This window comes from Sciurus carolinensis, chromosome 14, assembly GCF_902686445.1.
Source record: "Sciurus carolinensis chromosome 14, mSciCar1.2, whole genome shotgun sequence".
Lineage (NCBI taxonomy): Eukaryota > Metazoa > Chordata > Mammalia > Rodentia > Sciuridae > Sciurus > Sciurus carolinensis.
In genome coordinates this window covers 28,025,620-28,097,708 of record NC_062226.1, presented here as the reverse complement: position 1 = coordinate 28,097,708, position 72,089 = coordinate 28,025,620, and the positions used below count along the sequence as shown (strand labels likewise).

The 72,089-nt window shown below is 34.9% G+C and overlaps 3 protein-coding genes and 1 pseudogene across 3 annotated transcripts; 2 read left to right on the top strand and 2 right to left on the bottom strand.

Annotated features, from left to right (window-relative positions):
- Window positions 1–8,935: 8,935 nt before the first annotated feature.
- Window positions 8,936–9,886, bottom strand: LOC124964687 (olfactory receptor 13C3-like; annotated as a pseudogene).
- Window positions 9,887–20,029: 10,143 nt separating this feature from the next.
- On the bottom strand, window positions 20,030–29,142 carry LOC124964605 (olfactory receptor 13C3). The gene is made up of 2 exons (XM_047525113.1): window positions 29,112–29,142; window positions 20,030–20,952 (listed from the first exon to the last, which is right to left on the bottom strand). Exons 1-2 carry the CDS (start codon window positions 29,140–29,142, stop codon window positions 20,030–20,032), a joined length of 954 nt encoding a protein of 317 aa, XP_047381069.1.
- Window positions 29,143–40,699: 11,557 nt separating this feature from the next.
- LOC124964645 (olfactory receptor 13C8-like) lies at window positions 40,700–41,651 on the top strand. Its single transcript, XM_047525200.1, is given in 2 exon segments — window positions 40,700–40,966; window positions 40,968–41,651. Coding segments are annotated over 2 exon segments (951 nt in total).
- Window positions 41,652–68,712: 27,061 nt separating this feature from the next.
- On the top strand, window positions 68,713–69,648 carry LOC124964613 (olfactory receptor 13D1-like). Its single transcript, XM_047525127.1, has one exon. It carries the CDS (start codon window positions 68,713–68,715, stop codon window positions 69,646–69,648), a length of 936 nt encoding a protein of 311 aa, XP_047381083.1.
- Window positions 69,649–72,089: the final 2,441 nt, after the last annotated feature.

Sequence of the window (72,089 nt, the reverse complement as noted above, 5' to 3'; positions counted from 1 at the left end):
AATATTGAAAATATCTTCTGAACAATTTTGAATAAGGAGTGGAAATTAATTATTATTTATCAATCAGTTCGCAGTTTTGAAGGTGTTTAGCCCTCAATCTTGTTATAATCTGTTAGTAGGAATTTTATATCATTTAAACTCCAGAGATATTTGAGTAACAAAGAAGGAAGGATTGAGTATTTCTTTATTAGGTTTTCTAAACTGCATTTAAGGTACAGGGTCTTGAAAGAGCTTTGTTTGCCTTACTAGAACATTCTCTATTATATGATATGCTGCTAACAACCAAGTTTATAAGATATTATGACAAACATTTAATTGTGATGCAATTTGGTAACATGCTAAGATCTAGGATATGTCACTAAATATAGAGATGAAAACCAAATATTATGAAAAAGATCCTGCACTTGACAGAAATGTGAGTCTTCATTCCAATTTAACCTACTCAGTTCTTAGACTTCAGAAAATTCCTTCATTTTAGAATTTTCACTCACTCAGATAATTTTTAAAACTCTTACCAACTCTCATACTTGTTCATCAATATAGAAGACATTGTGAACTGTGTGAGATACTGGAAATGCAAAGAACAGATAGACTTGCATTTTAAGAGTAATATAATTAGTTTCAAAATCATCTATAAAAAAGCATATGAACAAATAGGCAAGAGGTTTATACTTAGAACAAGGCTGGAGGGGTGTCTGGAATACAGGCGTTCTTGGGGCAGGAAGAAATCTAAACGAAGAGACTTCTTGTGGACAACCGTGTTTCACTGATAAGGCAGAACAGGGGTGGGTACATTACTGTTCCTTGTAGCTGGTGGTGATGATGGTGGTGATTGTTTATGGTTTCAAACCATAGGAGACTCGAAGTTGTTTGTAGTCTAATAAAGCTGGTAAAAATATGATTAAAAAATGCAAGCTCGGAATTTTAACCTTTGATAATCTCTTCCCTTGAGACTTAGGAAGGAAGGAAACCTGCAATCATCAAGGAGATGTAAAGTAGATAAACTGGAAAAGTTTACACGCAGCAAAGATGATGACAATTACATACTTTGCACCTTGCATAGGTTCTCATATGTTTTGTTGTAATGAGTAGAAATTACTAAACATCTTTTGCAGTTATTAAAATTTTGCTCCAAATTTTAAAAAAAGAATTTCTTGCTAAAGATGAATAAATGTAGGTTAAAAAATAATGTTCCCAAGTAATTGTTAGTATTTGTCTTAGGAAGAACTAAAAATCATTTTCTCATGCCTCCAAAAAACTAGATAATGATAACAATAATACATATGAATTTTTATCAATTCTCAGAGGATAGCTAATAAATAAGTAATATAGTCTAAAAATAAAGCCCCTAGGAGTCTGACAGATCCCTATGTAGGGCATAAACTATAGACACCTTAATATATGGACCTGAAGAGAGATTATCAAAGTGAAGCATGTCTCTATCATAAAACTTATCTTCTGAATTCAGAGAAGCACCAGAGCCAACAAATGGGAAACTTTATTCTCTTTTGGGGGGACATAAGATTAAAGAGCATGGAGGCATTTAAACAGTGCAACTACATGTGAAAGAATAGGTATCCTGTCTCCTCAAGAACTGGAAATATACCTGCAAGTTGTTCTGCTTGTCTGTAGAAAAGTTAGAGACAAAAAGCAGTTAAGAAGTGTCTATAGAAAGTATTCATAAAAAGCCAGAGCTAGCTAGCGGATATCATTGGCCATTATCCTTGTTTGCAGGTGATTAAGAGTTACACTTGTTTTGGATTTGGATTTACATACCTGGCAAGTAAAGTGACTGCCACTATTAGGGCCTAGGGCAAGAGTATTATTTTGTTTTGGATGTTGGTTATCTAATTAAGGCACTCCATGTGAGGTTCAACAATGGTTTGCAGAGCATCACAAACAATAGAGTTATCATACTTGCCCATCCACAAAATAAGTGAGCTAAGGAAAATTAAAGCCCATCTTAAAAAACTGGAGAATGGTAAAAGACTAAAGGGATGACTTTCAAAACTGAATAAAGAGTGTTAAAACAATATAAATGGAATTAAAAGGAAATCAATATTGGATACATTCAACTTTATGGTTCAGTCTAACAGTTCTATTCTAGGGATGATAATCTGGAAAAACTAAATGAAAAATGGAAAGAAATTGCTGGTAAGTGGAATCTAGGGGAGGTCTTTGGAATGTTCCATATAAAGTAGTCTTAGAGGGCACAAGTACATATCTGATATTCTCCTGGGGAAATTAACATTTGGGGTACACGGTATATACTCAGATTTTACTCAAGGAATGAGAAGTTAATGGCAACAACATGATTGGCGTATAAGTCAATAGTGACTAAAACATTCTAACTAAAAGACAGTTGCTTAAAATTGGCCTGGGAGGTAAAAACTAAACTTCCAGAATTATCCTTTTGATTATGAAATTTCTTCCTCCATCAGGACCATGTCCTATATCTTTACTAATGTCTCACATGAGTACACACTCTGGAATCTTGAGTGCTCTGCAAAAGATCCAACTCTGGACAAGTATATGGTGATTAATTTAAAAATATGACCTCTCTTGAATTTAGAAAATCAAACAACATATATCCTGCATTGCCTTATAGTATCCAGTGGAATGAGAAATGTTGGATTTCACGTGGCACATGTGCGCATATGGAAGACTCCAGTCCTCACCACCAGTCCTGTTGCTTCAATGGCAAAGGTGTCATTCATATCAGAGCTTACGTGTTCCAGCAGATGGATTCTCATGAACTACAGTGTGAATGGTGGCAATTGGATCGCTGACGCTTAGTGTGTATCTGCACAATTAATATATTCAGGATATAACTACATTAAATAATATGTTTGTTTGTTTGTTTGTTTGTTTGTTGGATTTGGGTTCTGGGAGTTCAACCCAGGGGTGCTTTCACCACTAAACTACATTCCAAGACCTTTTAGATTTTGAGAGAGAGTCTCCCCAAGTTCCTAAAGATCTCACTGAGAGACTAGTGTAAGACTTTGTATCCCACTGCCTCACCTTCCCAAGTGTCTGGAATTTCAGGCATCACCACCAATCCTGGCAAATAATATTGTATAATTTGATGTCACTATGCCAATGATTTACCTCAAAATAACCTGCAGAATGGAGATAAATGGGTACGATTAATCACAAGATGATCATGTGTTGGTAGTTATTTAATTTGTACATATGTATACAGTTTTATTAAATTATTCTTGCTCTTTTGTGAAATATTTGAAAATGAACATTTACAAAAGAGAGGCTCAAGAAAAATGTACATGTGTATGTAAATATGTCTGTGCTATATACACAGAGAGAAAGAGATAGAATGACATAAATGTTTGAGTAAATTCTTATAACAATGTTTAGGGTAGGTAATATGACCTTATGAATGTAATTTTGCTCGAAATAGAAATGTTCAAGTCATCTGGCCCATTCATTTTACTTCATTGAATTGATAAAATTAGTACATTTAAAAAATAGACCCAAGTGCTTATAGTACAGCTACTGATAAATCAAAATAAAAACATAAAGAATATATGACTCCTAGTTAACCACAAAATGTTAAAAATGAGTGCTTTGGGAGATGGTTAAGATTGCAGTACTTTTTATTTCTTATGCATTGATATATTTTGGAAATTTAGAAAATATGCATTTATTGGAGATAAATTTATTGGAGAGTATAATTTTTTTCCAGTCTGTTAGCTCTCTGATCATAGATAAACATGTACACACTTGTCTATATCAAAGTCAGATTGCATCCACTCATACATATCTATGGTGTATCCCAGAAGGTGATGAGTTCAATCTGATATGTTTGCGCACGAGATGTAGATCCTTGGTATTGTAGAGAAAATTAGATCCTTGGTATTGTAGAGAAAATTAAAGTTAAGTGCTAAGGAGTTGGCTGAAACAATAGAAATAATATAATTTTACAGATCAAAATCTTATCTAAGTAGATCAAACATGAAAGACAACTAAACAAGATCAGATTTAAATATAAGGCCTGCGAAGGAGCTGGAGGAGCGGTACCGGATGTTTAAGTGCCATCATGCGCATGGTCTTCTTCACACCTTGTAGGTCAACACCAACACCATCCAACAGAGGAGAGAGACCAGTAGCCAAAGGTGCTCTGCAGTAACAGTCACGGCACAGCAGGGGTTAGGGACCAGGTGGGTAGAAACCAGGACTGATCTACAGGAAGTGGGTTGGCAAAGAGTGAAGAATCTAAGGAGGAGATATGGGGAGAAGTTGTGACTCTAACACAAATAACAAAAAGGAAACTTGAATAAGGAAATGAAGTCAAAACCCAACTATCACAATGAGCTAAGAGGCCATGGGAAATCTGGATGGCATAGCCCAGTTTTAGCCTGTGCTCAATTCTAGTAAGTAATGTACCCAAAAGTCATTCTATATTTAACAAGGAGTTTCCCTTCATTGGAAAATAACAAGAACTGATTTCTCTTTCTCCAGTCGCTGACACTTTCTGTCACTCTCTCTGAGCTTGAGAGAATACCTCTGGCAGATTTGAAACGCTTCGGTTTATTTTTGGTCTGTAATAACCACCCACCTCTCTCTACTAAACTAACTCCTCTGCTAGCTGAATCCTTCAGACCTCCTTAGGCTCCACTCATTCAGCTGGAAGCCAGACTCTCCTTCCTTTGCAAGCTCTCAGATTCTCAGGAGGCTCTTCTCAGCCTCTTCACCAGGCTTCAGTGGGAACAGAGTTTCTCTTCTCTCACTGGAAGAAACGCCTCCCAACATTCATTTTGCACTTCATATTTTCCTCCTGGACTGTTCTTCTCTTTATATGGATATCGGAGGCTTGCCAAGGAGGATGTGATTTATATTAATGGGACAAATTTTACAGGGGTCTACCTGATTTTAGTAATTATTAGTTTAGAATAAGAAGTACTATTAATTTTTTTTCAATTTTATGATATATGAATTTTATTATCTTTGTTTTTTTTTTTTAATAAAAGTGGGTCCTCCAGACACAGACACAAACCCAAATAAATACAATTTTCTAATACTAGACAAAGGGGCCAAAAATATGCAATGGAGAAAAGATAGGCTCTTCAACAAATGGTGCTGGGAAAACTGGAAATCCATATGCAACAGAATGAAACTAAACCCCTATCTCTCACCCTGCACAAAAATCAACTCACAATGGATCAAGGACCTTGAAGTCAGACCAGAGACCCTGCATCTTATAGAAGAAAAAGTAGGTCCAAATCTTCAACTTGTTGGCTTAGGATCAGACTTCCTTAACAGGACTCCCATAGCACAAGAAATAAAAGAAAGAATCAATAACTGGGACAGATTCAAACTAAATAGCTTTCTCTCAGCAAAGGAAACTATCAGCAATGCGAAGACAGAGCCTACAGAGTGGGAGAATATCTTTGTCACTCATACTTCAGATAGAGCACTAATTTCCAGAATATATAAAGAACTCAAAAAACTCCACACCAAGAATACAAATAACCCAATCAACAAATGGGCTAAGGATATGAACAGATGCTTCACAGAAGAAGATCTACAAGCAATCAACAAACATATGAAAAAATGTTCAACATCTCTAGTAATAAGAGAATTGCAAATCAAAACTACACTAAGATTCCATCTCACCTCAATTAGAATGGCGATTATCAGGAATACAAGCAACAATAGGTGTTGGAGAGGATGTGGGGGAAAAGGTACACTCATACATTGCTGGTGGGGCTGCAAATTAGTGCAGCTACTCTGGAAAGCAGTGTGGAGATTCCTTAGAAAACTTGGAATGGACCCACCATTTGACCCAGCTATCCCACTCCTTGGCCTATACCCAAAGGATTTAAAATCAGCATACTTCAGAAATACAGCCACATCAGTGTTCATAGCTGCTCAATTCACAATAGCCAGACTGTGGAACCAACCTAGATGTCCTTCAATTGATGAATGGATAAATAAACTGTGGTATATATATATACAATGGAATATTACTCAGCTATAAAGAATAATAAAATTATGGCATTTGCAGGTAAATGGATGAAATTGGAGAACATCATGCTAAGTGAGATAAGCCAATCTCAAAAATCCAAAGGATGAATGATCTCACTGATAAGTGGATGATGACACATAATGGGGGGTGGAAGGGGTACAAGAATGGAGGAAGGAGGGACTGTATAGAGGGAAAAGAGGGGTGGGAGGGGTGGGGGGGAAGGAAAAAATAACAGAATGAATCAAACATCATTACCCTATGTAAATGTATGATTATGCAAATGGTATGCTGTTACTCCATGTACAAACAGAAACAACATGTATCCCATTTTTACAATAAAAATAAATAAAAAAAAAAAGTAGGTCCTCCAACCCCAGATGACTGTCACAGCTGATGCCATCTTGCAAACTGCAGAATTCTTTTTAATTTTTTTAAATTTTATTTGTTTAATTAGTTGTATATAACAGTAGGATGCATTTATACATTTGATAGATCATACATAAATGGAGTGTAATCTCTCATTTTTTGATTATACATATTGCAGGATCACATTGGTCATGCAGTCATACATGTACATGAGTTAATAGTATCTGTCTCACTCACCTATCATTCCCTCCCCATATTCCTTCCCCTCCCTTCACTCCCCTCTACCTAATACAAAGTGACTCTATTCTTCCCTATCCTCCCCCCCCCCCCCTTATTGTGAATTAGCTTCCAAATATCAGAGAAAACATTCGGACTTTGGCTTTTTGGGTTTGGCTTATTTCATTTAGCATGGTATTCTCTAACTCCATTCATTTACCAGCAAATGCCAGAATTTCATTCTCCTTTAAAACTAAGTAATATTCCATTGTGTGTGTGTGTGTATATACATATATACCACATTTTCTTTATCCATTCATCTGTTGAATGGCATCAAGTTTGGTTCCATAGTTGAGTTATTGTGAATTGAGCTGATATAAACATTGTTATGGCTGTGTCACTGTAGTATGTTGATTTTAAGTCCTTTACAGTCTGTTTCAATTCTGAAATTTGAGAACAGTATGATGTTAGTACTATGCCAGTTGTTGTTTTGGTTTTTTTCCAAGTGATTTGAAATTATCTAACACTAAGAATTGGATTTTATTTATTTATTTACTCTAAGTAAGAAGTATGTTTTAGAGAGAATGAATAATCTCTCCAACATCATTTAGGCAGAACTGGAGAATTTGTGCTCTTGTCTCCCTATTTCCAAAGCTTATGTGTGACTATTCTCTACTGGCCCCCACAGTTCACTAGGAATACTCTCTTCGGGCATCACCAAGAACAGGACTCAAACGGAATTCACTGTGTTTGTGAGATCTGGATCATGACATGTTGGAAACTGAACTGTACCAAATTGTACTTCTCCACCATTCTTTTTGCTGTTGTTCTATTTAGTTATACATGACAGATGTATGCATTTCAACTCATTGTACACAAATGGAGTAAAACTTTTCATTTCTCTGGTTGTACATGATGTAATCATACCGTTCATGCAATCATACATGTTCACAGAGTAATGATGTATGTCTCATTCCACCATTATTACTACCCCTTGTTTCCTCCCCTCCTCTCATTACCCTCTGCCCAGTCCAAAGTTCCTCCATTCTTCCTTTACTACACCCTTGTTATTTATCAGCATTCACTTATCAGAGAAAACATTTAACCTTTGTTTTTTGGGGATTGGCTTATCTTGTTTAGCATGATATTCCCCAACTCCATCCATTTACCTGCAAATGCCATAATTTTATTCTTCTATAAGACAGAGTAATATTCCACTGTTTATATATACCACAGTTTCTTTATCCATTCATCTGTTGAAGGTCATCTATGTTGGTTCCACAATTTAGCTATTGTGAATGGAGTTGTTATAAACATTGATGTGACTGCATCACTCTAGTATGCTTGTTTTAAATCCTTTGAGTATAGACCAAAGAGTGGGATAACTGGGTCAAATGGTGGTTCCATTCCAAGTTTTTGAAGGAATCTCATACTGCTTTCCAGAGTGGGTGCACCAATTTGCAATCCCACCAGCAATGTATAAGTGTACTTTTTTCCCCACATCCTCGCCATCATTTACTATTGCTTGTATTCTTGATAATTACCACTCTAATTGGAGTGAGATGAAATCTTACAGTAGTTTTGATTTGCATTTCTCTAATTACTAAAGATGTTGAACATTTTTGCATATATTTGTTGATCAATTGTATATCTTCTTTTGTGAAGTGTCTGCTCCATTCCTTAGTTATTGTATTTTTGTTGTTACGTGTTTCGAGTTCTTTATAAATCCTGGAGATTAGTACTCTATCTGAAGTTTGTGTAATAAAGATTTTCTCACACCATGTAGGCTCTCTCTTCACATTATTTCCTTTGCTGAGAAAAAGCTTTTTAGTTTGAATCCATCCCATTTACTGATTCTTGATTTTATTTCTTGTGTTTTAGGAGTCTTTTAAGGAAATCTTGTCCTAAGCATAGATGATGAAAATTTGGGCCTACTTTTCTTCTATTTGATGCATGGTCTCTGGTCTTTGATCCATTTTGAGTTCAGTTTTGTATAGTGTGAGAGACAGGGGTTTACTTTCATTTTACTGCATATGGGTTTCCAGTTTTTCCAGCACCATTTGTTGAAGAGGTTATCCATTATATGTTTTTGGCACCTTTGTCTAGTTTGATATAACTGTATTTGTGTGAGTTTGTGTCTATGTCTTCTATTTCATACCATTGGTCTACCTATCTATTTTGGTGCCAATATCATGCCATTTTTGTTACTGTAGCTCTGTAATATAGTTTAAGGTCTGGTGGCTGAGCAAGGCTAATGAAGACAGAGAATAAAATATTTCTTCCTAGGTTTCTACCAACGCCTTGATTTATCCATGAGTCCATCTTGGGTCTCTTACCAAAAAAAAAAAAAACTTTGTATTTAGGATGGTTTTATTGAATAGGTTTTTCATTCAGCATATATTTTATAGCAGCTTTAACATCCTTATTCCTCAAGCTATAGATGATAGGATTCATCATGGGGATCACTACCCCATAAAATAAAGAAATGAGCTTGTCTAAAGTTTGCAATTGTCTTCGATCAGGTCTTGGGACTTGGGTTTTGCATACATAAAGAAGATGGTACCATAGAAAATGATCACCACAGTCAGATGAGCTGAGCAGGTAGAAAAGGCCTTGCGTCTCCCTGTGGCTGACTTCATTCTCAAGATGGTGTAGAGGATGAACATGTAGGAGAAGAAAATGACCAGCAGTGGGAGAACCAGGAAGGCCATATTTGATATCGACATGGTAATAATATTGAGGGATATATCAGCACAAGCCAGCTTGAGGACAGCTAAGATCTCACATGTAAAATGGTTGATAATGTTCTTCCCACAGAAAGGCAGTTGCATGGCAAGAGATGTTTGCACAACTGAATTGATTCCACCAGACAGCCATGATACAGAGGCCATCAGTGCACACACCCCCTTGCTCATGATGATGGGGTACCTCAGAGGGTTACAGATGGCCACATAGCGATCAAAAGCCATCATGCCAAGAAGAAAACATTCTGTTGACCCCATGGCAAATACAAAGAACATCTGTACTGCACATCCAGAGAAGGAAATATTTCTTTTCTTTGAGATTAAGCTCACCAATCCCGATGGAACAATGGATGATGTTCAGCAGATATCCAGGAAGGAGAGGTTGCTCAGGAAGAAGTACATGGGAGTGTGAAAATGGGAATCAAAGATGCTTAACTATGATCAGAACACCATTTCCACTTGGAATCCCTAGGTACATAATTAGAATCAGAACAAAGAAAATGAGCTCTCGTTTGGGATGACCAGAGAGACCCAGAAGAATGAATTCTGTCACAAATGTCTGGTTTACCTTATCCATGTTCCAGTTTTCATGATGTCAATGGAGCATCCAACACAAAATATTTTCAGGGTCAAGCAACATATATAAAATACATCTTTAGAATCATTTCTCTAGGGTAAGAGAGTGCTTCAATAGTGTCATTCCATTATTTTCAACAGTGTATCTAAAATATCATAGTAAGATATTAAGAGTTTCTCTGCCCTGTTTCTAATATCTGAAGATTTATCTAGGATAAGAAACAAATTCAAAAGAAACTTTTCTTACCATGGACAACGCTCTCAAGTACTTTTCAAAAAGCCCTAGAATATTGCAGACAATGAACCTGACTACCTCATTTCATTAAGCCCAATGAGAGAACAGTGGGAAAGGCAAATGATAATAAAGACTATAATTTCAAGAAAATGTATAAAGGCAACATTCAAAATTTTAAAGCACATTTGCTATATTTATGCATATTTTTTTGTCTACCTAAAATTCTGACTCTCTTTTCCATCAGGTAAGTGTGTATTTTCCTAGGACAACCATTTGCCCACAGCAAAATGAACCTCATATGCTACAATTTAACATCTGTTCAAAGATGAAGTTAACTGTTGATCTCATAGAATTATCCCACTCTTACTATTTCATTTTTCTTGGACACAATCATTGCATAGACCAGCTCTGCACATATGTGATGGAGAATCTTTGGAGAATAACATAGTCTCTCTTCATTTGTTTTATTATGTGTCTTCAGTATTATTCTTGATGATTTATTTGTTTATGTGAACCTAAGAAAATGATTATCATGCTTAAATCTATCTATCTATATCTGTATGCATAGAACATAATACTTTATCAAAAGCAAACAAGTTTATCCTATAACCAGCTATCCCACTCTTGGTACTTACCCAAAAGAACTAAAATCAGCACACTATAGTGATACATACATACCAATATTTATAGCAGTGCAATGCACAATAGCCAAGTTATGGAACCAGCCTCAGTGCCTGTCAACAAACAAATGGGTAAGCAAAATGTAGTGTATATAAACAATGGAGTTTTACTAAGCTATGAAGAAGAATGAAATTATATCACTTAAAGGTTAATGAATGTAACTGGGGAAAAGCATGCTAAGTGGAATAATCCAGATGCAGAAAGTCAAGGGTTGAATTTTTTTCTCACATGAATTAGAGAGAAAAAAGGAATTATTTAAAAGAGAGGAAATCTCATGAATATAGAAGGGAGAACAGTAGAGTGGAGGAAGAAGATTGTGGGGGAAAGAGAAGAGAATGGAAAAATGGAGGAACTGTGAAATGAGGTGGACCAAATTATACTATGTGTAGGTATAAATACATTACAATGAATTCTACTTTTATATATAAAATAATCCACCAATAAAAAAAAAAAAACAGAAAATAAATAGAGGGAAGACCAGTAGAGTAGAGAAAGTGTATTGGGAAGAGAAGAGCAGAAAAAAAGGGGAAGTACTAGGAATTGAAATGGAGAAATTATGTTATATACATTTATAAATATGCCAAAATAAATCTCACTATTATGTATAACTATAATGTACTAATAAAACATTTTAAAAATTTGAAAGACAGAATAGGTCCAAAGTTATTGAATAGGTCCAAAGTTATTGGACCTATAGATAATAAATGGAGTTCATAGTTCATTTATTTGTTTTTGTTTTGTTTCTCTATTTTCATAATTTTTTATTTATTGCTGTAGGTAATGATGGGATTTGTTGTTACCTATTTGTACACTTTACAAATTTGTAAATTTGGCCAACATCATTCCCCAAGCCAAAGCTCAGTTCTTTAGCAATAAAGTCTAGAGTTCTTTGAACTATACCAGAATTATTACAACTTGTTTTCCCACCAAAACTTCCCACAAGCTGAACTTTTTTGCTTTGAATAATGAAGAATCAACTAATCCATTCTTTCAAATATTTATATGCATATAAATCTCCTGAGGATCTTTTTAATACAAATTCTCTTTTAATAGGTCCTGAGCATGGTCTGTGAATCTGCATTTCTGATAAATTTCCAGGCTGTGGTGAAGTAGCTGGTATGGGGTCACATTTTGGATTGCAAAATGTTAGTTTAACTACTGTAATTTCTTTTGGCAGATTATCCAAGTGTGTCTGATTTCCATAACTTTTCTTGTTTTATTATAAGGACTGGATTAAAAACTTGGCAAATGACTAATTTGCCATTCTTTTGCATTTTCCAGCAAACAGTAGGGCTACATCTTGCTGTTCATTATAGTTCACAAAATAAATACTGTTGAAACACAAATATCTCAGAACCAGGATAAACTTTTTGTGGTGCTACTATAATCTGTCCAGCATTCCTGATAGCCTATCTCATGAACAATCCTCTTCAGAGTCAAGAAAAAATAGGAAAAGTGGAAGCCATTATGTCTTCCATCAAATAGATCAAAATTCAGCAAGGGAAATCGAAAAGACTCATGGAACAATTTGATATAGGATGATTCAATCATGTGGCCCAGGTGACTATTACAAGTTTTACCAACAAGTTAATGAGAACCAAGTCAAGAGAGAATTCCAAAAGACTTTCAGACTCAGGTCAGATCTACAAATACAGAAAAAATAAAATAAAATAAAATGAGGTAGACTGGGGACAAAAGGAGGAAATGGAATGTCCCCGAAAGGAAAAGAGGTTGAGCAATGTCTAAGAGTGGAAGTGTCACAGTGCCCCTTTTCACACAGAAACTTGCTGTATGAAAAGCAGGCACTGAAAAGGAACATGAGGAAGGTATACATAAGGGTCCGAAGGTCAGGCAGAAAAACTGGCACTTCTCTTTAGAGGAAAGGGCCCATTATTAGAAGAAAAAAAGAAAGTACAAAGTGAGTGTTTAGACACGGTGACTTTCACTGTCCTGACACCACACAATGGAATTTATAAGGTTTTTGACCAGATAAGTGAAACGAAGATGTTCAGATTAAATACCAGTAATTCCCTCCTGCCACATACACACAAAAATCATCTTTCATAATCACCACCAGTTTTCAAGTTAACCAGGTCAACTTTCACTCGAACACTCAGTTCATCATGTGATAAAAGGTGGGAAAACTTCTCAGAAGTGCATATTGTGGTGAAAGCACAGGTCAAACTAGACAGAGAAGTTCTCTAGAAATTATGTAAAGAACACCAAGTAGAAATTTTCATTTTTGGAAAGAAGCACACATGAAAAAATATGGAATTTATAACCGAGAGATGAAAAAATTGAGCCTCAAATCAACTTTTATTTATATTCTTTCAACTGAAGATCAAAATGATCCTCAAAATTTTAAATGAAAAAAAAATTCACTGAAATAATTTAGGTCCCAGACTCCTATGTCTCACACACCTTAGTTCACTTGCCCAACATGACGTGACAAAAGAATAAACAGAAGCAAAATCAAAAGGCCATTTTCATTCAACTACTTCCGTGACTAACAGGCAGCATTCAACTCTACACAGAAAACCTGTATCAATAACAGAATGGTTGGTGGGTACCACAAATGAATTGAGATCATAAAGGTAGAACTTAACTGTACTCAGTTAACAATATTAAGAGAGAATAGTTAGGTATCAAGGACTTAATTTTTAATCATAGGAAGGTTCCAGGCTGTGGGAATGATCACATTCCTCGGAACATGACATTGGCCGTGAAATCACTCACCCTACACTACTTGTTAGAATGAATTAATATCCTACTGAAGGGGGGATCATACATTTGTCAGGAGATGCTGTAGAGGAGGGACATGAGCACTCTCACCAGCCCACCATGAATGCAAAAGGAAGAGGACAGCAAGACACTGACCTACCAGGAATGGTGGCAATGCTCCAGATCCAGCCCTTCTGGAGTCCAGGACTAGGGAACCTGTTGACTACCCCTTCCAGACAAATGTAACTACAATGCTAAGCCACTTCTGCACCTGCTTTCTGCCATCCCCTCCCGGGCAGAAACTCCCTCTTGGTTGAGTCCACCTTGAGCCAGGCCTAACTTGCTGCCTTTGGTGGTCCTCTCCTCCCAGCAGTTTAACTTGGTTACCATGTATTTTGGGAGACAAGAGATGTGGGAAGCAGCTCATCTTTCTTGCTTATCCCTGTACAGCTATGACCAAACACAGTCATTGTACATTCAGATGAGTTTTGACTGAATTGTGGGAGGTTTTCATTCTAGATTATCTAATTAGTTACCAGTCCAGTGTTTGTGGATTCAAGTTCAAGACAACTTAATATGCCCAAATGTTCATTTGCAGTAAGCTTTCCATTTAACAAGTGATGCTCAATGCCTTACATGTGGAAGAGTAAACATTGGTAATGCAATCATTATTATAATTGTTCCCCAATACCCAAAGCAATTTAAAGTTGGAGCAAGAGATGTGTGGAATGGATAAACTTCCAATGAATAGTCACACTGTCTCACATTCCCAATTAAGAGTGGTGCTGAGAATATAGGCTGAACTGAAGCTCAACATGGGCATAACATACACCAGTTCTTGTTACTTTTGATAACAGGGAATGTTCAACAAACCAAAGTTTATGAAATGTGAGAGATCATTAGTTTAAAAGATTGACTACTAAGGCAAGGTTGATTCAAAGAGCTTAATAATTCAAATAATAATTATATAACTGAAAAAATTATCTAGATATTATGAGTGAAAATAATCAGGTACACTATGAATTCAATGTAACATTGTTTACCTTTTAGCTTACTTTCTCTTCATTCTTCATGATAAATTAATTTCATGCAGAATGCAATTTTCTTTAAAAGTGTGGGATGAATAGTTTGGGGCATAAATTCAGATAAATAGAGAGCATATTATTGACTTCAAATGTTTTAGTCAAGTCTACTAAGGCATAGTGTGAATATTAATACTCAGATAATGGTTTAGTAACTTACCATTAGATGCCATGTTTTACTGTAAAATAACAGAATTCTAAAAAAAGACAATGTACTTGAGAAAACTAGAATAGTATTATATTTACAAGATAATGATTTAGTAACTTAACATTAGATGCCATATTTTACTGTAAAATTACAGAACTCTAAAAATATGACAATGTACTTAAGAAAACAAGAATAGTATTATATTTGCACAGATACAAACATGCACAAATACAAACACATACCAACAAGCACACCACAATCCATAGTGTGTGTATGATATATACAGTGGATATGTGTCCAGGTTATTTTTCACTATAATAGTTTACTTGAACCATATTCTAAAAAGAACAAATATGATAAAATTATGTCCCCAAGTAATCATTAGCATTTGATTTCATAAGAATTAAGAACAGTCTTCCTCATGCATCAGAGGAACTAGATAATGATATAATGATGCATGAACTTTTATCAATTCTCAGATGATAGCTAATGGAACAGTAGTATAGTCTGAAAATATAGGCCTCATGTAACAGAATAGGACTCCTGTTTAGAGTGTAACTTCTGAGACGCCTTAATTTATGAACCTGGAGAGAGATTATCAAAGTGGGGCATGTTCACGTCTTATCATAAAACTTCCCTTCTGAATTCAGGAAAGGACTAGGACCAACAATCGGAGACTTTGTCCTCTCTTTGAAAGTGGCCTATTGGGGACATAAGATGAGAGGGCATGGAGGTCTTCAACCAATGCAACAAACTATGAAAAAAAACATGTGTCCCTTTCTTCTTTCTAGAGATGAAAATATATCTCCAAATTGTTCCATTTGTTATTAGAAAAATCAGAGATTAAAAGCAGTTATGATCTGTTTTCAGAAAGTCTGCAGAAAAGCTATAGGTGGCTACAGGATTACATTGGTCCATTATCCTTGCTTCCAGGTGGATAACCATGAATCTTTTTTTTTTTTTTTTTTTTTTACATAATGGAGTACAAGGTTTATTGATAAGACTTCAGAGTCTACATTGCAACTAGGCTTTAAAAATGCACCATTTGTCCATTTGAGGCATAGTATCAACGCATAGTATTTACAATTATCTGAAAATGCTATTTAAATATTTCTCCTTTTTCTACTTACATATGTATATGATGAAGAACATGATTCATATACTCCAACTGAAACAACATATCCTACATATCAGGACAAACAAGGGGCACTACATTATAGATAATTATGAATCTTGATTGAGAGAGATACTTGTTTTGGATTTGGACTTGCATACCCAGCAAGTCAAGTAATTAGTACTGCAAATATCAGGACCTGGTGCAAGAGTATTATTTTAATTTGGATATTGGTTATATAATTAAGGCCTTGCACCCCTGCATGTCATATTTAATAATGAGTTTCAAAGTAGCACAAGCAATAGATTTATATCAATTTCTATTCCACAAAATTGCAGACTAATGAAAATTTAAATGGATATTTGAAAGTCCTTCTAACAAAACTAGAAGGTGTTAAGAGACTCAAGGGATAGCTTTCACAATTGAATGAAGAGTGTTAAAACCTGACATAGAAGGAATTAAAGGGATATAAGCCTTGGATATATTGTTGACATGTAGGACAGGATAGGGAGAAAATGACAGAAATGAAATAGGTAGGCATGCATAGAAAATTCTCTATTCCTATTTTTTTTTCTTTCCATGATCTTATATTTGTGGGACATTTGTTGCATTTATAAGGTCCAAAAGATTGATCAGTTGATGAACATGATAACACAAGAGTATGAATATTACTACTGCTTAAATTTCTAAAAGAATGATTATATGGATCATTCTTTGTTCTCTGCTTTTTAAAGCAGGATTAAAGGTTTCCAGTTTTTTCCAACTTGCTGGATGATGCTGGTCACTGTGTTTGTACCTACCCAACTCTACTTCAAGTAACTGAGAATAATAAAGGGCTCAATATTGGCCACAGGTGCTACCAACTTTGGGGGTCGGTTTTCTGGTTGAACATAACGGTCCTACTCCGGGAGGATAATCCAGAAAAATGAAAAATGAAAAGAAAGGGAAACAAGTGCTGAGAGGAATGCAGCCTATGAGAACTTCTTGGCATGCTCAAACCAATATATTTGGAGGTTACTAGTATGTATATGGTAGTCTCTTGAGGAAATCAACATTTGGGGTCTATGCCATATATTCAAATTCTACTCAAGGAACAAGCAGTAATGGCAACAACATGATTGGTGTATGAGCTAACAGTGACAGAAATATTCTAAAAGACAATTTCTCTATATTTGCCTGGGAGGTAAAAATAAAACTTCAGAATTCCTTTAGTCCTGAAATTTCTTCCTGTGCTGGGACCATGTCCTTTATCTTTATTAAATTTTCACATGAGTACACACACTGAAGTTGCAAGTAATCTGTAAAGATTCAACTCTGGGCAAGTGTTTTATTTAAAAATATGACCTCTCTTGGAATTTAGAACAATCAATCAACTTATGGCCTGCATTATCTTACAGGAACTTTTTAGTAGAATGAGAAATGATGGATTTCACATGTCACTTGTGCCAGTCTGGTAGACCCCAGTCCTCAGCACCGCTGTCCTATCACTTCAATGGTGAAATGTCATTTGTACCCAAGTTCAAGTGTTTTGGAGGGTGTATTCTCATGATTATAATATGAATGGTGGCCATTGGGTTGTTGCCACTGAGGGTATTTCCACACAATTTAATATCTTGAGCATAGTAATTATGCCTGGATTTGCCTCAAAATAATCTTGAGATAAAAATAAATGGGCACAGGTAATAATAAAAGAAGATTGACCATGTATTGATAATTATTTAAGCTGTATAACAGGTATATGGTGTTTTAATTATTTAAATTAATTATTTTAATTATTTAAATTATTCTTGCTCTTCTATAAAATATTTTTAAAGGAACATTTCTAAAAGAATTTTAGAGAAAAATATTAAATCAATACCTTTATACTTATAAAGATAATATACATATGATAACATATATGAAATAATATAGACACATAAATATGTATGAATATAAGAAGAATTACAATTAACATGTTAAATAAATGCTTGTAATGGTATTTAGAATAGGTAATATGACCTTTATAGGGGTAAGGTTGCCAGAAATATAAATGTTCATATCCTCTGGCCTATTCTTTTAACTTCTTAGAGTTTATACCATAAAAACTTGTACATTAAAAAAAAAAACCCAAGCCAGTTGTGGTGGCACCTGCCTGCAATCCCCAGTACCCAAAAACACATTTACAAATTTTAAAAAAGTAAGTGCTTATACTCCATCACTGATAAGTCAAAATAAAAAATGATGAATATATGACTAGCAGTAAATAGCAGAAGCATTAAAAGTGATATCTTTGGGAGATGGCTAAAATTGGAGCACTTTGCTTTCTTCTTATTGATTTTTTTTTTTAGAAATTAGAAATTTAATACACTTAAAGTCTGTTAGAGTTTTTCTGATTTTCCAAAGAGTGCAATTTGTTATCCAATTTGTTGGTTTTCTGATCATTGATCAACATGAGCTCATTTGTCTATATCAAAGCTAGATACATCCACTAATACTTATCTGTGGTATTATGCCAGAAGGTGATGAGTTCAATCTCATAGAAGCATGCACGTAAGATGCTGATTATCTTGGTATTGTGGGGGAAATTAAGGTTAGGTGCTAAGGGGTTGGCTAAAACGGTAGAAATAATATTTTATAGGCCAAAACCTATAAAGAGATCAAACAGTAGAAGGAGTTAGCCAAGGATCAGACGTAAATGTAGGCTATATGCAAGGGATGGAGGAGAGGCAACCGATGTTCAAATGCTGTCAGCCACACGGTCTCCTTCAGGTCTTGTTGGATCAACACCAGTGTGATCCAAGAGGAGACAGACAAGCTGTAGGTGCTCTACAGTGACAATATCCACTTATGTGGGATCAGTCACAGCACAGCAGTATTTGAGCACGTAGGTAGAAGTTGACCCACCTGCAAGAAGAGGATTGGCCGAAAAAGTGAAGATCTGAGTTGAAGAGCGGGGATGGAGTTGTAACTCTAATAAAAATGACAAAAAGGAAACTTGAGTAGGAAAATGAAGTCAAAACCCAGCTATCTTTATGAACTAAGAGGCCATGGAAAATCTGGATGGTACAGTCCAACTTTAGCCTATGCTCCAAATTGGAATTCTAACAAATAATATGCCCAAAACAAAAATATCATTGTAGATTTACCAAGGAGTTTCCCCTCATTGGAAAATAAAAAGAATTTATTTCTTTCTCCAATCACTAACTAACTGTTCATCACTCTGTGAGCTTGTGAGAACACCTCAGGCAGATTTGAAATGCTTCTGTTTATTTTCTGTGTAGAATACCCACCCTCCTCTCTCTTCTAGACTAGCTTACTCTGCAAGTCTGCATCCTCAAGAACTCTTCAGTCCTCCATTCCTCAAGTCAGACACCAGACTCTCCTTCCTTCGAAAGTTCTCAAAATCTTAAGAGGATTTTTTCAGCCTACTCACTGAAATGGAAATGGGAAAAGTTTCTCTCCACTCATTGGGACTATAGTGAAATGCTTCCCAACATTCATTTTACACTTCCTTATTTCTTCTCCTGGATGGATGGATCTACACTTTATAGATATGGAAGGAGTGGCAAGGATGGTGTGATTTCTACTAATAGTGTAAATTTTGCAGGGAGATGTCTGATTAACAATTATTAGCTAGAGTAAAGAGATGCTCAGTACTAATCTTTAGTTCTTAATATGGTTTTATTTTCAATTTTGAAATTTCAGGGAAGTAGGTTACTGGTACTATGCTAGTTGTTTTCTTTAACTTATTGAAACATTAAGTGACACTAACGATTATATTTTCTTTCTTTATTACAGGTAAGAAAACCAGGACATAGAGAAAAATGAATAGTTTATCCAAATCCTTTAGGTAGTTTGGGGAATTAGAGAATTTGTGCTCTTGTCTCCTGTTTCCAAAACTTCTGTGTGCCTGTTCTCCAATGACCTGTGCAGTCCAAGAACACTCACTTCAGACTTTGCTAAGGATCAGATTCAATGGAATTCACTGTGTTTGTGAGATCTGGATCACGGCATGTTAGAAAGTGAGTTTGTAGCATATTGTATTTCTCAACCATTCTTGCTGAGCAAAGCTAGTGAAAACAGAGAATAAAGTATTTCTTCCTAGGTTTCTACCAAAATATTCTCCTGTATTTACCCAAGAGTCCATCTTTATGCCTCTTACAAAAGACTTGTATTTCTGATGTTTATTGAATAGGTTTTTGGTTCAGCATATATTTTATAGCAGCTTTAACATCCTTGTTCCTCAAGCTATAGATGATAGGATTCATCATGGGGGTCACTACCCCATAAAATAAAGAAATGAGCTTGTCTGAAGTTTGCAATTTGTCTTCCCCGATCAGGTCTTGGGACTTGGGTTTTGCATACATAAAGAAGATGGTACCATAGAAAATGATCACCACAGTCAGATGAGCTGAGCAGGTAGAAAAGGCCTTGCGTCTCCCTGTGGCTGACTTCATTCTCAAGATGGTGTAGAGGATGAACATGTAGGAGAAGAAAATGACCAGCAGTGGGAGAACCAGGAAGGCCATATTTGATATCGACATGGTAATAATATTGAGGGATATATCAGCACAAGCCAGCTTGAGGACAGCTAAGATCTCACATGTAAAATGGTTGATAATGTTCTTCCCACAGAAAGGCAGTTGCATGGCAAGAGATGTTTGCACAGCTGAATTGATTCCACCAGACAGCCATGATACAGAGGCCATCAGTGTACACACCCCCTTGCTCATGATGATGGGGTACCTCAGAGGGTTACAGATGGCCACATAGCGATCAAAAGCCATCATGCCAAGAAGTAAACATTCTGTGGATCCCATTGCAAATCCAAAGAACATCTGTACTGCACATCCAGAGAAGGAAATATTCCTTTTCTTTGAGATTAAGCTGACCAAAGTTGAAGGAACAGAAGAAGATGTATAGCAGATATCCAGGAAGGAGAGGTTGCTCAGGAAGAAGTACATGGGAGTGTGAAGACGGGAATCAAAGATGCTTGCTATTATCAGAACACCATTGCCAGTTAGAATCACTAGGTACATAATGAGAATCAGAGCAAAGTAAATGAGTTCTATGTTTGGATATCCAGAAAGACCCAGAAGAAGAAATTCTGACATAAATGTCAGGTTAATTTTATCTTTTTCACTCATTTTCAGGACATCAAGGATGACCTAACATAATATACATACACTGCCAAGAAACAAATTGCAATGTACATAAACAATCATTTTTTCAGAATGTTAGGCATTCTTTCCTAAAGCTCTGACGTTATTTTCAATACACATTACTAGAAAACAAAGAAATTGCAAATAGTGTAAATAACCTCATCCCATTGCCAATATTTGAATATTTACCCATGAACAGATACACATACAGAAGTAATCCTTCCAATTGTTGAAATATCTTCCTAAGTTGATATTTCTATGATCCCTGGCTAAGTAACACCTATAAGCCTGATTTCCTCATGTCATTTGACCCAGTGACAAAGCAGTAGAGTGAACAGGACTGGAATTTTTATTCAGTGATAAACAAAGTGGTCAAAATTTTGCAATGGTTTTGATTTTTTAAATATATTTTTTGTGCCCAATACTTCGTATCTTATATTAATCAATTTTATTCCATATTTTATCAATATTCTATCAAAATAAACTAAATAGCATAAACTGAAATTTAACATCTGATTAAAAGTGGCTAGAGTTGGACCCACATCTCTGTCAACTCTTGGTATCTTGTTCAACTCTTCCTATGACATGAGCATTGTATAGACCAGTTCCACATGAATGTGATGGAGAATCTTTGGAAAACATACATAGTCTTTTCACATATTTTATTCTGCAGATTCAGAGTTTGAAAATTTGCTTAAGGCAACCTAAAAAATAGTAAGAATGTTTAAATATTTTATATTAATATGTGTGCATCTGTATTATCATCAAAATGCTTTACAAAGTACAATATTCTTTATATTATCCCCATTTTTTGCAAACGTAAAAGATTGGACTTAACCAAGATTAACAAGATAGGAAATAACTGAGTTTGAAGCTGCACTTTAACTCTAAGTACTGTTTTGTGAATTCACTAATTTTAATACTGGGAATATTGAAAGTCTTCAGATTACATTTTAGTGCTCAGGCCAAGTCCTCAGATCTGAATTTCTCATAAGTGCCCCAGGTGATGCTTATACAATTGGAACCCAAAGCACTTAAGTAGCAAGGTTTAAACCTACACTGAGTTTGCAGTTCATCTTGATGTTCCTAATTCAAACCAATTTTGTGGAGGGTTTGTTAAAGGGATCAGCATAGCAACCTGGAAAAATTCAGGAACATAATTGTTTTGTGTTTAAAGAAAACTCCAGATTGACACATTTTAAATACTCAAAAATACTGAAAGACAGTTTTAGGGTGAATAAACTTATTCCAAACTATTATAAAATTTTAGTATATCATTAACAGCTTACCTTGAAAGCTGTTCCAAGTACAATAAAGACAAATAAATTAAGTATTGCCATTAAAAATTTCACCAATTAGAAATATAGAAAAAGTACATAGGAAATATGTTATAGATATATTTACATGCTATACCTTGGGTTAAATCATACATTTTCCCAGAAGAAGAAATTATGGAAAACTAATCCTTATATTTCAACAACAGAGAATGGTCAGAGAACCATAGAAAAACTGGGGCCACAAAAACTAACTGTAATCATTCAACAGTACCCAGAGAAAGACCCAATGACACTACTCTAGTTCTGTAGGAATTCTTATGATAAATCAGAATTCTCAAGTGGGGTTCAGAAATTAGCCAGGGGATACATTGGATGAGGGGCATGAGAACTTTGATCAGTCCAGTCACAAATGCCAAAAGAAGACAGCAAGACAATGACAAGCACACAGAGATGTTCCAGGTCAGGTGGGGTTCAGACTTGGGAAGCCTGTTGTCTTCCCCTTCCAGACAAACTTAATAGCAATGCATCTTAAGCTAATGGAACAGCTCCACTTGCCACCAGCTCTGAGCATTCCCTCCCAGAGTTGGAAAGCCTTGCCAATTCAAACCTATCTCTAGCAAGGCCTGTCTTGCTGCCCATGACTTTAAATTGGCCTCCTTATTTATTAGGAGATAACAAGAGGAAAAGGGAAGCACTGCCTATCTTGCTTATCTATCTACCCAACTCTAACAAGTGGCTACACACATTAGATGGGTTTTGACTGAATGAAGGTTTATTAACACTTGAGCAATTTCCCTGTGTGGTACTTGTGGATTCCAATTTGGGGCAACTTAATAATGTCCAAATTGTTCACTTGCAAAAGGTTTAATCATCTTTCCCTCAGTACTAACAAGTTGCCATATTATGTGTATAATCACCAGTTTATATACGGCAAATACATGGGGGTCACTGGACTATGTATGACGTGGGTCTAGCCTAATGGAACAGTGCCTCAGACTGGACTCAGTCTTTGGTTTGAAGTTCCTTGTCATCTATAACCTCAATTTTCTCATTTGTATATTATTGATAAAAATTCCTACCTTAATTTTCTTATAGGAATACAGTGATGAAACAATAAGATAGTATATGAAGATTGATTTAAGGGTTAAAAAATATTATACAAATAAAAATATAATAATAATTTGCAGTTACATGTGGCAAAAATAAATTGGTGCCTGCCTGTATTGCTTTGGGTTATTTATACTACAGATGCATATTGACTAATAACTTTTATTATAGATTGAGTTTGGTTGAGTTTAGTTATGGTAAAGCTTCTGGTATTCAGGACTCACCTTTATCATGATAAATTATTTCCACCTCCTATAGGAACCAGGGACTTTTTTCATAGTTTTTATGTCAGCAGTCTGAATTAAAGTCAGATTCAATAAACCATGCTTGATACCATAGAGGCAGTGGAGTAAATATTTATTATGCAACAGTTATTATAATTGTTCCCCAATTCCCAAAACAATTTAAAGTTGGAGTGAAGGATCTGTGGAATGAAGAAACTTCTGATGCGTTAGGGACACTATCCAAAACACCCAATTAAGTCTCGAATTGTGAATATATTGTGACTGAACTAAAACTCAAAAATAACATTCCTCTGCCCTTTAACTTTTGGAAACAGGGCAGATGTTTATCAAAGACACTTTGTGAAATATGTGAGCTTTCTTGTTTAAAATATATCTACCAAAGCAAAGTTCATTCAAAAAGTTTAATAATCTAAACTACAATTACCAAAATGTAATGCAATTATTTGGGAAAAAATCTAGATATTAAGAATGAAATAAAGCAAGTTTATCACTGTGAATTAAATGTATTATCATTTAATTTTTACCTTATTTCATCTGTATTCTTTTTTTCCGTATTTTAATTAGTGTATTAAATAATACACAATAGTGGGATTCATTGCTACATACTCAGAGACCCTGCACCAAATAGAAGAAAAAGTAGGCCCAAATCTCCATCATGTTGACTTTGGATCAGACTTTCTTAACAAGATTCCTAGAACACAAGAAATGAAAGCAAGAATCAATAAATGGGATGGATTCAAATTAAAAAGTGTTTTCTCAGCAAGGGAAACAATCAATAATGTGAAAAGAGAGCCTACAGAGTGGAAGAAAATCTTTTCCACATGCACTTCAGATAGAGCACTAATCTCCAAAATTTATAAAGAACTTAAAAAAACTTTACATCAAAAATACAGAGAACCTAATCAATAAATGGGCCAAGGAACTGGGCAGACACTTCACAGAAGAAGATATATAAGTGATCAACACTTGTTCAACATCTCTAGTAATTAGAGAAACGCAAACTAAAACAACTCTAAGATTTCATCTCACTCCATTAGAATGGCTATTATCAAGAACACAAGCAATAAGTGTTGGTGTGGATGTGGGGAAAAAGGCACACTCATACATTGCTGGTAGAGTTGCAAATTGGTGCTGCTATTCTGGAAAGCAGTATGGGTTTCCTTAGAAAACATGGGATGGAACCACCATTTGACCCAGCTATCCCACTCTTCAGTTTATACCCAAAGGACTTAAAATCAGCATACTATAATAACACAGCCACATCAATGTTTATAGCAGCTCAATTCACAATAGCTGTATTGTGGAACCAACCTAGATGCCCTTCAACAGATGAATGGATAAAGAAACTGTGGTATATATACACAATGGAATATTATTCAGTCATTTTTATTCTTTTTGAATGCCATCACCAGCCTTTTTGGGAATGAAAAGAAACACAAACTATACAACAAATAAACCCGTGTGACAAAAGTGAACCTATATGTTAAGACCATAAAAGTTTTTTTTTTTTTTTAATCCAGAATGAATAGTCTGGCTATAAGTTCAGATAAGTAGATAGCACATTATTGAATTAAAGTGTTTTAGGAAAGTCTATTAAGCTATAGTGTACATATACTGAAATTCATCATAAAATGTTGGGGTTCTGAGAAATAACAATTTGCTAAACAAATCAGGATCAGTACTTAGGCATGCACATAGATACAAATACAAACTAGAAAACATAATATATGGGCATTAAAATACAAAAGAGGACATGTCAGCATTGTATTTTATATTTAAAGTCAGAGAATCTTAAAGTCGGGAAATTCTGTAGAAATGATGCAGCAGTGTTTTTCTTTTTATAGATGTGTAAGCAAAGGCATGAAGTAATAAAATGATGTTCCAAAGATACACACTAGTACTTGAATAACTAACAATTATGAAATCCCAGTGGTCAAGATTACAAGTATAGAAACTCTTTCAACTATCTTTGCAACCTGTATATAAATCTAAAATATCCCAAAAATCAAGATAATTCAAGTCAATACTAATTAAAATAATGCCTAGAATTTTTTGTTTCAATTTAATATCATAGAAGTTTTAAGCTGAAAAACAGAACAGAAACCAATTAAGATTTCACTTTCTCTATGTGAGAAAACTGAGATATAAGTTGATGAAAGCATGTCCAAATTCATGATGTCTTTGTTAATATTTTAATTAGTAACAACTATGAAATCTAATATTTTAGGTGACCAATCCCTTTAAAATGTATTTTTAAACAACTTTTGTTTTTGGAAATCGGGATTTATTTATTCTAAGAACTGAGAATTTCTTCTAGTGTCCTATTTACTAAATTAATTTGGTCAAAAATATATGCCCTGGGCTGGAGTTGTGACTCAGTAGTAGAGTACTAGCCTAGCATAGGTAAGGCACTGGGTTCAATTCTCAGCACCACATATAAATAAAAGTCTATCAACAACTAAAAAAAATAGTTTAAAAAAATTTTTTAAATATGTATGTATGTATGTGTATGTGTGTGTGTGTGTGTGTGTATATATATATATATATATATATATATGTGCCAAATACCACTATGTACAAACCCTTCAATGTGCACTGTAGATACAATGTCCAATTGAGCATTTTACAAGGAACTTAGGACAGGGAAAAGTCATGTTAAATCTACATAATATATAATGGTCACATTATTTACATAAAAATAGTACTTCTTACAAAACTCTTAAGGTGGAAAGGTAAATTAAAGGGAATAAGAAACCATTAATAACACACTTCTCAGTGAATGTGGTTTAAGTAAAATTTCAGAAAATTTCATTGTTTTAAATTTTTAAATGGTTTGTTTATTCACGCATTATAATTATACCTAATAGTGGGATTCATTGTGCCATATTTGTACATGCACATAATTTGATCAAGGTCATTTCTCTGTGCCTTCCCTTTCCCTCCCCACCTCCTCTTCCAATCTACTTGCTCTGCTCTATTTATCTTCCTTCTATTATTGTTATTGTGATGTAACTAATCCAGTGTGTGTGTGTGTGTGTGTGTGTGTGTGTGTGTGTGTGAGAGAGAGAGAGATTTATTGTGGCATATTTGTTCATGGCCATAGCATTGCTTGTAGACTTCATTCCCCAGTAGTTTCTCATGCCTTCCCTTTCTCCTCTTCCCTCCCTCTAAATTCCTTTCCTCTATTCTATTGGTCTCCCTTCTATTTTTCTGAGATCCACTTTTATTAATTCTTTTTCTCCTCTCTCTCTCTCTAACTTCTACATATGAGAAGAAAATATTTGATCCTTGACTTTCTGAGTTTGGCTTAATTCACTTAGCTTAAGGTTCTTTGTTCCATCCATATATTCACAAGTAACATAATCTCATTCTTCTTTATGGCTGAGTAAAACTCCTTTGTATGTACCCCTATGTATATATTCCTATGTATGTACCCCCTATTTTCTTTATCCATTCATCTGTTGACAGACACCTAGGTGGGTTCCATAACTTGGCCATTGTGAATTGTGTTGCTATACATATTGGTATTCATGCATCTCTGTGGTATGCTGATTTTAGGTCTTCTGAATAGATACTAGAAAATGGGATGGCTGAGTCATGCAGTGGTTCCATTCCTGATCTTTTGAGGGATCTCTCTATACTCTTTTCTAAACCAGTTGTACTAATTTTCAGTCCCACCAACAATGCATATCTTTTCCCACACATCCTCAATAGCAATTGTTGTTATTTGTATTCTTGATGATTATCATTATAACTGGAGTGAGATGGAATTGACGTAGTTTGCTTTGTATCTCGCTGCTAAGGACGTTGAACATTTTTTCACATATTTGCAACATCTCCTTAACTTTAATGGCATAGGTTTACATTAAGATTTTTAGAATCAAAATTGATACATAAAATACAGCCTTAATAAACATCTTCATTAATAAAAGAATAAAAGTAAATAAAACTTAGTGGTATATTTTTCTTCTCCATACTGAGAATAACATGTTTTTTAAAAACTAAGTATCTATATAAATATGTAATTTAAAAAATATATATACGTATATATAATTCTAGCAGCTCTGGAGACTGAGGCAGGAGGATAGCAAGTTCAAAGCCTCAGCAAAAGCAAACACTAAGCAACTCAGTGAGACCCTGTTTCTAAATAAAATACAAAATAGGGCTAGGGATGTGGCTCAGTGGTCGATTGCCCCTGAGTTCAATCCCAGGTATCCAAAAATAAATAAAGAAATAAAGAAATAAGATATTATATTTATCTACTTTTCACCATTTTTAAATACTATTTTTATCTTCATTCCTTATGCATTATTTCTTTCATAGTAATACCTAACAGAATCTTGAAGTTCATAAAACATATTTATGTCTGCTATTGAATATTAGCAACATTTCTGAACATGATCTGCAAAAGAAGGAAATTGCTACACTCTCTTTCCTCAAGATTTGAACATATGGGATAAACAAACCTATAAAGTAATGACTGTATTATGATTTGACGAGTAATTGAAAATGATGTATGATATAATAGAATTGTGTTTCTATAGTAATTTCTTCTTCTCCACTTTAATGTGCCTAGTAATTCTAAAAGGTCACAAAAAAGTTCATTAGCGAGTAATGTTTAATAAGGCACTTCAACATACAACTGCAAAACTGCATATTCTCATATTGGGGTATGATAGATAAGACTTACAATATTGCTATCATCACCTTTCCAATCTATCTTCTCATTAGTTCCCTGAAACACTACTAGCTTCATTTTCTCCAAAATGCAACAGTATCTCAATTCAGACATTAAAATAATTTCTGTCCTCATTTTAATTTGAGTCTGTTTTTTTTTTCTTTCTTAGTAAAATTGAGTGGAGTTTTAAAAGCCATCTCACCATTGCTTTAATTTGAAGTAAATCATCTAAGCAATGTTTTTCCAATAGTGTATTTTAAATTGAATATTAATAAAGAGCTAGATTAATTTTTTGTAACTTAATCTTCAAATCAAACACCAGCTGTAGTGGTAAGTTATAAAGAACAGAGATTCAAAACAAAATTCAGGGGGAAAGAGAATATAAAGAGAGATGATACAAGTAGTACTTAAGAGTGGTTGAATCTACATCATGTATAACCATAGAAATGAAATAATGTACCCCATTTGTGTACGATGAATCAAAATGAAGTTGGTAAACAATAAAAAAATTAATAAACTTTTAAAAATTATTAATAAAATACTAGAAAACCAAAACAAACACACACAAAAAAAGGAATGGTTTAACTGGTATCAAAGCCAAGGAAGCTGGGAGTTCACCAATCTGATTTGGTGCTATATTAATCAAGCAAGCAAAGAAATTGGAAACTCTATCCCAATCCAACTCATTCTATAAAACTAATCAAAATATGCAGTTGGTCTTTTTATTATGTTACATTAGCTATAAAATATTGGAGACTGGTAAAGAAACTCAACTTTGCCGTGAAATGAAGAGCTACCTGAGAGTGTTAATTGTGTATTTACCTCCATGAACACTGGGAAACTGGGGAATGATGCCTAGTCAAGAAAAGAATGAAATGTCCTTGCTTGTAATTAATAATGTGCTATTTAAAGACAAACTCTGCTGGAGGCACACTGTTCTAGCTTGTTTATGATAATGATTTGCATATAGCTTTTTTACATGCCATATTTTAAATACAGGGACAGGGTAGTAAAAAAGATCTCTTGTCAAACTTGAGCCTTGTCTCTCCAGAAACCAAACCATTTTGATACTTATCTTGGTATTTGACAATCCAAAGATGAAGTGTATCCTGTGAGAATGAGAAAGAGCCCTGGGAACCACTACAGGAAGTTTTTGGCCTTCTCTAGTATGGCTTCTATCTCATATGATGAGATGTTGCATCTTTTACCTTTATTAAAACCTAGGTGACTATACCCAGTGGAGTCTCAATTACTCAAACTGGTATCAAAACCTGTATAACTGTTGCAGGTGGCAATAGGAGGATAACTAAAACAATCCTCATCTCCACAATGTAAATGAGGGATAAGGCTTTATTCAGAAGAATGAAAGGTAAATTGTAGTGGGGTGGAGGAGAAACCATTAATAACATGGTTTTATTAATATATTAAAAAACATTAATAATATATAGCTCCCAGGCCACCAGTTATTTGATATCACTGTAGCTCTTCACCATTGAGAAAAGGAAAGACATATATCAGTGGAATTTGTATCTAATAGATCTAAAACCAGAGAAAAGAACTAAATAGATTAACAGAAGTTCAGATGGATAGAAGTTAAGCCAATTTGTTACCTTGACTATTTTGGGATGCTTTACCAAAAATGAAAGTAACAGAACAACCCCAAGTCCACAATGTCATGACTGAATAGCCTATCTGCAATGAGGAAGGACAAGGCATTAAAGGGGAGTTAGGAAAATATTTCTTTGATTACAGTGTGACCTCCATTTAACCCATAGTCACCACCAAGACCATGTAGGTTGTAAGAGGTGAAAATTGAGAGACATTAGAGAGGCAGGGATATTATTCAAAGAGTTATGTCATATTGTAGATGAGCATCATCAATTTCCAGCTAACCTAATATTAACTTGGAGTTTATGCACTAGTATACAGGGAACTTTTTCCATTACCTTCAAAACTACTCAGTAGAAAGACTTGTTACAGACTTACTCAGGTTCCTCAATTAACTACAACCTTAAAAAATGGAGGTAGATAGACAAATTTCAAATATGATGAGGTGGATAAAGATGGAATTACACAAAGTATACCTCAAAGGTGGAACAGTCAAATTTCACCTTTAGAGACTAAATATAATGGTCTTCTGAAGCTCCAAAGATATTGATAATGCAAACAAATTTGGATCAATTATATAATGACACTGAAGTGTCCCCTAATATTATGCTTCTGACACAGGTAATAAAACTGCTCAGGCCATTTAATGAACTGATTTGAGAGGAAGGTAGAGTGGAAGAACAAGACTACATAGATCTACTAGCTTTCAACTTTTCAAAATGTGATTTAATGATGGGGAGGGGAGTGTATTAGGATTATTTAGTCCATTAGGATTATTAAGTGAAAGTGGTTTAATTTAAACTCCAATGCTGGCTTCCTCAAATGATTTCAAAAGGATTCCTCCTCTTCAACTTTTTGAGAAAATTTATAATAGATTGGCATTAATTCTTCCTTAAATGGTTGGTAGAATCCCACTGAAGCCATTAGGACCTAGGCTTTTCTTTTGAGGGATGTAAAAGTAAGTCTCAAAGTAAGAATTTAAAAATGAAAGCTCTGTATGTATGTTGTATCACCTCTACCAGAAATTGTTTCTGGATATGTATCATATATCTGAATGGAGGACACTTTATTTAGCCAAATCATTGGGTCATTCAAATCTTCTGGTTATTCTTTTCTAATAAGGATAAGCAACATGGGAACCTTAAGCACTACCTGAACACACTCGAGTTCAGAATGTGCAAAACCCAGAGTACATCAAGGAACTCTTACTTAAGTTAAGATGTGTGTATTAGTACCCATGATTTTCTTGTGTAATAATCCAGTACAACCTGTAACCCATGGATTTTGGAGGTTCATCATTGACTACAGAGTACTAAATAATGTGGTCACTGAGCCATGACCGTTAAGGCATTAACAATTTAAGATGTGTTAACAAGCTAGGAATACTGTTATTTTATGATCTATTTAAATAGTATATTCTTTATTTCTATTCCAGAAGAAATTCAAATCCAGTATGATTGGATTCTAATGCATAATTACTATGCTCCCAGAAGACATTTAAATTATCCTGTTTATTGCCACATTCTGTTGAGGTGGCACACTTATGCAATTGTAAATTACTGTTCATTATTCTGATGATATAATGCTGATATCTTAATCTAAATATTTAAAACTGAATTACAAGTGATGATAAATAATATAACCACCAGAGGAACCACTGATTAAACTTGCTAAAATACAGTGACAAGCAAACAACAATATTTTTTAGGAATTTTTTGGTCTATTATTATTTCTTCCTTTATCAATCAAAAATAAGGTATTGTTCTATGGCCTCCGAATCAAAACAAGAGGACACTTAATTGATCAGGCTGATTGATTTGTGGAGAAACCACATGTCATATCAAGAAATGTTTTTACTCTCTATTTATGAAGCTGCCAGGAGATGGGGAAAAGCCAAATTTGAGTGGAGCTCTGAATAGCGGCAGGTACTCTTGGAGATTCAAAGAATATTCAAATGTATTGCCCAGGAGATGAAATTCTAATTCTCAAATATAATTAGAAGTGTCCACAACACGTAATCACACTGATGGGAGCTTTTGACCAAATCCCATTACTGTTATCCTGGGAATACCACTGGTATTTTTCATAGACAATTATTGGAAGAAACCTCCAGTTTTATGCCTTCTGGAAGACAATAGTTGGTCAATTGAGCATTAAGTTAGGTTTCTTCTATGATGGAAGTATGGAAAATTACTTTGGAACTGAAATATGCAGTGGATGAGGCAGGTTTATATGTTGGCTTTTCTGACTCTATTCCATATGACTAGGAATAGATAAAGGGGTATTGCATTGATTTATGTTGCTGCCAGTTTCATGGGTCATTCCCCTTGCTAAGCTTAATAGTCCAACCTCAAGGAAAATGATCTGGATGAAAATTAATGAAAAATGAAAAGAAGGGAGAGTGAAGAGGTAGCTCAGTGGTAAAGCACTTGCCTAGCATTTGTAAGTCCTGGATTTGATCACAGTACCACAAAATTAATTAATTGATTAATTTTAAAAAATTAAAAGCTTGCCAGGCATGGTAGCATGTATCTGTAGTCCAAACACTCACTCGGAAGACTGAAGTTGGAGGATCCCTTCAGCCCGGGAGGGATCTTAATGATGCATGCCTGGGAAACATAGCAAGACCCCATCACAAAAGGAGGAAGAAAAGGAGGAGGAGAAGGAATAGGAAGAGGAGGAGGAGGAAGAGGAGGAGGAAAGAAGGAAGGCAGGCAAGCAAAGAGAAGAGAGAGAAGGGAAAGGGGAAGGAGAAGGAAGGGAGGGAGGGAAGGAGGAAATGAAAAGAGGAGTAATTATCTGGTGATTTAGAAAGGGGCAAAAGTCAATCTTACAAAGTGAAGCTTATATTAACTTGGTACCCAGGAAAAGTTGATAACAAAAACATATTCCTCTTAGATGCCTTTAAAGATGCTAGCCACAAAGGTATAGTTGTTTTCCTGCAGAAAACCCCTTTTTTTGTTTAAAACTGAAGGTCAAAATGTCATGTAATATAACACACCTAAAATCTTGTTATTGCACTAACAAAGAGGGCAATAACCAAGGTAACTAATACTTGGTGAACTAAAACCATGGTTAGGTTAGGGTAACTTACTGGGATTACGTAACTACCACTGATAGGACAACTGTTCGATGAGGGATTCTGTGGGAAGCTCTTTGGCATGTCAAACTAAAGTGTGTTTGGAGGTATGATAGTATCTTGGAAAAATCAAAATTGGAGTCCAAAATGTGTACTCATGTAGTTTCTCTTGTGCTGGGCTGGCTCATATGCGGGGTAAGGGCGCAGAGTGTCAAGACCCAGACTCTGGGAGTTGGTTGGAAGCAGGCTTGTGGGAAGCAGCCTGCAAACTCGTTCATTGAAGAAACAGGTATACATTTTATAGGTTTCTTGCACAATCACAATGTGCCACGGGGGATCAGACCTCCAGGCTCCTATCCAGTTTCCCTTGGTAACACTGAGCAAACTTGGGACAGTTGTTTACTTTCCTAGTTAGCTGAAGCGGAACACTCCTCCCTGAAAGTTTTCCTTACACACTTGAGACATTCGCTGCTGCCAGCCGAGAACTAGGATTTCTCCCAACATACTCAAACTCTACTTTAGCAATATGGCATTAATGACAACAAGAAGTTTGTGTATAAGACAACTTAAACCAAAACATTCTAAAAGGGACTTGAACATACATCTGTAAGCCTTGGGATGAGTCAACTTATTGGCCAATTTGCCCATATTAGCTGCTTAAAACAGTTGTTGGCAAAATAAAAGAAAGATCAGGGAAGTAGAAGGGGATTGAGGGGGAGGGAGGATAGACAGGATAAGGAAAAACAGTGGAATGAATCTGACCTAACTTTCCAGTGTACATGTATGAATATGCTACAGTGAATATCGTTATGTTTATCCACAAGACACTATTTTTTTAAAAAATGTAAATAAATAGAAGGAGGATAAAAAAGAGGAAAGGAAACAGGAGGATGGAGGAGGGGGATTCGAGGATAAGTACTGAGGACTTAGTTGGAACAAACTACAAGCATTTATAATTATGTCAAAATAAATCCTAATGTTATGTATAATGAATATGAACTAATAAAAAATAAATGATATAGGAATGTTGATTCATTAGGATGGGAAATAATGACAATTGACCTGGACATATAGCAGAGGTTTAGAAAAAAATGAAACAAATTAATTTAACAGATAGGAATATAACATGCTATGGCAGAAGGATGGGAAAGATGCACACTGACTCCAGAGGGTATTTACCACCTCTGCTTTTCCAGGTGAAAAAGGACTTAATTCATAAAGAATGGCATGCTTACTATAGATCAGCCTTAAAGTCTTCAAATATCGTGGTAATGTGTATAGCAATATATTCCTTATTAGAATTTTATCAGCACAAAATTGTACCAATTATAGGATATAATGAGTTCTGACAACATTCTCCCTAGAGTTTTGAAAAGTTTTTAGTTTTCCATGTTTATGTTCCTAACTTTAATTTGTTGCAAACATTAGACCCCTCCCTATCTTTTCCAAGAAAGAATTTAAATTGCCTTCCTATGCTAATAGCTAGTCCTTTGGAGGATATTTCTGGAGCTCAGAATGTACAGAAATATTTACATCGCCACAAAGGTCTCAAGAAACTATGGACCATCTTACACCATTTCCTTTTTTTTCTGAGATTGAACTAGAATTCTGGGCGTGTAAATTAGAATATTTTAGACAGCCTCATCTGTTGGTATTACCTGAAGGATAAACTACAGGTAAGTGGAAACTTGAAGAAAATAATAGGATCACACTGTTCACTAATTCTCATTGAACCCCCTCACTGGATTATCCTGCCAATTGTCATATAAAATGGAGAGCATTTCTTAAGGCTACAAAGCAAAATAGCTGTTAAGGAAGACAACCAATCTCAAACCAAAGTAAAGAAACCATTCCTCAGACTCAGAGGGACAGAAGCCATCTTCTTGTTTTGCAAATACTCTTCCTCAAGTTATGGACATCAATTGTATATGGCTTAAATTTTTCATCTATTGAGTTTTCATTAGTGTCAAAGAGATTTACATTATATTTTAGACCATCCTCCAAGTACCATTCACAACAAAATTCTTAGGTATGAATTGCCCTTACATAAGGAAGAGAAAAAAGAAGGTTCCAAGTCTTTGAGTTTCAATCTAGGTACTCTTAAATTAAGTTCAGTGTTATTTTCTAATATCACATCTGCCTCTTTAAAAGCTTTTATTCCCTTATCTCCCCCACCCTCCACCAATCCTTAAGAAACCAATCCCAAAAAGCCAAAAGCCAAATGTTTTCCCTGATAAGTGGATGATGATACATAATGCGGGTGGGAGTGTGGGGGGGTGAGAAAATAATGGAGGAACTTTAGATTAAGTAGAGGGAAATGAGAGGGAGAGGGGGGTATGAAAAAAGGTGGAATGAGACAGACATCATTACCCTATGTGCGTGTATGATTACACAAATGGTATGAATCTACAATGTGGATAACCATAGAAATGAAAAGATGTACCCCAGTTGTGTACAATGAATCAAAATGTAGTCTGTAAAAATAAATAAATAAATAAATAAAAGAAGGTACTTTGGATTTCCCTCTGTGGTGCTCTAACCTAGAAACATCATTGCAAATGGGTGCATTATCCCTCATCTTCTTCAGTAGACAAGCAATATGAATACTCTTACTGGATTTATAATCTGTTTTGAAAAATTCTGTCCCAAATGTGTAGAACTGCAATCTTATAATCTGACCATCTTGTGGTCGAGTAATTTGGCCATAACTATGGCAACTATGCTTGAGAAGATTTTACATATGTTTGAGAAGAATTTAAAAATGTTTTCTGAGATATCATATTTTACCAGAGATAACATATCACCTGTATGGTTATATTACATTTAAAAAATTGTGGGATTCAAATAATGTAAGAGAAAATTATGATTCCTATATCTAATATAAATGCAATTCTTATTAGAAAAAATTATCAGTAAATACTAATGAATGTAAACTTACTCTTCTATTAACGCTTTCTGGAAGTTCCTTGAACCAAGTTTCTGAAATCAGTGCCTCCGTGTCTTTATTTATTTTTTGATGAAGAAAGTAACTTTGGGTCTCATACCTTTTTAATTGTAACTAATTATGATACAAGGAAAAGTAAAATGAGTTTTAAGTTCCTACTCTTTACCATAATTTTAGCATACGTGATAACAGTGAAACTAAGACCTGGCTAATGAGCCTCTGTTAGTTCCAATACAGAAGTGAGCACACAAAGCCAGAAGATAGAAAATGAGCACAATGACACAGAGCTCCCAAGAGGTGGCAGCAAAGATTCTTTTCAGCTCATTTATGTTTGATGATGATTTCTTATAATGTTTGATACACCCTGGAGCCCATATAGAAAAACCATAGATGAAATGAATGTGCACTGTTTCACACAGTGGACAAAGTCTCAATGAACTTACTACTTCTAGAAGAGACATTTTCAGAAGAAAAGGAGGGAGGAAGTCTATCTTTACCAAAAACAAAAACAGAAAAGGATGTGTGTGAAAAGTGTGAACAGCAGGCCAGGATCCTGTGTTCCTAGTACCCCCCACCAACACCATGCCCTACCCCCAACCCTCAGCACTAATCCTGTAACTTATTAACTGGTATGGTTTTTGTTTTTCTTTTATTCTGAGTTTCTTGTGAAGTGACTTTCACACTCAGAATCGAAAGATATAGAAAACCCAGGCAGAGTGAAACAGGTAAATTAATAATTTTAGTTTAGTAACTGAAGCATGGAAGACTCTATCTATGAAGTTCCCAAAAAGCTTTAACCGCTTCTTCAAACTGAAACTAGATACAGGTTAGTTTCCAGAGACAGAAGTAAACTGAAAACTCAAGGAAAACAGGAAGTTTTTTGTTTTGTTTTGTTTTGTTTTGTTTTGCTAAGGAAAATAAAACCTTTTGATATCAATTAATCATTCACCTATTTTATTTCCTACTTCTCTATGTTGTTTTCTTCAGTCTTATAAAACCTCCAGTATCTGCCCATAATCACTGATTTCACCTACATTTTCTTTCCCAACTCACAGTGATATGTTTGATTTGTCTCTAAACATGCATGTATCCTGGTAGGATATGTATTTTTAATTTAAATAATGTTACAATGCTATAGATCACGCTGCTGCTTATTTTCTCGACATTTTTTTTTCAGGAATTTATTTATGCTGCTGTATTAACAGTCCATTTGCTTCCAATTTCTGCAGAGTGTTCCATTGTGCATATTCACATGTGGTAGAATCATTACTCTGAAAATGAAAATACAGTTTGCCTCTAACATCCTTTTGCCACAAAAAGTGCAATAATTAGCATCCTCATGCTTGACTTCTTTACTCCAGGGAGAGACTGAACTAGGAAACATTCCCAGGACTGGAATCCATAGGTTCCACCCAAGTTTAATACAGCCAGAGAGCTTTCCAGGATATCAGTATATAGTCCTACCAGAATTCTGCCTGCCCCCATGTTTGCCATTTCGGGGTGACATCTACTTTTCCAATGAAAATAAGTTAATATATCATGCCTCTTTAAATGATCACTGTTGAACATTTAATGCACGTTTTCAGATTTTCTACTGTAACACTACTATAAAATGTTGATTCAGAGAATTTAATAGGCATTTTGCAGATTTTTTAAGTTTGAGCATCTCTCCATATACTTGCCAGCCATTTGGGAAACCACTCTGTAAACTGCTAATGTACACCCTTTGACCAATTTTCTGTTGATTTAAAGCTTTATCTTTTCAAATAGCAAGATTTTTTTCTGCATGATAGATATTGACCCATTGTCAGTTACCCTCTGTATGATTACCCCTTATAATCAGCTTCTGCAATTACAAGGAGTAATAGCAATATTATAAGGGGTTTACTTCTATTTTTATATCTAATGTACTTCATTGAAAAGAAATTTTTTATTTTGATATAATTAAAACCACCTCTTATAGTTTATGCCATTTGAGATTTGAAAGGTTTTTCCTCCAAAAAGATATATTAACTCATTAATTTAAAATTTTCATTTTTTCACATTTATATCTGTAATTCATCTGATTCCCAACTTTATGTATAATGGCCCAAATATCTAATTTTATCACTTTAGTAACCCAAATTCTAATGTTATCTCCTTTTTCATATAAAAGACATTTTTTTCCTAACACAATCTACTAAATTTTCACTTCACCATTGCTTTGCCTTGACGATTTTATATCTGGCTCTCATATGTAAATGTATCTCTATCCACAATCCCTTTTCTTTAACTTTGGATTATTTCAATGTTCTTGTGCTATTCCCATACTATTTTTATTACTGGGGCTTTGTAGTGTATCCCAAATATAGATACTTCCCTTATTTTTCTTTTATAAAATTGATGGTGTATGTTAAATTGTATACTTTTATTCTTCCACATGAATTTTAGAATGAGTATGTACGTTCCTCCAAAACACCTGTCTACATTTTGAATGGATTCAGTTGGATGTACAGACTAATGTGATTAGTAGGTGGCAGACCATTGTATTTTTTTATCCCATCTATTAACAAGTTATACCTTTTCAATTATTCATATTTTGTTATTCTCTACATCATAATTATAAAGAATTTATTGAAATTTCTCATTCATACTTTAAAAATCCCAGGTGCTTTATCCTTTTGTTATTATTATTACATTTCTAATATTTCCTAATCATTTATTGATAATATAAAGAGAACTATTGATTTTTCCATTGATCTTATAGCCATAAGTTTTACTAATTTTTCCCACTAGGTCATATAAAATTTTAGTCTTTATTTAGCATTATTTCTACCATTTTCTTGTCTAATGATTTTGACCAGAATCTGCTAAGTCTACAGAAGCTGTAAGAATGAACATTCTAACCTTAATAAGACTTAATAAGATCTTAATAAGACTGAATTAGCTCTCTCAATTAATTATTAGCAAATAGTAATTTAATATAGGCTTTTGTTATGTAGTTTTCTTTCAAATTTAGAAAGTTACCTTCTGCTTTGTAAACTTCAGGTAAGTTATATAAAAAATTTTAATTGAACTTCTCTAAACGTGTTTTCACATTTCTTAAAATAATGACTTTTTTCTTCAGCCTATTCACACCATGACTTTCAGTGATATTTACCAAATGTTTAAGGAAAGACAATCTATATCTCACACAATAGCAATCCTTATCTCTTTAGAAATATATCTGGCAGAAGGTTCCCAATACACAAATACTATCATTATCATTCAAATTATTTAAAATACAGATTTTAATATTAATCTTATTAATTATTATTAATTCTTATTTCAACTATGCCCTTGGAATCCTCTTTTCAAAAATTAAAAAAAGTGTGACTAAGAATCTGAAAGAATAGTGCTTTCTTCTCATCTGAAAACCAGTGTAACTGCCAACACTGGTTTTCTAAACTGTACTTTTTGTTTCTTATATATATTATATTCCTGTATGGATTTTATTTGCCAAAAATAATGACTGAATGTCAGTGACATAATTAAATGTATATATTCTTAATAAAAGCACTATTATTATAGTTGACCCTTACATGATAGTTCTTGTATAATGTAAAAATAAACAAATTAAATAAAGCCTACAATATACAACATTACCTCTCTCTACCCATAATAAAATTATCTTTTTAAATACTTGCAATTTTTTCCCATTTTAAAAAATATTTTTCCAATTTTAAAAAGAAAGCCTTTGTTACACTGAGAAAGAGAGTAGACAAATATAAATATGTGTTCTTTTTCTCAAGGAAGGTACTTTTCTCAATGAGATTTCTCATGAACACTCAAAGTTACATGTAGATATGCAACCCCTATTCTACCACCAGCAAAGATTAGAAAGGGACTTAGTCACACAAGTCATACTATGATTTGATGGAACCCAAGCTATTTTTTTTTTTTTTTGTCTTTGTGGGCTCTTTTTTCAATTAAAAAATTAAAAGTTATATTTTATTTCTGCATTGGTATTAAGATATATATTATGTGCTAAAACTTAAAAGTTCACTTTTCTTCAGATTTTAAGAGATCATTTTCTTAGGCTCCTCATCATATGACTAGTGTGCTGCACTGACAGCTTCGTGTCAATATTTCAAATACATATAAGATTCAGTTGGGTAATATAAATGATTGAGACCAACTAAGTACAACATGTTCATTAGCAAACTATATTCACCTTCAGTGACAAGAGACAAGAGAGTGAGGAGAGTACTCTGGCAGAATGGGGAGACATGCTGCAGAGCCTATGGGTCTGCTGTATCAGCTTCATGATGGAAATAACTTGAATGTTTTTAAATATTCTCATTTATTTGAAGCCAAGCAGGAAGTACAGATGTTTATACCATATCCCATGATTATAAAATGTTGACTTGTGAATCACATTTTAAACACAGTGCAAACACCCAGTGCCAAACAAAGCACAGCTGTCTGCTGAATCCAGGCTGTCAGCCACCGCTTTGTAGCCAATGGGTCAAGAGGCAGAACTTGTACAAATGATAAGAAAATGGTCTGGGATTCAAAGATCCTGTCTCTTAACTCTGAGAAAATCAGGTTGGGATCCCTGCTGTAGTGAGTCAGGTTTATAGTAAGAAATTTTTCCCAGAGTTATGCTATTGCATCCAAATATAGAATTGTAGTAACACAGACTACGATTCTTTAAAACAGCAGCTCTTGCAGATATGGTATTAACAGTTTTCTGTTCTATCCTCCACAGAATTCTGTTGGAGAAAGTGTATAATATGGAAAGAACCAATGATTCTATGTTGACAGAATTTGTCCTGGTGGGGCTTTCTGCCCACCCAAAGCTCCAGACAGTTTTCTTTGTGCTAGTTTTGTGGATGTACCTGATAATCCTGCTTGGAAATGGAATCCTCATCTCAGTGATCATCTGTGATTTTCACCTACATACCCCCATGTATTTCTTCCTCTGTAATCTTTCCTTCCTGGACATTTGCTACACAAGTTCCTCTGTCCCACTAATTCTTGACAGCTTTCTGACACTAAGGAAAAAAAGTTTCCTTTCCCGGATGTATGGTGCAAATGTTCCTCTCCTTTGCCATGGGGGCCACAGAATGTGTGCTTCTAGGCATGATGGCTCTTGACCGTTATGTGGCCATTTGCTCTCCACTGAGGTACTCTGCCATCATGACCAAATGTGTCTATGTGCCCATGGCAGCTGGATCATGGGTCACTGGACTTGTTGACTCCATGATACAAACATCTCTCGCAGTACAATTGCCATTCTGTACTAATAATGTCATTCACCATTTTGTCTGTGAAATTCTGGCTGTACTGAAACTGGCCTGTGCTGATATTTCAATCAATGTGATCAGCATGGCAGGGTCAAATCTGATTGTCCTAGTTATTCCACTGCTAGTCATTTCGATTTCATATATTTTTATTGTTGTTACCATTCTGAGGATCCCTTCCACGGAAGGAAAACGTAAGGCCTTCTCCACCTGCTCAGCCCACCTGACAGTGGTGATTATATTCTATGGAACCATCTTCTTCATGTATGCAAAACCCAAGGCTAAAGTTTCTGCTGGTGCAGATAATCAAGACATTATTGAGGCTCTCATCTCCCTCTTCTATGGAGTGATGACCCCCATGCTCAATCCTCTCATCTATAGTCTGAGGAACAAGGATGTAAAGGCTGCTGTTAAGAATATGCTGAGCAGAAAAAACTTCTGATGAAATATGAATGCTAATTTTCACTATATGACTTAGTATTCAAAATGGCTACCGACACAAAGTTCAGAAGCAGAAAATTACCATGTGAAAACAAATTCATCATGTGTCATTCAAAACCATGTGATAGCAATATTTTGATAGCTGTTGTACAATTTTTTGTACTAGTTACAAAAATGAGACATGCTCCTTGTTTTAAAATATAATTACTACATAAATGCTAATTATTGAAAATCTCTTAGGAAGACCCAGCAAAAAAAAATTACTCTTCAACATTTAGAAAATAATAAAAGCCAAAGATATCCTAAAAAGCACTCTGTAACCTATAATAGGCACATAATTAGTATGTAAAGTGAATATTAAATGGCACATGATATATTATGCATTCATTTTAATTTGTTCACTTATTATTGTTTGTGTTAACCACATAATATAAGCTCCCTAAGGTTAGTATTCATTACCCTCCAGCATCCCAAGGACATATAACAGAGCCTAGAACATAATAAATGCTCAATAAATATATTTGAATAAATAAGTTAGCTACCTGATGTATAAAATCAGAAATGTATGTCTGTCACAACTGAGGTTGCAAATGTTATTCAAAAAGAAAATGCGAAATATTCTAAATAAACTATATTGGCATTTTGTCACATAACATTCCTTAATAGCTAACATATTATCTTTATTTCCTTTGTGATATGGGATATAATATACAGGAGTTATATATTATATGCTTACAACCTACCATAATTTTTCTGGGGTTTGGTATATAATGAGAACACCATAGATGAAAAAACATCCCTAATAATGCATCCTAAGATTTAACTTAATAAAATATAGATGACATAGTGGAAGTATTCCTGTTGGATTTTTGAGAAGAGTTCAGGTTGGAAGGAGGACTTCTTTCCTACTCTGTACCGGATCACACAGCTTCTAAGCAGTAGAACTGGACAGAACTCCCAATTGACAAATATCATAATATAAAAAAAAAGTGGCAGGAAAGATTAGGCCAAGTTGTTTGAAGGATTGAGAAATTAAAGGGATTTGAGCATTGGGGGATAGACAGAGATGGCTCAAAATTAAGATTATTTACTGAAGAGGGCAACCAAGTGGGGCAGCCCGCATGTTTGCAAAGGAAGCTCCACTTACAGGGACAGAATGGAGTCTACTGTGGTCTACAGAGGAAAACACTCACTTTGTTCAGCTCTTTTAAAAGTCTGAGGTAATTGAATATAGAACACTAATATAAATTGAAAGATTATGGATACTTCTAAGTTGTGACAGTAAGCCCATAACACCTTCTTCTCTTGCTAACAGGTAATTATTGCTGAATCATACTATTAAATAAGTTAATGTTTGCACAGCACTTACTGGTGCCTGGAAAAACTTAAATGCAACCCCCAATTCATTATTTTATTCTTTTTAGTGTTGGTTCTACTTCAATAGGTCCTAGGTCTTTGAACTGGCACAAGATTTTCATCCTCACTTTTTAGGGAACAATTTCGATTCCATTAAACTATTGTCTCTGAGCTTCAAATAGACTTTTCTATGTTCTGCTTTGTAAGTTAGGATCGGGACACTGAAAACCACATTTCTCCTTTGATAGCCAGCTTCCGTTAGACTTCACTGGAAGAATGCTAGAAGGAGAATGGAATATTGAATGAAGAGAAAGAAGTAGCACCCCCTCAGACACTTGCTTCCCAGCTTTGGTTCTTCTCCATGACAATTAGGTGCCTCCAATATTGCTATTAGTTCTGTTTATTTTTCTCAATATTCCAAATCCAGCAGGCTACCAGTGCTGTCTCCACAGAACCTGCTATCACTTGCTTTTATGTGTATTAAGTTGAGAGTCCTGCCAGACTTTTATGCTGGGAAAGACATTTGCATTTCTTCTACTTGTTTTCTTGTTTCTAAAATGGAACTTACGAAAGTCGCTTTTGTATACAATAAACAGGTATAATCATAATAACCTTATAATTATATGATAATCAGAACTTTGGAGAATAGTAAGACACTGTTAAGTGTATCAACAAATATATAATAGGAGTAAGCATAAGGGGGTGAACAGAAAAAAATGAAGAAACATCAGCCTTCACATCCAAGACACTCAGCAAACTTCAAAATTCAAAAGGATCCACACTCAGACACATCATAATTAAAATACTGAAAGACAAAAACAAAGAAAATATCCCATAAGCATTAAGAGAAAACAGGAGGAGATCCAAGATATGGGAATAGAAGGAGGCTGCATTCCTTGTCACTCCCGTAACTTGGGATTCGAGCAGAGGAAATCCTGTTTCTCTGTGAGGCAGACATCGCCACCCACCGATCCCATGTTGTTTACCCCATTTCATCTGCTTCCATCACTTGCCATCTGCCAGAGTATTACCTGCCTTTTGAGTGCAGATTTCTCACTAACCACCGACTATCATCTGCCTTTTGCCCATTTGCCCACCTCTTGCCTGCCCATCAACCGCCTTTCACCTAATCATCACCCACCACCCAACGTCCACCCAAGAGTCCTCTGTTAGCCTGCAGACCACCCACAGATCACCAGTGGAACACCTGCTGCCCACTATTGCATGTAAGTCCATTGTCACAGTACCAGCAGGTTTGGTCACACACAGCTGCTGCCACTTTGAGAAAACAGCCAAGGGCCCACAAGTTTGTGGCTGCAGCAGCTGCCATCTCCAGGTGTGGTCACCTCAGTCTGAAGACTCAGGCCAGGGCCTGAAGATATATTGGGGTACCTGCAAGTCTGGTTGCATCTGAGGTTTTTCTACTGGCTATGGTAGTGGCCCCACATGGCTGCCTCTTTGCAGGGTTGCTCTTCCGTGTGAGCACATTCCTGGTGGTGTCTGTGCAAGATGAAAGGGCAATGAGACCTTGGGACTGAGGCAAGACAGGACCTGGGGAAGCTGAAGCCCAGGTCCATCAGATTGTAGCTGGGTTTGTGTGGGCCAGTATGAGTCTGGCAAGTCTGTGGAAAGCCAGAGACTAGAGGCAGTTCCCTTGGGGAGTACAGGTTAAAGAAACTGGAGAAAACTGGATTCTCTCCAGCTCAGTGAGTCCTGAAGTGCACAGGGACAAAAGGGGTCAGATGTAATAGGTGCAAAGACTGGAAGAGGGTGTGAGGGCATCTTGCTATCAGTTCACTCACCCAACCAGCCTAGCACCCACTGGACTTGAGCTAACATCAAACTTCAGATAACCCCACAACCCCAGAAAAGGGAAGTTGAAAAAAATTTTAAAAGTCAACAGAAGCAATGATTCAACTTTCCATTGAGACTGTCCACATTTTTTTCACCCTCTCTCTCACACCTCTACCATCTTTGAATCCAAATATTTTTTATGCATTGATTTGTTGAGGAATGGAATATCTGAATAGTATATGACAGTTTTGTTGTGTGTTCTTATATTTTTACTTTAAAAAAAATCTGTACATATTTTTTTCTCTCACGTACCTGACTCCCTGGATTCTGTTTCTCACTTCTCTCATACTAACAGCCAGCCTCTATTAATTCCTCCCTTGCTCTTCCTATAAATTTTTACCTCTATCTTCTCTTCCTCTCCCTCATAAACATCACAGCTTACACTACTTCTGTTCCCTCATTATCCATCATTTGAAATGGTAAACCCTTTTAGAAAGCTTACTGTTTATATTGTGGACAATAATTGAACACTTCATTTCTGCCTATTGTGACAAAACTGTAAATACCTTAATAGTAGCCATTTGGTTTAAGGTGGTATATCTTTTGCATTGGGTGCTGTTAATATGGATGTCCCCCTTAAAGGTAAGGTACTGGAAGCCTTCAGGGACACAAAAAGACTACAGGGTAGAATCTGTACTGCCTCATGATACCACTAGATGAAAAGACACACAAACATGAAAAAACAAGGGAACAAAGTGCCTCAACCAAACCAAGATGTTCCAACAACAGAATCCATAGACAACACAGTAGAAGAAACAACAGAGGAGATAAGAAATACATAGTTAGATTGATCCTCGAAATAAAGGATGGTATTGGAGAGAAAATACAGGAAGTGAAAGATCACTTCAATAAAGAGGCAGAAATTATAAAAGGAATCAAGTAGAGATCCTCAAAATGAAGGAAACAATAAACCAAATTAAAAATTCAATGGAAAGTATCACCAACAGACTAGACCAGTTGGAAGACAGAAACACAGACAATGAAGATAAAATATATACTCTTGAAAATAAAGTTGACTGCACCAAGAAGATGGTAGGAAACCACAAACAGAACTTCCAAAAAATATGGAATAATATAAAAAGACCAAATGTAAGAATTACTGGAATAGATGAAGGCATGGAGATACAAACCAAAGGAATTTTTTCAATGACATAATATCAGAAAACTTCCCAAATCTAACAAATGAAATGGAAAATCATCTACAAGAGACTTACAGGATGCCAGTATACAAAATTACATCAGACCCACACCAAGGAACATTATAATGAGAATGACTAACATACAGAATATAGAATTTTGAAGACTGCAAGAGAAAAAATCAAATACATATAAGGGGAAACCAAATTCAGATCTCAGTTGATTTCTCAACGAAGACCCTCAATGCCAGGAGGTCCTAGAATAACATATATCAAACTCTAAAAGAAAATGGATGCCAACCAACAATTTTATGTTCAGCAAAATTAAGCTTCAGATTTGAAGATGAAATAAAAATCTTCCACGATAAACAAAAGTTAAAAGAATTCACAGTTAGAAAGCCTGCACTATAGAACATACTCAACAAAATATTCCATGAAGAGTAAATGAAAAAAAATAAATAAATAAAAACCAGCAAAGGGAGGAACTACACTAGAGGAAAGGTCAATCAAAGGATAAACTAAGTCAAGTTAAAAACCAAAAAATAAACCAAAATGACCAAGAATACAAATCATATCCAAATAATAATCCTGAATGTTAATGGCCTAAACTCATCAATCAAAAGACATAGACTGGCATATTGGATTTTTTAAAAAGACCCAACAATATGCTGTCTCCAAGAGACTCACCTCCTAAGGAAAAACATTCAGAGACTGAAGGTGAAAAGATAGGAAAAAACATATCACTCATATGCATAAACAAGCAGAGGTTTCCATCCTCATATCAGCAAAGTGAACTTCAAACCAAAGTTAGTCAGAAGGTACTAAGTGCTTAAGGGAATCATACACCAACAAGACATATCATAAATATATATGCCCCAAACAATGGAGCATCAACATGCATCAAACAATCCCTTCTCAATTTCAAAAATCAAATAGACCAGAACACAATAATACTGGGTGACTTTAACACACCTCTTTCACCACTGGATAGATCTTCCAAATAAAAACTACACAAAGACACTATAGAATTAAATAATACAATGATTTAGACTTAATGGACATATATAGAGTAGTACTTCATTCATCATTGAGTGAATACACTTTCTTCTCAGCAGCACATGGATCCTTCTCTAAAATAGACCATAAGTTATGCCACAAAGCAACTCTCAACAAATACAAAAAACCAGAAATACTACCCTGTACTCTATCAGATCATAATGGAATAAAACTAGAAATCAATGATAAAAAATAGAAGCTACTCCAACACCTGAAGACTAAATGTCATGCTACTGAATGATGAATGGATAAAAGAAGAAATCAAGGAGGAAATAAAAAAATACTTAGAGGTAAATGAGAACACCAACACAACATATCAAATCTCTGGGATACTATGAAGGCACTACTAAGAGGAAAGTTCATTGAATTGAGCTCATACATTAAAGAATAAAAGTCAACAAATGACTAATATTACAAAGTCCTAGAAAAAGAAGAAATCAACACCAAAAGCAGCAGAAGACAGGAAATAATTAAAATCAGAGTTGAAATCAATGAAATTAAAACAAAGAAATAATTGAAAAAATTGACAAAACAAAAAGTTGATTCTTTGAAAAAGTAAATAAAATTAATAAATCCTTAGCCACTCTAACAGAGAGAGAAAACTCAAATTACTGAAATCTGTGATGAAAAAGAAAATATGATAAACACTAGTGAAATAAAGAAGATAACTAGAAACTATTCTGAAAATTTATACTCAAATAAAATAGAAAACTTGAAGACATCAACATATTTCTAGAGATATATAATCTACCCAAACTGATGCAGGAGTACATACAATTTAAACAGATCAATTTCAAGCAATGAAATAGAAGACACCAACAAACACCTAACAACCAAGGAAAGTTCAGGACCAGACAGATTCTCAACTGAATTCTACAATACCTTCAAAGAACTCAATACTCCTCAAAGTATTCCATGATATAGAAAAGGAGGGAACCCTTCCAAACTCATTCTATGAGGTTAGTATAACCCTTATACCAAAACCAGACAAAGACACATCAAGGAAAGAAAACTTCAGACCAATGGCCCTGATGAACATAGATACAAAAATTCTCCATAAAATTCTGGCAGATTGCATAAAAATAACATATTAAAAAGATAATGCACCACGATCAAGTGGGGTTCATCCCTGGAATGCAAGGTTGGTTCAACATATGGAAATCAATAATGTAATACATCACATCAATAGACTTAAAGACAAGAATCATATGATTATCTCAGTAGATGCAGAAAAAGCACTTGAAAAAATATAGTACTTCATGTTCTAAACACTAGATAAACTAGAGAGAGTAGGACCATACCTCAACATTGTAAAACTTATCTATGCTAAGCCCACAGACAATATCATTCTAAGTGGAGAAAATTGAAAGCATTCCCTCTAAAAACTGGAACAAGACAGGGATGCACTCTTTCACCACTTCTATTCAACATTGTCCTTGAAACTCTAGCCAGAGCAATCAGACAGGTGAAAGAAATTAAAGGGATATGAATAGGAAAATAAGAACTCAAACTATTACTATTTGCTAATGACATGATTCTATATGTAGAAGATCTAAAAACTCTACCAGAAAACATCTAGAACTAATAAATTAATTCATCAAAGTAGTAGGATATGAAATCAATACCCATAAATCAAACATGCCTATATATCAGTGATAAATACATGGAAAGAGAAATTAGGGAAACTACCTCATTCACAATAGCCTCAAAAAAAATAAAATACTTGGGCATCAATCTAACAAAAGAGATGAAAGACCTCTGTAATGAAACCTACAGAACATTAAAGAAAATTGAAGAAGACCTTAGAAGATGGAAAGATATCCTATGGTCTTATAAAGGGAGAATTAATATTGTCAAAATGGCCATACTACCAAGTGTTATACAGATTAATGCAATCACTATTAAAATATCAATGACATTCTTCATAGAAATAGAAAAAGCAATCATAAAATTCATTTGGAAAAATAAGAGACTCAGAATAGCCAAGGCAATCCAATCCTTAGCAAGAAAAGTGAAGCAGGAGGCATCATAATACCAGAACTTAAACTATACTACAGAGCCATAGTAACAAAAACAGCGTGGTATTGGCACCAAAATAGGCAGGAAGATCAATGGTACAGAATAGAGGACATGGACACTAACCCAAATAAATACAATTTTCTAATACCAGACAAAGGTGCCAAAAATATGCAATGGAGAAAAGATAGCCTATTCAACAAATGGTGCTAGGAGAACTGGAAATTCATATGAAACAAAATGAAATTAAACCCCTATCTCTCATCCTGCACAAAAATCAACTCAAATTTGATCAAAGACTTAGGCACTAGAATAGAGACCCAGCACCTAATAGAAGAAAAAGTAAGCCCAAATCTTCATCACGTTGGCCTAGGACCTAACTTCCTTAACAAGATGTCTATAAAGCTCAAGAAGTAAAATTAAGAGTCAATAAATGGGATGGATTCAAACTAAAAAGCTTCTTCTCAGCAAAGGAAACAATCAATAATTTGAAGAAACAGCCTAGAGAATGGGAAAAAAATCTTTACTACACACACTTCAGATACAGCACTAATCTCCAGGATATATAAAGAACTCAAAAAACTTAACACAAATAAAACAAATAACCCAATCAACAAATTGGCTAGGGAACTGAACAGACACTTCACAGAAGAATAAATACAATCAATCAAGAACAGTTTTGATTTGCAAATCAAAACTACCTACGATTTCATCTCACTCCAGTCCAAATGGCATGTATCAAGAATACAAGCAATAGTAAGTATTGGCAAGGATGTGGGGAAAAGGGTACACTCATACATTGTTGTTGGGACTGCAGATTGGTGCATCCACTTTGGAAAGCAATATGGAGATTCCTAAAAAACTTGGAATGTAACCACTATTTGACCCATCTATCCCACTCCTCAGTTTATGCCCAAAGGACTTAAAATCAGCATACTAGAGTGATATAGGCACATCGACGTGTATAGCAGTTTAATTCGCAATAGCTCAACTATGGAACCAACCTAGATGCCCTTCAACAGATGAATGGATAAAGAAAATGTGGGACATATACACAATGGAATGTTACTCAGCCTTAAAGAAGAGTGAAATTATGGCATTTGCAGGTAAATGGATGAAACTAGAGAATATCATGCTAAGTGAAATAAGTCAATCCCACATAACCTAAAGTAGAATGTTTTCTCCAATATGTGGATGCTGATCCATAATGGGAAATGGGTAGGGAAGAATGAAGGAACTTTGGATTATGCAGTGGGGAGTGAGGGGAGGGGTAGGGTGGTAGGGATGGGAAGGACTGTAGAATGAGACAGACATTTTTGCCCTATATACATGTATGAAAAAAAATTTTTTTAAATAATATAAAAGAGAAAACTGGCTCATCATGTACCAGGAAATCACTATTAGATTAACTACTGACTTCTCATCAAATAATTGAGGCAGAAGGCAATAGGATGACATATTCAAAGACCTGGAAGAAAAACAGAAAACAAGACAAAACACATGATTAATCATGTTCATTGAGCAAAACTGTATTTCAAAAATAAAGGCAAAATAATCACATTGCCTAATAAACAAAACTGACATAACTCTTCATAAGCAAACCTATCTTCCAAAATACTAAAGGAAATTCTTCAGGTTAAAAAGAAGTAATACTATATAGTAGTTCAAATACACACAATAGAAAATAATTTTTTAAATATAATTTAAAATTTAAAAATGAATTAAAATGCTATATCATTTGGTTGGTTGTCTAAAACTTTCTTGTAAATCCTGAATGTACTCATCAGTTCATTTTGGAGTGGGGAGGAAAGGTATTTAAAAGAAATATGATTATACTAGATATATAACTTTTATTTTAAAAGTATAGATTATTTTATTTTAATCTGCATGTTTACAAGAGACATATCTACCATACAAGAAAAACTAAGTAGAAATAAAAAGATGGAAAAGGTATATATTAGGAAAATTAACCAACTGCTGATGTTTCTATATTAATGTAACAAAATAGATTTACACCAAAAAATCATTATTAGACATACAAGGGGTAGTTGCATTCAGATAAAATTGTCATTTAACAAGGAATGTGTATAAGTCCAAACTTTATTTCCCTAATGAAAGACCTTCAATGTGTAGAAGAAACTTGATAAACCTATACACCTCTCTCAGGCAATGAAAGAATAGACACAGAAAGATTTATAAGGATGTAAAATATTTGAACAAAAAAATTAAGCTACAATCCAACTATTACAAAATATACATTCTTCTAAGGTACATATAGAACATACACAAAAATTAATGTTATGTTAGGTAGAAAGCAAGAATCAGCATGTTTCAAAAAAATGATATTAATTAGTCCACATTATCTTTCTTATATCTGATTAAAGAGTTAATTCAAAATTTCCATAACCTGAGACTATTAAAACAAACAGCTAAATAACTAATGAATGGTAGTGATATTCAGACTATTTAACAATTCTATGGCAAGTGTTCAAAATAATCAGAATGAATGCCTGCCATAAATACCCAATGTGCCCATAGTAATTGTACCAGCTAAATATTGGCCCTTGTACAGGTCAGAGATAGACAGTTTGATTGATAGATAGATAGATAGATAAACCAAAATATTAAAACATCATAAAACCAGGTCTGAGATTGTAGCCACTCTATTTGATATTTATTGTTTATTATCAGTGTCTATTCTAAGTGGTTAGTAACTATGCTACCATCTTTATAAATATTTTTATCATCAATTCTGCCAAAAGTTCAAATATAATTGAATAATTATACTGGAGACTTAAAAGTGCTTTCTGTGAGAAATGTTAAGACTTCTTATAGAAAACTTGACTTCATAGATCAGAGAGAAGAAAACAAACATAAAAGGAACAATGAGAATGAACTGCCTAGATAATTTAAATTCAGGCAAAAGGCCAGGCAATATGTGATAAAGTCACATCATATTATTTCTTATTAAATTTTCAAATATTAAAAGATAAATCTTCTTATTCATAATTCAAGGATAAAGAAACTAAAACTCACAAAGGTTAAGACAAGTTCTAAGTAATATAGCTAGGTTTCTTTTCTCTAGAGGTCTACTGGCCAGGAAGGAAATATCCTAAAGTCTAATTGCACCTAAGGTTGGAAAAATACTACAAAGGTATATGAGTTCATGGAAAATGCTACCCACAATGGAATCACTCTTGTCATGGAGCAGAGAGAGCGAGCCTTTTAAAATGGAGCCTCTAGATCATCTGACAGGCTACACTTAGGTTGACCCAGATAGGCCTGCAGCTATAATCTGAAGTTGATCAATGAGCTATGGACTCATAAATTTAAATGTCTGCCTACCTAATCATTGTAGGTTTTTTTCCTTCTTAAACCCAAGTTCTTTGTTCTCTCTCTGAAACACATTCTCAGTTTTACTCAAATCTTTGTCTCTTGACTTATAATTCCTAATACACCAAATTGTTCTTTAGTACTTCATAGTCATATTGATTACTGATCGACAGTTGTTAGAGGTCAAAAGAGTTACAAAATCCCAGTTTGATTTTACCTTGGTGTTTCTTCAAAGCTGTTAATTGGATAATTGGGTGAATTTAAGAACTGTGATGACCAAGTATTGTGATGACTGAATGACTGTAGCAGAGGCCATGAACAAGTATGAATGATTTTACCTTTTCCTGATCTCAGTACTACAACATCCTCCTGAAGAACTCACAGAGCCCTTCACTCACATGTAGTAGTAAGTATTAGCACCAAGGATTTTCACAAATCATAAATATGCTAAATAAACTTAAGGTAATGGTTTTTCAGTATGATATACTATAGGGAAGATAAGAGGGTTCAAGAATTTTTAGTTTATTAGGGGGAAACAGAAAACCTTCATGGTTAGGAGGCTGGATATGTAATCAACTGTTTAGATTGGACTCTCCCCTTTACATTTGCCTTACTAATCCATAGTCTGTGCAAGTGATTTAAAGTCTCAGAACCTCAATTTTCTCATTTATTGTAAGCATGAAACATAGTAGCTCATTCAACCATGTTTTATAGCACTTCTCTCACTCTAGACAAAGAGTGATTAATTCAGTAGACCAAAAATCCAGAGGTCTAAGAGGAGTTCCACCACAAACAGGTTTGCTTGGGGTAATAATGGATCACCAGATTGATGGCCTCTGACTAATATACAGAGATGCAAATTTAAACACTAATGACGGTCATTTGATTTGATGTTATAGATAGCAAGATTCTTGATGCAATTATAGGCCAGGTCTTCTTGCTATATGTTAAAAGCAGAACAACCATTACTAACTTCATCTGACTTTTTTGAGATAAAGAGGTATAACCACTAAGAAGAGAGGGAAGTAAGCTGTCCAAGAGGCATGGCTCTACAGAGTGACAGAGATCACGTAATGCAAAATCTTAAAAAGTCAAAAAGAGACTAGCCTATCTAGGAAAGGCAATGGAAGATACTTGTACCAAAGACACCAGAGATATTATCCAGGAGAAGAGGTACCCTGACCCAATGAATTCAGCAATGGCTCCTTCTCAGGCAGATTGGAGAGTCACCAGTAGGAAGTCCAAAGTTGTAAAAGGATCAGTTAGCCTCTAAATCAAGATAAAACAGTGATAATGTACTAAAACTAGATAAAACCAATTCTTTTGTCTATCTCTGGACAAAAGATATTTTCAGAGAATCGGGAAAAGGAGAGGCCTTTACCCTTGGTATAATTTGGATATGAAGTATCACCTGAAAATCTCATGTGTTGGAAATGTGATATCCAATGTAGTGAGGTTCAGAGTTGAATGACTAGATTATGAGAGCTGTAACCTCATCCATGGACTACTGGGTGGTAACCATAAACAGTGGAGGGCATGGGTACATGCACTTGGGATTAAATTTTGTCCCTGTTCCCTTGCTCCTGTCTCTCTCTCTCTCTCTCTCTCTCTCTCTCTCTCTCTCTCTCTCTCTCTCCTCCATCCCCATCTTTCTCTCTCTCTCTCCTTCCTAACTACCATAACGGAGCAGCTTTCCTTCACAATGCATTTCCACCATGATGTTCTGCCTCAACTCAGGTTCTGGCAGTGGAGAAAGCTTTGAAACTGTGGGCCAAATTAATCTTTTTCTCCTCTAAGTTGCTCTTCTCAGGTATCTTGGTTTCAATGATGAAAAGCAAACACATTCCTGTTGCAGATTAATGAAGCAATCATTTCAATGATTAATGTTTTCTATAACTTAAGAAAGAGAACCCATTAAACACATCATGCTGCAGATACATTTAATCCTCATAAAAAACAAAGATATACATGGTTTTATATAATAAGGTAAGTAGAATCCCAAAAGATCTTATGAATTGTTCTAGGTCCACAGCTAGGAAGTGGTTCAATTGAGATTGGAGCACCAAGTAGACTCCAAAATTCATATACCCATTGCCCCACCATAGAGCTCCATTTTATTTTGAGTACTTAAAGACCTGTCAAGACCTCCCTATCCACCTCTTTAGCAAATACATAAGAACAATTTTCAGCTGTAGATGACCTTCAACCATGTAAAATGTGGCAATTCCAAAGAGGCCAACCAACATAGACATCATTTCTTTTCTAGTTGTTATCCATAGCATGGTAATCTTTTCCCACAGGAATATAAAACACAATCTAATATTTATACCTAAGCAGGGAACCTAAACAGGGATGTCTCAGGGGACATCATTAAAAGTTACTCACCTACTTCTCTCTAATATCAAGGTACAAATAGGCAACACAGGGAAGGGGTCCCGAGTGCCTGCTAACAGTCTAAAGTCAAGCTTGTTAAAGTAAACTTGTAACTTTTTTAACAAACTCCTTCCTCCACAAGTTTTCCGGAGGGAATCCGGGGATGTTTCTCGAGAGTGATGTCTCCTCCTTAGTTACAACTAAACAGGAAAAAGTGCTGTATGAAGTCATCATGTGGAAAATTCTAAAAGTGGAATTACTTTATTCTATGAAAAGAAAGCAGTCCTATAATGCACTACCATCAACAAGTCACTCAAAAACATAATTAGGCCAGGCACAGTGGTACACATCTGTAATCCCAGCAGCTTGAGAGACTGAGACAGAAGGATCACAAGTTCAAGGCCAGCCTCAGCAACTTATTAAGGCCCCAAGCAACTTAGTAATACCCTGTCCCAAAATAAAAAACTAAAAGGACCAGTGATGTGGCTCAGTGGTTAAATTTCCCAGGTTCAATCCCCAGGACAAAAAGAAAAAAGAAAAAAAAAAGTTAGGTTAAAAAACATTTAGAGTCAGAGTGATTAAAGTGATGAGAAAGGGAATAGGATAACTCCACATTTTGTTTAGTCACATGGTATTAGAGATTTGTTATAGTTCTCACCCTTTCTTATCACTGTAAATCTAATCTACTATACTGAAACATTAATCACATAGTAGTAAAGATCTAGGTGGGTTGTGACTCCCCAGGGTACATTAAATTATGCAAATAGTTCATTTTGATCCCAGGAAATTAATTCAGAACCCACATAACTATTGTAATTTAAAAAGAATCAAAGTTAAAGAGAATAAAATATATCCAACTTTGGGACTGAAGCATCCTTTTTTCGGCAATGTTCACATGAATCTACAAAAATCATGGGCAGGAATCTAAAAAGGAGAATTCCACAGCAAGCTAGGATAGAAGTCAATACATATTAAGATTTTTTTTCTAACTTTGATTCACATAATCTACAATAACATTTAAAGATGATACAAAGTAGAAACTCAGGACCAGTAAGGAACAAAGAAAAGTAACTGAATGCTCATGATAATCAGTGCACCTTTGTGTTAGGATGTTTAATCCTGCTAATTCAGAATCAATGTGGAATAGTCATGACTGCCACCAAAGAACAAACTGTTCTTCTGAAATGTGAGCATTACTGACATTTGAAGATGTGGATCCCCAAGCTTTCTAACACTGGCTATATGACCAGATATCCATGAGATGACCCACTAAGAGTATATTTATATTAAATATCACATAGATTTCAATAACAGCTCCAGGGTTGATCATGCAACTTTACCTTTCATTGGAGATTTCTCATAATTGCTCAAATTTATGATATGATTTTGGAGAACTCAAATTTATCTCGGATAAACACATCACCTAAAATACTTAGTAAACCACATTCCAAACACATCAAGGAGATAATAATACACCATGATTAAGTGGGTTTCATCCCAGGGATGCAAGATTGGTTTAACATACACAAATAAATAAATGTGATTGATTGTTTAAACCGAATTAAGGAAAAGAATCACATGATCATCTCAACAGATGCAGGAAAAAAAAAACCTTTGATAAAATCCATTCATGTTTAAAAACGCTAGAAAAGCTAGGGTTAGACAGAACTCACCTTAACATTATAAAAGCTATTTATGATAAACTGAAACCCAACATCATACTGAATGTAGAATAACTGAAAACATTTCTTCTAAAATCAGGAACAAAAAAGAATGTGCACTCTCACCACTTCTATTCAACATAGTTCTTGAACCACTACCCAGAGCAATCAAGCAAAAGAGGAAATTAAAGGGATGCAAGTGGGAAAAGAAGTCAAACTATGTCTGCTTGCTAATGACATGATCCTATATCTAGAAGACCAAAGATACTCCACCAGACGACTTCTGGAGCTTATAAATGAATTCAGCAAAATACCAGAATATAAGATCAAAACATGAATTAATATCTTTCCTGTACTCCAACAGTGTTTCTGCTGAAAAGAAATCAGAAAAACCATCTGATTCACAAAAGAACTTAAATTTTTTTAAAAATACTTGGGAATTAATCCAACCAAGGAGGCAAAATATCTCTACAATGAAAATTATAGAACACTGAAGAAAGATATTGAAGAAGACCTTAGAAGATGGAAAGACCTCCTAGATTCTTCAATAGGCAGAATTAATATTGTCAAAATGATCCTACTGCAAAGCAATATAGAGATTCACTACAATCCCCATCAAAATACCAATGACATTCTTCAAGAATTAGGAAAAACAATCCTTAATTCGTTTAGAAGAATAAAAGACCCAGAATATCCAAAACAATACTGAGCAAGAAAAATGATGCAGGAGGCATCACGATACCTCATTTCAAATGATACTACAGAGGTACAGTAACAAAAACAGCACAATATTGACATCAAAATAGACATGAAAACCAATGAAACAGAATAGAAGACACAAAGACAAACCTACATACTTATAGCCATCTGATACTCAACAAGGTGCCAAAAATATGTTTTCAAGAAAAGACAGCCTTTTAAAACAAATGGTACTGGGAAAACTGGATAGCTATATGTAGAAAAATGAAACTAGATTCCTATCGCTCACCCTGCACAAAAGTCAAATCTAAATGGATCAAAGACTTAGAAATTAGAGCAGAAACCTTGCGACTGCCAGAAGAAAACTTAGGGTCAACACTCCATTCTATTGGCGCTGGCATGAACTTCCTAACAAGACCCACAAAGGTCAAGAAATAAAACCAACAATCAGTAAGTGGGATGCCATCAAATTAAAAAGCTTCTGCAGAGCAAAGGAAATGATTAAGAGCATGGAGAGCCTGAAAAATGGGAGGAAATCTTTGCCAGTTATCCTTCCAACAGAGGATTAATATATAAAGAACTCAAAAAACTTGACACCAAAATAAATAAATAAATAACCCAACCAATAAATGGGCAAAAGAACTAAACAGAAACTTCTCAAAAGAAAAAAACACAAATGGCCAACAAATATATGAAAAATGTTCAACATCTCTAGCAATCATGGAAATGCAAATCAAACTACACTAATTTCATCTCGATCTAATCAGAATGGCAATTATCAAGAACACAAACAATAATAAATGCTGGTGAGGATGTGGGGGAAAAGGTAGACCTGTACACGGTTGGTGGATGTGCAGATTAGTACAACTACTCTAGAAAGCACTCTGGAGAGTCCTCAAAACACTAGGAATATGATCCAGCAATTCTACTCAGTATTTATCCAAAAGAACTAAAATTAGCATACTATAGTGACACAGCAACTCAATGCTTATAGAAGCACAAGTCACAATAATTTAATTATGGGATCATGACAGATGCCTGTCTACATACAAATGGATTAAGAAATTGTGGTATATATATACAATGGAGTTTTACTCAGCTACAAAGAAAAAATGAAATTATGGCACTTGCAGGTAAAGGGATGGAAATAGGTAACATGCTAAGTGAAATAAGCCAGACTCAGAAAATCAAATGTTAAATGTTTTCTCTCATATGTGGAAGTTAGAGCAAAATAAAGTAAGGAAGGAGGGGAGAATTGGACATCATAAAGATATAAGGAAAATCATTAAAGATTGAAAGGAAGAGACAAGGAACTGGAAGGGGAGGAAATGCAGGACAAATTCTCAAAAAATCATGTTATGTGCATACATAAATGTACCACAGGGAATTTTACCTTTATGTATAAGTGGAAGGAACCAATCAAATAAAAATGGATAAACAGATGAGTGGAAGGAAGACCCGCAGAGTAGAAGAAAGAGAACAACAGGGCTGTTGTGGGGATGTGGACTGAATTCAAATTCCATGCGTGCATGATTTTGTCAGGATGGACCCAAATGCTGTGTATAACTACAGTGTTCTAATCAAAGTATTATCTAGTACTAAAATTGATCAGTATCTGTCCCTTTGGTATCTTAGAGCATTGGATGCAGGTATCTGCTGCACGAAGGATATTGGGCCACGCTGACCTGACAACTCCAGTATTTCTGCCACAGTATGCTCTTCACCCAGCCTTGCTCCACACACAGCTCCAGCAGAAGCAGGATGCTCTAGCTCAGTCCTGGCAGAGGATGAAACACCCAAAGATGAGTGTACTGTAGTTTGGCAGGGCACATGTCTTCCAGGGACCTGGGCTTAAGGATAATATTAGTGAATGTTGCTCTCATGTCAAATATGACCCTGGAATCTATGAGCCCTGCTTCTCTAGAATGTTTTTCACTTTGTCTAAGAGAAACCTGTGCATAAGTAGTGAGGTTGTAGCATTTTCTTTCATTTAGAGACAAATACAACTGTCTAAGGTCTCCTCATGAGATATCAAATGGCTCAGCCTGAGTGTGACACTGGGACCTGACCAGGCGTGCTATTCAAAAGAAATTTCATGTCAGGCAAAAACAACAACCACTCAGAATAGAAACACAACTGGTATGACATACTACTAAGATAAAACAGTAGTTTGATCTGTGTCAATTCTAAGATCCACCCTGCTACTATCTGTAAATGAAAAGAATGTGAGCTGGAAGAGCTTTTAGGAAGCTATTGCAAAATGCCATTTTATTTTTATTTTAAAATGTTCAGTTGCCAAATAAAGATTGAATATATTCAAGGTATACAGCACGATGAGTTAGTATAGGTAAGTACTGTGTAATGATTACCACGATCAAATTAATTAACACATCCATCATCATCCACACTGGTATGTGCAACTTATTCATCATATAAGAGAGAGTTTATACTCTTTGACCAATATTTCTCCCACCTGGGCTTCTGGTAACCACACTGCTACTCTCTGCTCCTATGAGTTTGAGAAAACTATCATATTAAGCAGGAGTCCAACTTGTCAGAGCTGTGCATTACTCAACTCTGGGTCTATCAATGTGCCTGATGAAATAAATCGACTTCAAAACACTTAGGAAAACAAACAAGTCTCTTCACATTTTGACAGAATTATCTTAAACAACTTGTGAAGAATTTGTGTAATCAAATTCAATAAGGTTTATAATTTTGTCTCACAGAAGCAATCTATATATTCCCTAACTAATCAAGAAAGAGATTCCATATTTTGGTGGTAGCAATTTATTATAATTCTTTTTCTATTGATTTTTATAGCATCATATTGAAGCAGAATGATTACATGTCTGTTTGACTTACCAAAAGTGATTATTTGCTGTGTCAACATTAGGCAAACTATACCCAATTCACTCACTCATAATCAAATATCAAAATGCTAACTGACTTTTATGGAGTATCTGTCTAACACCAAGAATCATGATAAGCACAACTAAAACATTATCATATAGCAATCCTGAAGGCAGTTATAATATTCATTTTTACAGTTTAAATAGCTTACGAGAGTAATAAAATAGAAGTTTGGAAAATGGGGTCCTAACTTATGTGTATCTATCTTCAAACCAATCTCTCTATATAAAAACAAGGCACATATTTACAATCGCAATACCATTAGAAGAATAGAAAGCACTTTTATTAAGTGTCTACTATGCCTCCATAACTATGTCAAATTCTGCATATGCATTAACTCGTTAATTCACATATTAATAATATCAGGTAGAGAGTCGTAAGTTTCTCATTTCATAGGTAGGTAAATTGAAGACAAATGTGCAGTGACATCCGCAAAGTCAGAGGTAGTGCTTGACAACGCTGGCCTAACTCCAGAATCCATGCCTTTAACCCTTTCATTCTTCTATCTCCCAAGTAACAGAGAATGCTTTTCCCAGTGACTCAGGTAAAAACCAGTAACTACGAAAGAATTCATAAGAGGGGGTCCTTTTTGTCATAGAGAACATTTACATTCTCAAGATATTTTCTTCAGCAATATGTGGTCTTAATTATCTGAACAAAACTCCTGAGCAATGGTTGAAGGAACATAGAATTGTAGGCTAGATAGTGAGAAAGACTCAGAAACTAATCTGTAATCACTTGAAAAGTTATCATGAGAAAGCACATACTCATTTTTTTTTGTTGTTTTCCACAGGGAAGGATGAGAGATACATACACACAGTGATATATAGAGTTGCATGCAAACAACTTTCTGATAATTAGAATGATCCAAAAAGAATTCATTTGGCCTCATAAAGTGCTGTAAGCATCAATGGGCTTGGAGGCAAAAATATGTTGAACACCAGCTTGAGGTGTGTTTCTGTCATCTCATCTCATTAGAACTGATTTTAAATAATTTCCACCTCTAAAGTCAATCATTTGGAATTTGATTATTTCGCTGTGTGATTCCATATGAGTATGCTTTTAATCATCTTTATCTCCACATTTGTAATCAAGTAGCAAAGTGATTGAGATTATTCCAAAATGAAATAAAATAGAAATATCCCCTTATAGAATAAGTTATAATTACTACTGCAGCATTTTTATAATAATAATATATTATATATTATGTTTAATATAATTAACAAGATAAATGCCCATTATTTGAAAATAAGTTAAGTAAATCTTGAAACACAGAGTAAAATACAATGTAGCCATTATAAATATGTTCCCTGAGTATTAGACAGTGTGTGAAAAATTTATTATAATTTTGAGGATAAAAGTATATAAATAACAGACAAACATAGAAATGTTATGACTAACCTAATGTTCCTCATATTTAGTTTTAAAATGTATGAACCCAAATTTTCCATCAAATTATGACCAAATTCACTTCAAAGATGATCACAGTGCCTGGCCCATAACAGGTATTCAATAACTATTCTGTGAATGCGTAAGGGGGAAGTGATATGACATAGCTTTAATAAAGCATCAGGAAAAAATTAGTTAATATTTTTAAAATATCCTTCTGTTCCATGCTTTTAGACATATAAGAACATAGTTATCATATAGGTGAAACAAAATATTAAATCAAAAAAAAATTTTTGCTCACACTTTAAGAACTGAATCAAAATCTTACCTCAGTGGAGAAAGAAGCATATTTTAAAAATAAGAAAGAAAGTCACTGTTGGAAAAATATTTGCAGAAATTTTGAGAGGTATGTTAAACATATAGTTTATTAGAGTTCAACAAACTGAGAGGAAAACTATTAAAATTGTAAGTGATAAGTGATGGGTGTGAACAGATACTACAAGAGAGAATATGAACAGAGAAAATGTTCAATCTAGCATTTACAGAAATGAAAAGTAAAAAAAAGTAATGTTTTATACAAATAGAAAAGAATAAATACCTCTGATTCAGAAAATAGTCTGTGCAAATATTTTAGCAGCAATATAAAATCTTAAGTTAGAGGGAAAACGTTTTGTATGTATACTAAGAATTCTCTACAACTTCATAGGTTTTCTTCTATAGCTGCAACTCTAAAAATTTATCTTATTTTCTAGTAGAAGGAAAATCAAATTAGCAAGAAGCATAGATATTGATGATAATTATATATAAATCTCAAAAAAGAAACAAAATGTCCATTAATACGAAAATAGTAGGCTAGATTATTGCAATTCCAGTTAATGGAATAGTCTTAAAGTATTAAAATAGCATTACAGATACTATGAAAAAATCACAAAACAATCTTTGATAGAAAGTGTCAAGTGCTAATTAAAACTTCCAATAATTATGTTAGTCTCAAGATAAATGCATATGACCTATTATTAAGAAAAATATGAAAAATAAAAAGTTTGAAGAGATGGAATGATTCATTTAGGATTCCATAGAGTTGATCCTACATTATTTGTACAATAAAAAGAAAAATAAATTTTGAGGAAAGTTTAACTTTTTTCAGAATTTTTGGACATTCTGATTCTAATACCAATTTATGATGACGCCATCAAATACAAACATATTTAATGATTACTCCAAGAAAGGTATGACTGGGAAGATTCTCTTGAAGCTAATATAATTGGGTCCTTAGAATGCACATGAGTCAGGGAGTTTATCCTTAGGGAATCCTAAATTTCTGACTCACAACCTTAGGGACTAACAAAGTTTGTGAAAACTAGTGTTAAATTCACCTCCAAAAGAAACTGGGCCTTTCCCAAGTTAAATGTCAACTATATAACAATCATGGGAAACTACAATTGCATCATTGATCTTCAAGCTTAATATGTTTTTTGTTTCCTTGATACCTTCTTAAGAAGATTCAGTTACAGATAAATATCCTAGTTGTGGTTATTCTTTCTCACATTTCCTGTCAAGAAAGAGAAGTCATAGCCTTTCAAATTGAGAATCTTCTCATCTGAGAAATGCAAATGAAATTCACATTGCTGGGAAATGTTCCTATTACTTAATAGCATGAATGGTGTGGATGGTTTTTAAATTCAGTCAAGAGGTAAGACAAAGAGAGGTTAGTTTTTTATAATTTTTCCCAAGACAAAACAGCCTATGAATAAATACATTTTCTAGTCGAGGTGCCATTGCTTGTTGGATTTTTTAAATATGAATATATGCATAAAGGAAATATACAAAAACCCAGGCATGAGCTATCAGACCATGCTATCTTATTTATTTATTTTTAAAAATCCTCAAATAATCTGGTGATCTGCAATCTCTTTTGAGATTATATGATTAAATCTTATGAGGAAGAGAATGTTGCTTATCATGCAACAGACCTTATAACTAATATGCAAATGGCTATTGTATTCAAGCATCTGGTTTGCTAAAATCTTAAGTAATAGTTATCTGGGCAAGGAGAATATGGTGATTTTATATACCCAACAAAGTTTTGGGAAAACATAATTACGGTGTTGATGATAAAAACAAGTAATATGAGAGAGGAGAAATAATCATAATTGAGTATTAAACTAAACCCCACACAGCCAAAGGCAGAAGAACTATTAGGATTATTTTGTGTGCCTTCATTCATATGATAAATCAATTCTACTGTGATAGACTTAAATTCCCTAAAATAAACCTGAAAGGAATTTAGGGTAGTTTTTCATTTGAATTCATTTTTATGGATAATGTCTTCATAGATGGTTTTCAAAAAAGGCAAGTATATATTTCATGTGCATATTTATCATGATTCATCATTGAAAGTCAAGTTCATCTGATTGAATTGTGGTTTTATAAAATTTTCGTATAAATAAGTACACATTGTATGTGGTACAGAGGTGAAAATGGTAATTTGTAAATCATGAAGATATGGGTTTAAACCATAAGTCTGGCACTTACCACCATAAAATAATAAAATTTTACTTAATCTTTGAAATCTCAAAATAAATCCCTTATCCATAAAACATCACAGCAGCATTTGAGCTATTTTAAAGATTAAATGATTTTAAAAAATTGTATGAAATAAAGACATACTAAGACCTCACCTTTGTCAATTACCCTTACCTTTGCGAACCAAAATAATATACGTATTCATGGAAATGTTGAGATTTAGAATCTATAAAATAGATAAACTGAGAGTTGACATGACTGTGAACTTTGCACAATATCAGTTGTCTTAATTGATTTATTTAAAAGAGCAGATTACAGGATTGTTTGCCATAGTGACCATGTAGGTTACAGCAAACTGAAAAATCTTAACATTTTAAATACTAGAACTTCAAGTAGTTAAATTAAAGCAAAGCAAAACAAAACAACTTATAGAAAGATAAAAGTCCTGTAAGAAAGATAGAGAGTTTGATTTTCTGACTTGCATAAAAGTCACAAACCTTGCTTAGATCTATTACAATATTAAAGAAGTATCCAGACTTGGGAGGAAGGGATTAGAGGATGCCCAGGATTAGGCCAGTTCAGAGTGTTTAACAAATATGAATTTCATCTTCTAGTGATAATTTTGTTCTAGGCAACCATGGTCTATAGACTCTTGAGATCATATGATTTACGTTGGGAAACTCAAGTTCTTTATCTTGATGTTTCTCCTGAAAACAGTGAAGACTGTGACCTGGAAGATTCTGAGGGTAAGAATTACAAATTCCTTAGGTCCAGTATGAAGAAATATGAGCTCCTTTGGATAACTGGAAAAGGTACACCAGTATAATTCAGCCTCGGTGTGCAAACTCTAGACATCTAAGACAATCACTGTACTGTTGAATTCTTTTTCCGTTTTGTGCTCTGAGTTAGTCTTTGAAGCACAATTGTAAAACACTTGCTTCAGTGTCTTCCTCTGATACATTTTTACTTTATGTATATTTATTTTAAAACTTTAGATATTTCCGAAAATTAGAAAAATGCTAAGATAACCACTAGCATTTTAGATACTTCTTTCTAGCCTTTGTATCCTAAGTTAGCTTGGTTTAGGTTTGTGTTTTGTAAACGATGCTTTATATTGTCGTTTAGTTTCTGTTTTTACTTAATCATGCTAACATAAACTAAACTACTTTATGTTAATATAAAGTCCAAACAAATGTCATAAATAAGTGCATAATGTGGCCCATAACAAAAATGGTCCATAATTAGGTAACAATTCTTCTAGAATTAGAAAAGTATAAAAAGAGATATTTTAAGAGATAATATTCAGCTGGGCACAGGGGCACACACCTGTAATCTCAGTAGCTCAGGAGACTGAGGCAGGCCTCGGCAATTTAAGGAGGCCCTACGCAATTTAGCGAGACCCTGTCTCTAAGTCAAATATGAAAAACGACTGGGAATGTGGCTCGGTGGTTCAGTGCCACTGGGTTCAATCCCTGTTACCAAAAGAGAGAGAGAGAGAGAGAGAGAGAGAGAGAGAGAGAGAGAGAGAGAGAGAGAGAGAGAGAGAGAGAATGTCCAATAATAGCAAAGGTCTGGTAAAAATGAAATTATCTAATACTACAAATAACATATCAAGTGATTCGTTAGGAACGATTCTGAGTACTAACAGTCTTCAATCCCTGTTCCCAAACAGATTCTGGGAATCCATTTTAGAGAAGTAAATTCAAATGCAGAAGAAAAGTTTAGGAAAAATTCTGTTCTACAGAGTGTTTGTTAAATGTTGATTGCTTCTTAAAAGTTATACTAGCATTGCAAGAGTAATGCAGATCATTTCTCTATACTATTAATTATTCCCCCTCCCCCATTTGAAAGCATCAAAGCAGGCCAGTGGTTGCTTTCACAAACATTTACAAGTGAAATTTTTATTGCAGTAACGATCTCAGGGATGCTAGGATACCAAATGCTTACCATAATTATTTTTGAGATTAATTTTCAAAAAGGAGTCAACTTTTAGGAGATGTTCTTAAAAAAGAGAAGACATTCTACTTAATTTATATCTTCCCTGCAAACACTTCACTCCAGTTGCCAGACAACTGATACTCTGTCAAAATCTCTATCAGAATGTCATAGACAGATTCAGAGAAGGCTGATACATGCAGATACCATCAATCAAATTCCAATCTTACTTCCAAAAGAAGTATATGCTGCCCTACCCAACACTTCCTACCCTCTTTACAATGTATGCACACAAAGTAAGGTGTAGCTTGAATTAGAGGAGAGCCTTCATTTCAATAGTCAACACAAATATAAATATCTTTTCTGGCGATTAAATTGCCCAACCATTGTAACTGAGGTTTCATAGAAAGCAGCATAATCTGAGACAATCCTATACCAGAAACACAGACAAGATTTGAAAACACTAAGTAAAACCTCATCCATTAAAATTTTTTTTACTGGGGTGTCCTTACATTGCGCTGAGTGACTTGCCTTAGACCAGCAGAGACAACAGTCTGTGTCGGAGATAGTGAATTCTTCATCTTGGAAAGTGAGGCAGTGAGGTAGCTAAGAGGCCTTGCAAAGTCTCTCTGCCTGTAAGACTTCCATGCCAGATATTACATGGCCAGCTTCTCCCCTCAGGTAAGCCTCTGCTAAACAGTGCCCCTCTTCAGAATGATCTTTCCTATTAACTCCTACCACTGCCTTTTTCCTTACTCAACAATGTTTCTTTTTACACTATTTGTCACTGGATGACATACTGGTATATATTTATTTTCTTGTTTATTATCTTTCTCCTTCATTAGAGTAAAAACATCTTCAAGGTAGGAACTTGCCATATTCCATGTGCTTGGAACAGGTGCCTGAATGTTAATACTATGTGCTGAATGATGAACGGTTTTAAGAATACTGCCTCGATCAACTTATATCTGGAGTCTGATTCTGCTACACTTTAGATTGGCCAGCAAATTAACTTTTGGAAGGCAGCTCTGTTCACCATTATCCCACCAACATTAGAGTTTAATTTCATCCCTTACCACATGAAATCTCACTGCCACCTCACTGGTTTAAGATCTTTGTGCCAAACTCAAATGATATAGGAGAAATTGCCAGGCAATGTTTAAAAACCCTTATGCAACCTTAATTTCTCTTTTAGTCCTCTAATACCTTATAAAATTCCACTGTATTAAATGCCCTCTGTTTTAAATACCTAGTATGATACTGTTTTCCTAACTGGACTCTTACCAATAAAATCTCAATATTAAAAATCTGCTGGGCTGAGGCTGGGGCTCAGCAATAGAGTGCTTGCCTAGCACCGTGAGGCACTGGGTTCAATCCTCAGCACCACATAAAAATAAATAAATAAATAAAGGTATTGTGTTCATCTACAACTAAAAATATATATAATATATTCAAAAGATTTTTTTAAAAATTTTACCCTCTGGGACATACTTCAAAGCTAGGTAGAATATCATGAGGATGATCAAGCATTTTCAAAATGATATTCTGTGCTTTGTTTACTATGAAGAAGGTGACATGCTAATATCTAGTTTTTAAGTTTTTCAAATTAAAGTCATTTGTTCCATGTTCTTTGCTGCACAACTCAGCTGCTTAAAATGAACCAAAATTCCTTCTTTAGGAAAATACTAGACCTAGCTGCAAATTTGATTAGTAGAAAAAGAACAAATTTCATGTGAACAGAGATGAGGTAATTTTGTTGCAATCAATGTGCAATTTGGTTGACTGTATATATATAAAGTCTAAAAAACAAAGAATCAGTTAACATAAACCAGACAGAAGTCTTACCTCCAGTTTTCACCAGAGTGCTCAGTTAGTAGTACCTACTATCCAGTTGCTTACAAACGACCGAAGCAGCAACAGTACTCTAATGGTATTGGAGAGAGATGATCCGAAAGGCCTTGCTACTCAGGTGTGTTCTGTAGACAAGCAACATTAGAATCACTTGGGAGCATGTTAATAAATGGAGATCTTGGGACCCCCCTCAGACCACTAAATCAGAATCTGTACAAAGATTCCCCAGATGATGTGCATGAACACTAAAGTTTGGAAGCACTCCACTGGATAAGTGGAGCTCTTCCTCAGTTTCACCCTAAAAATCATCTGAAGAGCATTATTTTTTAAAGGTTAATTCCCTCCCCTTTGCCAACTTTTAAACTATTGGGAGGACAATATGGTGTCATTTTATAAAATGGGACTTGAAATTAAAAAATGAAGATTTCCATAGTAGCTTCCTAACCATTTAATTTTACATAAATTTCTCTCAGTTGTATTTTCTCCAGAGAATAATAGCAATAACATAAGTAATAAGTGTGAATATTTGTAACTTATAAAATCTTAAGCCAACAGTACTTTTAATGATTGGCATGGCATAATATCAAGTAAATGAATCTTTGTTGAACAGATTAAAGCATACTCTCTCCAAAATATTAACTTCAGCATGGGGTCTGTGGATCGGATGCATCAGAAATAGCAGATGCATGTTAAAGATGCAAATGATTCTTCTCTGCCTCCATCCTTGTGCATCACAATCTCAGGAAGTGGAATATGGAAGTCTGAATTTTTAATAAGCTACCAATGTCATTTTCATGTGTCTTCAATCCACCAATTTATGAACTAGAAGAATTCCAAAAGCTAAATTGACAGCCGTTACCATCACTTTGGTTGGTACTAATACACCTGTTGCCCCCTCCTGCTCCTGTTAGCTCCCATTTCATTTGATAATCCTGTGTTAAAACTCCAGGTATAGGAAAGTAAAATGGAAAGTTCCAACTGGACAGAGATTGAGTTTATTCTGCAGGGACTTTCTGAATATCCCAAAATTGAAAAACTTCTTTTTGTGCTGTGCTTAGTGATGTACCTGGTCATCCTTCTGGGGAACAGCACCTTGATCATCCTAACTCTGTTGGATTCCCACCTCCACATGCCCATGTACTTCTTCCTTGGTAATCTTTCCTTCCTGGACATTTGGTACACATCCTCCTTTATTCCCTCAATGCTGATACACTTCCTATCAGAGAAAAAAACTATCTCTTTCACCAGATGTGTTATTCAAATGTCTGTCTCCTTCACTATGGGATCCACAGAGTGTGTTCTCTTAGCAGTGATGGCCTATGACCGATATGTGGCAATCTGCAACCCTCTGCGGTACTCCATCATCATGAGCAAGACACTCTGTATTCAGATGGCCGCTCTCTCCTGGGGTTTAGGACTTCTCAACTCATTGATAGAAACTGTTCTTGCAATACGGTTGCCTTTCTGTGGAAAAAATATCATTAATCATTTTGTTTGTGAAATACTGGCCTTTGTCAAACTGGCTTGCACAGATATTTCCTTGAATGAAACTGTTATAATGTTGGGCAATATAATATTTTTGTTTTCCCCATTACTGCTGATTTGTATTTCATACATTTTCATCCTTTCTACTGTACTAAGAATCAATTCAGTTGAAGGAAGAAAAAAAGCCTTTTCCACCTGCTCAGCCCACATGACAGTGGTGATTGTCTTCTATGGGACAATACTCCTCATGTACATGAAGCCAAAGTCCAAAGACTCTGCTTTTAACAAGCTGATTGCCCTGTTCTATGGCATCGTCACCCCCATGCTTAACCCTGTCATCTATAGCCTGAGGAATGCAGAGGTGCATAGAGCTATGAGAAAATTGATGAGGAGGCACCGGTTCTGGAGAAAATGATGGCACATTGACATTTTTGAACTTATGTACAAAGTAAGATCATAAGTTCAAAGCAAGGATTTTAAACATAAACAAAAGAAATGAAGGTTACCAGTGAAGTCATAGAATTTCAGTTAGAAATATAAAGATTAAAAATCCAATTACTTTATGAAAATGACTAATCTCATAAAATAGAAGCATATTTGGTCTAAGAAGAGCAGACATTTGAAGACAAGAAAAGAATTTTAATTAAGCTCCTCTGCTGGTTGTGTTATTTAATATCTGTCTCTTACACTGTGGGATCATGGAGTGTGTGCTCCTAGTGATGGCCTGTGACAGTTCCACGGGAATCTGCAACCCCCATGGTACTCCATCATCTTGAGCAAATCCAACCCATGTGTTCACTTAAGAATTAAGCCACATTCTTTCATCCCTCTTTTTTAGAGAATGACTGCACTTTTTGTTTTATTCTTGCTTTTTATTTTATCCAGTGAATTAATCTGATCCTGGTCTTACCTAAAACTACACATTTTACCTTTTCTTTCCCTGTGAGAGTCCCACGCCCCTCCCTTTGCACAGGTTGGGCTCCATTTACTTTGTAGTTATCCAATCACATCATCTTCTTTCACCTCTAAAGACAACTGCTCATACTATTTCATCTGCATTTTCACAGTTCTCCTTCTCCCATAAAATACTACTTCAGAAAAGAGAGGCTGTGTCATATCCTCTGCAACACCATCCAGACTGATTTCCTATTTTATGCTGCCCTGACTCTTCTCTTCACTACAGTGATTTTTCCCTTTATATTATAATGTTTTGTTAATTTCTGAAATCCTCCCAAAGGTAGAGCAATGGCTCACTGTTCTCTGTATGAAATACAATTAATTAAAAGTGAGAAGCAGATGGGGTAGGGGAGGGCCAAAGTGATTCAGCCAGGCAAGGGCCCAGGGGGCATTAATTAGCAGCTCCTTGCTTGCAGTCCTTGATAAAGGCAGGTAAATTTGGTAATCAATGGGCTCTGGAGCTCCTTGACATTCCATTCTTCCAGGGACTGTCTCCAATTTCCAGAGGCAGATGGCTTCATGGCTTCATTTCCTCGATTTGACCCGATCCCCTATTTCTACCCTGCCTGTCCCCAATTCTGGCTTCAGTATCATAGAGTTCACAGTCCTAGAAGTCATATTTTATTTCTTTCTCATCATTATATCAGATTGTAATGCCCTGGGTTCAATCCCCAGCACTGGGAAAAAAAAAAAAAAAAAAAACCCTCACCACCTGTCACAATAAGAAAAAAAAATGAGTAAACAATATTCATATACAAGTTTGCTTACCTAATATATAAAAAAATCATAATGCATTTTTCTGTAAGTTCCAGATACTATTCTAGATAATTTTTCATTTATTATTTTACTTAATATTTTATTTAATCTTCATAAATATTTTGTGGTGTTATCAATATTCCTATTCTGCAGAAGAAGAAATTAAACAAAGATATTTAAGAAATTGACTAATATCACCCAACTTATTTTAAAAAGTCAAACTGAAATTCTTTACTACAGAATCTAGTACTCAGTTATTTCCCCTACATTCCAACTTTGACCAACAACAGGAAAACAGAAGTCAACGATTTTAGAGATGTTTGCCCTAAATTTCTCTTTAGACAACATCATTTATACATATGACTCAATTTCCACTCTGTGCAAAGGATGTCCTAATATATATTTCATTTCTGTCCTGGATTTCACTAATCTGTCTTTACCTGGATATTTGATCATTGATGCACAGTCAACTAGTAAAACAACTTAGATCTTATCTCTGTGAAGTCACCATCCTTCAGCTTCTCTCCTCACTGGAGATCTTTACTTAGAACCAATGTAATTATCTTTTATAACTGCTGACCCCTATCTAAGAGAACCTCAAATGGTATGATCTTTTATTTCCTGTACTTTATCTTTCTTCTTCATCTGTAGATCTCTACTATTAACTAAATTTTTAAAAGATGTTGAAGTTCTAACCCCAATGTTGATACCGCCGTTTACCGGTGACGAGTTCTGCTTCTTCTAATGTTGAAGATTAAGCACTAGAGAAGCACGCCAAGGCAAGCATATTAAGCAGGTTTATTTAAAGGGAATAATACAGACTTCTCCCGGCAGGGAGAAGGGGGCCATGGCTGATGTTCTAAAGTCCCAAGAAGTGAGCGCACCCTACATCTTTTATAGGTTAAAGTCTTTTGTTCTCCAGTTCTCTCCCCCCTTATCTCTCTCTCCTTCCTGCCTACGTGACTAGGCCCGGTTTTGCATAAGTGAGAAGCCAAGGGCAGGGGGAGGGCCAAGGTGATTCAGGCGGGTAAGGGCCAGGGGGCATTAATTAGCAGCTCCTTGTTTGCAGTCCTTGATAAAGGCAGGTAAATTTGGTAATCAATGGGCTCCGGAGATCTTTGATATTCCATTCTTCCAGGGGCA

What these genes read in the sequence shown, in the direction of transcription:
- LOC124964605 (XM_047525113.1), bottom strand. Translation starts at nt 29,142, where the DNA reads ATGGAGGTAAATACACAATTAACACTCTCAG. An exon ending in TACACAATTAACACTCTCAG is followed by an intron (nt 20,953 to 29,111) that starts GTAGCTCTTCAT and finishes CATTTATGTCAG; the next exon opens with AATTTCTTCTTCTGGGTCTT.
- LOC124964613 (XM_047525127.1), top strand. Translation starts at nt 68,713, where the DNA reads ATGGAAAGTTCCAACTGGACAGAGATTGAGTTTATTCTGCAGGGACTT.